This window comes from Salvelinus alpinus, chromosome 26 (genome assembly GCF_045679555.1).
Source record: "Salvelinus alpinus chromosome 26, SLU_Salpinus.1, whole genome shotgun sequence".
In the NCBI taxonomy this organism is placed as follows: domain Eukaryota; kingdom Metazoa; phylum Chordata; class Actinopteri; order Salmoniformes; family Salmonidae; genus Salvelinus; species Salvelinus alpinus.
Window position 1 is genome coordinate 25,330,143 of NC_092111.1, and position 72,089 is coordinate 25,402,231.

Consider the following 72,089-nt stretch of genomic DNA (forward strand, 5'->3'; position numbering starts at 1 on the left):
GCAGTTTCACCCCTGAATCCTGCAGGTCATTGTCACTCAGGTCCAGCTCTTTCAGGTGTGAAGAGTTTGAACTGAGGCCAACATTGATTCAGCCTAAACACATAATAAGAATTATTACATACTACGAATGAGTGGAAAGTTACTTTGAGAATTACTATTTCAATCAGAATTGCCTTTAACTTGATTTGCATGTAAATACTATTTTAATTGTGATTTAAACAAAGATATACAGTGGGGAGAACAAGTATTTGATACACTGCCGATTTTGCAGGTTTTCCTACTTACAAAGCATGTAGAGGTCTGTAATTTTTATCATAGGTACACTTCAACTGTGAGAGAAGGAATCTAAAACAAAAATCCAGAAAATCACATTGTATGATTTTTAAGTAATTAATTTGCATTTCATTGCATGACATAAGTATTTGATACATCAGAAAAGCAGAACTTAATATTTGGTGCAGAAACCTTTGTTTGCAATTACAGAGATCATACGTTTCCTGTAGTTCTTGACCAGGTTTGCACACACTGCAGCAGGGATTTTGGCCCACTCCTCCATACAGACCTTCTCCAGATCCTTCAGGTTTCGGGGCTGTCGCTGGGCAATACGGACTTTCAGCTCCCTCCAAAGATTTTCTATTGGGTTCAGGTCTGGAGACTGGCTAGGCCACTCCAGGACCTTGAGATGCTTCTTACGGAGCCACTCCGTAGTTGCCCTGGCTGTGTGTTTCGGGTCGTTGTCATGCTGGAAGACCCAGCCACGACCCATCTTCAATGCTCTTACTGAGGGAAGGAGGTTGTTGGCCAAGATCTCGCGATACATGGCCCCATCCATCCTCCCCTCAATACGGTGCAGTCGTCCTGTCCCCTTTGCAGAAAAGCATCCCCAAAGAATGATGTTTCCACCTCCATGCTTCACGGTTGGGATGGTGTTCTTGGGGTTGTACTCATCCTTCTTCCTCCTCCAAACACGGCGAGTGGAGTTTAGACCAAAAAGCTCTATTTTTGTCTCATCAGACCACATGACCTTCTCCCATTCCTCCTCTGGATCATCCAGATGGTCATTGGCAAACTTCAGACGGGCCTGGACATGCGCTGGCTTGAGCAGGGGGACCTTGCGTGCGCTGCAGGATTTTAATCCATGACAGCGTAGTGTGTTACTAATGGTTTTCTTTGAGACTGTGGTCCCAGCTCTCTTCAGGTCATTGACCAGGTCCTGCCGTGTAGTTCTGGGCTGATCCCTCACCTTCCTCATGATCATTGATGCCCCACGAGGTGAGATCTTGCATGGAGCCCCAGACCGAGGGTGATTGACCGTCATCTTGAACTTCTTCCATTTTCTAATAATTGCGCCAACAGTTGTTGCCTTCTCACCAAGCTGCTTGCCTATTGTCCTGTAGCCCATCCCAGCCTTGTGCAGGTCTACAATTTTATCCCTGATGTCCTTACACAGCTCCCTGGTCTTGGCCATTGTGGAGAGGTTGGAGTCTGTTTGATTGAGTGTGTGGACAGGTGTCTTTTATACAGGTAACGAGTTCAAACAGGTGCAGTTAATACAGGTAATGAGTGGAGAACAGGAGGGCTTCTTAAAGAAAAACTAACAGGTCTGTGAGAGCCGGAATTCTTACTGGTTGGTAGGTGATCAAATACTTATGTCATGCAATAAAATGCAAATTAATTACTTAAAAATCATACAATGTGATTTTCTGGATTTTTGTTTTAGATTCCGTCTCTCACAGTTGAAGTGTACCTATGATAAAAATTACAGACCTCTACATGCTTTGTAAGTAGGAAAACCTGCAAAATCGGCAGTGTATCAAATACTTGTTCTCCCCACTGTATATAGTGCAATTTATTGGTTTATTACAACAAATGTGAAGTCTTTGTTACATTAATGTCTTTAGTTTACAGTGTGTACTCCCCAGTCCAGCAGGAATCACCTTTACCCCTGAATCCTGCAGGTCATTGTCACTCAGGTCCAGCGTTCTCAGGTGTGAGGAGATTGAGTTGAGTGGAGGCCAACGTTTCACAGCATCTCACTGTGAGGTAACATTGATTCAGTCTAAACACATATTAAGAATGATTACATTCTGCGAAAGTGTGGAAGGTTGCGTTGAGACTACTAGGCTTCCATCCACTTGTCGAAAGATCTTTCAAGCAAATAATCTAAGTGCTTCTGCCTTGTCAGAAAACTGAAGGAGAGAGATGCTGCTTCTGAACACGGCAAGGTGACCGGGTACAATTGTATGGTTAAAACATTACAAGTACGACCCACACAGATTGATCAAGTATAGCGACAAAGTTGAGGAGCAATTCAGCGGGTCGGATACGAGGAGTATGTGTGTCACGATCGTCGTCAGGGTGGAAATGACCGGACCAAGATGCAGCGTTGTGAGCGTACATTTCTTTTTATTTTGAATGTCGCCAACAAAAACAAGAAACAACAAAAACTAACATGAAGCTGACTAGGGCTATACAGGCCACTAACACAGACAACTACCCACAACTAAGGTGGAAAAACAGGCTGCCTAAGTATGATTCCCAATCAGAGACAACGATAGACGGCTGTCCCTGATTGAGAACCATACCCGGCCAAAACAAAGAAACAGAAAACATAGAAATAAAGAAACTAGAATGCCCACCCTAGTCACATCCTGGCCTAACCAAAATAGAGAATAAAAGCCTTTCTATGGCCAGGGCGTGACAATGTGGCAGGGGCTTTTAACGATCACGGATTACAAAAAGAAAGCCAGTCACATCGCAGACACCAACACCGTCCTACCCGACGAGCTAAAAACCCTTTTCTCCTGCTTCGAGCAACACGCCTCAGAGCTGCCGAGGAGAGCCCCTGAAGACAACGAGGGCTATGTGCTTATGGTCTTCACGGAAGACGTATGTAAATCCTTAAATCGTGTTAACCCTTGCAAGGCTGCCGGCCCAGACGACATCCTTAGCTGCGGACTAAAGCTCGACAGAGCATGTGCAGAGCAGCTAGCTGTTGCGTTCTCTGACATTTTCAGTCTCTTTCTAGCTCAGGCCGTTATCCCCACCTGCTTCAAGATGTCCACAATCATGCCTGTGCCCAAAAAGGGGAAAGTAACAACTGAATTACTACCGACCTGTAGTACTCACTAACGTCATCCCGAAATGCTACGGGAGGCTAGTCGAAGACTACATCACTTCCTACCTCCTCGACACATTCGACCCTCTCCAATTCGCCTACCACCCCGACAGATCCATGGACGACGCAATCGTCATTGCACTGCACATTGCCCTTACCCACCTGGACAAGAGGAATGCATATATTAGGATGCTGTTCATCGACTACAGCTCAACTTTCAATACCATAGTGCCCTCTAAGCTCACCACTAAGCTCACAGCCCTGTGACTGAACTCCTCCCTATGCAACTGGGTCCTGGACTTCATGACTGGCCGCCTCCAGATAGTGAAGGTAGGCAACATTACCTCCTCCACACTGATCCTCAACTCCTGTACTCCCTGTATATCCACAACTGCGTGGCCTCACACAACTCCAACTTCATTAAGTTCGCTGATGACACGACAGTAGTAGGCCTGATTACCAACAACGACGAGCCAGCCTACAAGGAGGAGGTAGGCACTCTGATGGTGTGGTGCCTTCTCCAAGGAGGTGACATGGTCAAACCACACGGACACCGTGGTGAAGAAGGGACTGCCCTTACCCACCCACTACTCTTTAACCTCAGGAGGCTGAAGAAATTTGGCCTGTCCCCGAGGACCCCTTACAGTGTTCTACAGGAGCACCATTGAGAGCATACTATCAGGCTGCATCAAAGCCTGTTCTGGCAACTGGGGAAAATGCTTTTAGTATGCCCCCAGCTCATGGATTAGCCTTCAGGCCACCTTGAAATTAGACTCGCTGGTCTCCATTGCACAGTTTAGATATTATTTATTGTATGTTCACAGGGATCCCTTGCAAATGAGAATTTGGTCTCATTGGTGAACCACCCTCTATAAATTAAAGTTAAATTTTTTTAAAGTATAAAAATCCTCGGGCGCTGACCGCAAGGCACTACAGAGGGTGGTACACTGCAAGCCCTCCAGGACACCTACAACATCCGGTGTCGCAGGAAGGCCAAGAAGATCCTCAGGGACCTCCAGCCCACCACTCCTTTCTGAAGATCTGTGTACACACTCCTGAGTACACTGAAGCTTCTTTGACACCACACTCTCTCAGGTCATCCTCATAGAAGATCAGATGGACTTTGTCCAGCTGTTTGAAGGCCAGTTTTCCAAGTTACATAATCATCTCTTCATCCTTGTGTAGAACTTTAGAGGTTCTAAGGTACTTCTGATTCCTCTGTTGGGTCTGAAATACCATAAAGTGAGTGAACATTTGAGTCAGTCTTGGACATCTCTCCACTCTGCTTCACTCAACAGTCTCTCTAGAACAGTAGCTGAAATCCAACAGAACACTGGTATGTGGCACATGATGTGGAGACTCCTTGACGTCTTTATGTGTGTGTTATGATTCTTTTGGCCAGGTTCTCATCATTGACTCTTTTCACAAAGTAATCCTCCTTCTGTGGGTCATTGAACACTCCTACCTCCGTCCACTGACTGATATGCTCTCGAGGGATTTGATCGACTGCTGCAGGTCGGGAGGTTATCCAGAGGAGAGGAGAGGGGAGTTCTCCTGTAATGAAGCTTGTGATCAGCACATCCACGGAGGCTGGCTGTGTCTCATCCGCCAACACCTTGTTATTTTCAAAGTCCAGAGGCGGTCAACTCTCATCCAGACTGTCAAAGATGAACAATACTTCAGACTCTCCCTCAAGAGTTGTAACGTCTTTCATGTTAGTGAATAATTGATGAAGCAGTTCAATCAGACTGCAGTCCAAATATTAGGATCGATCTTACGAAAAGGAAGTGGAAACAGGAAATCAATGTTCTTGTTCTCCTTTCTTTCTGCCCAGTCGCGCACACAGTTTTTCCCACTCCAGCAATGCCAATTGTAAGCACTGATTCGATTTTCTTCTCTTGGTCAAGCAGAGGTTTGAAAATCTTAGTTAGAAAGGACTGTGTTAATGTTTTTCTGCTGAATCTGGTGTTCTGGCTTCCAGATGTCTGACCTTGTGCTCATCAATGACCCCTCCCCAGTCCCCCTCGATCACATGGAGCTCAGTGTAGATCTTGGTTAGAAAGGGAGAGCTTGCAAGAAAGGCATTTCACTGTACTTGTGCATGTGACATATTTTTTTAAAAACTTAAACCAATCAGTAGCCTTGTGAGGGTACAATCACTGAGGAAGCCAAAAGAGAAAAATAAGCCATATTAAAACCTATGTGTTGTGATAATTGCGTTGTTTGCTCTATAACCTGTTTAGTTCATATGCCTTGCCACTGTGAGATATATATATATATATATATATATATATAAGGCCGAGACATTAAGAAGACCCAGTGGCAGAATAAATTCAATCACACCTTTTGTTTCATCACAAAACTGGAGAGCAACCTCTGTCCACAAAACATATTGCATGTAACAAACAGTTACATGACCTACAAATGGTCAAGCAAGATAATGTTTCAGGCATTTTCGGACTACTAAACTATTGATTTAAAACCACGGAGAGTTTCCGCAAGTCGCAAAGAAACCAGGAGCTGCCTCCACTATTCCAGCACCATTTCAACTTCAACATTTTAACATCATCAAATCACCTACGCTTAGTCTAATACAGTGACGACTAAAAGATACCAAAAACAATTTAGTCCAATCAATGTAAGCTAAATATGATGTGGCTGTCCATGGTTCTGATTTCTGTGTGTGTCTGCGTTCGTGCAAGTAGAAAAACATGTTGACTCATCCTACTTGTAGAGAAATCCCCAATGCCATCTATAAAACAGTCTATGACTCTCATACAGTACACACTTTTAGTTTTTTGTTGTCCTAGGCTACCTGGCTAATATACTTCCTTTCATTGGCAATGATGAGCCAACAAGTTAACATTCGCATAATACACTGAACAAAAAATAAACTCAACATGTAAAGTGTTGTTCCCATGTTTCATGAGCTGAAATAAAAGATCCTAGAAATGTTCCAAAACGCACATAGAAAAGATTTTTCAAAAATGTTTGTTTACATCTCTGTTAGTGAGCATTTCTCCTTTGCCAAGATAATCCATCCACCTAACATGTGTGGCTTATCAAGAAGCTGATTAAACAGCATGATCATTACACAGGTGCACCTTGTGCTGGGGTGTCCCATGGTGTCGGTGGGGTTATGGTATGGGCAGGCATAAGCTACGGACAACGAACACAATTGCGTTTTTATCGATGGCACTTTGAATGCACAGAGATACCATGACAAGATCCTGAGGCCCATTGTCGTGCCATTCATCTGCCACCACAACATCATGTTTCAACATGATAATGCATGGCCCCATGTCACAAGGATCTGCACACTTCCTGGAAACTGAAAATGTCCCAGTTCTTCCTAGGCCTGCATACTCACCAGACATGTTACCCATTGAGCATACTCCCCCCAGAAATGATAACCTCCCCTGTTATTGTAATGGTGCGAGGTAGCATGTCTTTGGGTATTATATTTGCGCATGTAACTTTCCCACTCATCATTGGTCACGATTCATTCAGGATTATCCATAATCATTCATGTAGAAGTGTTTAGAAACATATTCTATTCTTATTTAGAATAAAAGTGACTCCAAAATGACACAATAGGTCATTTACCATTCCTTTCTATTGGGCACAAAATAATCTGAAAAAACAAAAAAACAAAACAGCAAATGCATCCAACACATTTGTAGAGTCACAAGCTTGATGTAGTTTTTATTTATATATATTTTTTCACCTTTTATTTAACCAGGTAGGCTAGTTGAGAACAAGTTCTCATTTACAACTGCGACCTGGCCAAGATAAAGCAAAGCAGTGTGACACAAACAACAACACAGAGTTACACATGGAATAAACAAACATACAGTCAATAACACAATAGAGAAAAAGTCTATATACAGTGTGTGCTAATGAGGTAGTCATTGCGTGCTATGAATATGGGACCAAATACTTAACCTTTTACTACTTTAATACACATACCGCAATGGATGAAAATACCCCCAAATTAAAGCTGACTGTCTGCACTTTAACCTCAGTCATTGTATCATTTAAAATCAACAAGGTAAATCAACAAAGTGCATCGTCACTTTTCCATGAAATAAATGTTGAATATTGCTTGGGCAGATAATATCCTACTCATCACTCCACTTGCTTAATTAATTAGCTTTTGTTTTGAGCCAACTAACCATGATGGTGTTCCTACTCCAGGGCAGCTCAGTGTAAACAAGCCTAACGGTAGGGCAGGAATCTGCTGAATACTTGTACTACAAATCGGTTGCATGTGCACCAGAGGTAGTTTGGAGGTAAACAAAGTGCTCAAAAGTACTTTATTTCGTATTTTGGAGAACTGACAGCCTGTGCATACAGAGAAATGTTCACCACTCTAGCATAATCTTTACTTTGGTGAGCTACGAAAATAGCTAGGCTATATATTGACGCCAGTTACTAAACAAAATTCCCCTGAACAATTTGTTATTGAGAGCACAGCTAAATGACACCCTGGACCAGAGCTAGCATACGATCTACTTTGCAGATCAAATGCATATCTTTCCGAAATAGCTACTATTTAGAATATCTTTGCTGTTGCAAGCCTGAGCACGAGAACAGAATCACAACAGTTTGATGATCATAACAGCTAAACACAATGAGTGGTTCCCAATACACATAGGCCTATTGTTCTTCTAACCTGCACAGGCCCACACCAGTGGCGGTCAGTGTCGTTTAAGATGAGGGGAACGATAATTTATTTTATGAGCATGGCCTTATTTCTATTACAGCATATTGGATGACTGTCATTCATATTCCATTCACCCAGCTCAATGTAACATCGAGAGATGTTTTTTTTTCAACAGAATCGGCGGAATGAATACAACCCTGAATACAACTTTCCGGAATGAATGCACCTTTCCAAGCCAAACCTTCATATCATAACCGCTAAACGCTACAATTCCTACATCGTGTCACCATATTATCTAAAGTCATAGTCAACATACAGTACCAGTCAAAAGTTTGGACACCTACATATTCAAGGATTTTTCTTTCTTTTACTATTTTCTACATTGTAGAATAAAAGCGAAGACATCAAAACTATGAAATTATGTAGTAACCAAAAAAGTGTTATACAAATTAAAATATATTTGTATTTGAAATTCTTCAAAGTAGCACCCTTTGCCTTGATGACAGCTTTGCACACACTTGGCATTCTCTCAACCAGCTTCATGAGGTAGTCACAGAATGCATTTCAATTAACAGGTGTGCCTTGTTAAAAGTTAATTTGTGGAATTTCTTTCCTTAATGCGTTTGAGACAATCAGTTGTGTTGTGACAAGGTAGTGGTGGTACACAGAAGAGAGCCCTATTTCCAAATCAAATCAAACGGTATTAGTCCCATGCGCCGAATACAACAGGTGAAATTTATTTATTTAATTTCACCTTAGAGTGTTAATACCTACTAACCAACAATGCAGTACAAATAAGAATAAGAAATAAAAGGATCAAGTAATTAAAGAGCAGCAGTAAAATAACAATAGCGAGACTATATGGGAGTACCGGTATAGAGTCAATGTGTGGGGGCATCGGTTGGTCGAGGTAATTGTGGTAATATTTACATGTAGGTAGAGTTATTAAAGTGATTATGCATAGATGATAACAGAGAGTAGCATCGGTGTAAAAGAGAGGGGGAATGGTAGCCATTTGATTAGATGTTCAGGAGTCTTATGGCTTGGGTGTAGAAGTTGTTAAGAAACCTCTTGGACCTAGACTTGGCGCTCCGGTACCACTTGCCGTGCAGTAGCAGAGAGAACAGTCTATGACTAGGGTGGCTGGAGTCTTTGAAAATTTTTAGGGCCTTCCTCTGACACCGCCTGGTATAGAGGTCCTGGAAGGTAGGAAGCTTTGCCCCAGTGATGTACTGGGCCGTACGCACTACCCTCTGTAGTGCCTTGTGGTCGGAGGCCGAGCAGTTGCCATACCAGGCAGTGATGCAACCTGTCAGGATGCTCTCGATGGTTCAGCTGTAGAACCTTTTGAGGATCTGAGGACCAATGCCAAATCTTTTCAGTCTCCTGAGTAGGTTTTTTCGTGCCCTCTTCACGACTGTCTTGGTGTGCTTGGACCATGTTAGTTTGTTGGTGATATGGACACCAAGGAACGTGAAGCTCTCAACCTGCTCCACTACAACCCCGTCGATGAGAATGGGGGCATGCTCGGTCCTCTTTTTTTCTGTAGTCCACAATCATGTCCTTTGTCTTGATAATGTTGAGGGATATGTTGTTGTCCTGGCACCACACGGCCAGGTCTCTGACCTCCTCCATATAGGCTGTCTCGTCGTTGTTGTGATCAGGCCTACCAATGTTGTGTCATCGGCAAACTTAATGATGGTGTTGGAGTCGTGCTTGGCCATGCAGTCATGAGTGAACAGCGAGTACAGGAGGGGACTGAGCACACACCCCTGAGGGGCCACTTTGTTGAGGATCAGCGTGGCGGATGTGTTGTTACCTACGCTACCACCTGGGGGCAGCCCGTCAAGAAGTCCAAGGATCCAGTTGCAGAGGGAGGTGTTTAGTCCCAGGGTCCTGTTGAGCACTGAGCTGTAATCAATGAATAGCATTCTCACATAGGTGTTCCTTTTGTCCAGGTGGGAAAGGGCAGTGTGGAGTGCAATAAAGATTGCATCATCTGTGGATCTGTTAGAGCGGTATGCAAATTGGAGTGGGACTTGGAATTCTGGGATAATGGTGTTGATGTGAGCCATGACCAGCCTTTCAAAGCACTTCATGGTTACAGACATGAATGCTACGGATCAGTAATCATTTAGGCAGGTTATCTTAGTGTTCATGGGCAAAGGGACTATGGTGGTCTGCTTAAGACATGTTGGTATTACAGACTCGTACAGGGAGAGGTTGAAAATGTCAGTGAAGACACTTGCCAGTTGTCAACGCGTGCTCGCAGTACACGTCTTGATAATCTATCTGGCCCTGCGGCCTTGTGAATGTTGACCTGTTTAATTGAAGGTCTTACTCACATCGGCTGCGGAGAGCGTGATCACACAGACTTCCGGAACAGCTGGTGCTCTCATGCGTGTTTCAATGTTATTTGCCTCTTAGCGAGCAAAGAAGTAGTTTAGTTCATCTGGTAGGCTCGTGTCATTGGGCAGCTCTTGGCTGTGCTTCGCTTTGTAGTCTGTAATGGTTTGCAAGCCCTGCCACATCCGACTAGCGTCAGAGCTGGTGTAGTACGATTTGATATTATGGCAAGAACAGTTAAAATAAGCAAAGAGAATCGACAGTCCATCATTACTTGAAGACATGAAGGTCAGTCAATCCGGAACATTTCAATAATTTTTTCAAGTGCAGTCGTAAAAACCATCAAGCTCTATGATGAAACTGGCTCTCATGAGGATTGCCACAGGAAAGGAAGAGCCAGAGTTACCTCTGCTGCAGAGGATAAGTTCATTAGAGTTACCAATCTCAGAAATTGCAGCCCAAATAAATGCTTCACGGAGTTCAAGTAACAGACACATCTCAACATCAACTGTTCAGAGTAAACTCCGTGAATCAGGCCTTCATGGTCTAATTGCTGCAACAAAAAAACAGTACTAAAGGACACCAATAAGAAGAATAGACTTGCTTGGGCCAAGAAACACGCAATGTACATTAGACCGGTGGAAATCACCACCTTCCGGAGACACCTGAAACCCCACCTCTTTAAGGAATACCTAGGATAGGATAAAGTAATCCTTCTAACCCCCCCCCCCCCCCCCCCTTAAAAGAGTTAGATGCACTATTGTAAAGTGGTTGTTCCACTGGATATCATAAGGTGAATGCAACAATTTGTAAGTCGCTCTGGATAAGAGCATCTGCTAAATGACTTAAATGTTAAATGTAAATGTATGGAAATCTGTCCTTTGGTCTGATGAGACAAAATTTGAGATTATTGGTTCCAACCACCGTGTCTTTGTGAGACGTAGAGGAGGTGAACGGATGATCTCTGCATGTGTGGTTCCCACTGTGAAGCATGGAGGAAGAGGTGTGATGGTGTGGGAGTGCTTTGCTGGTGACACTGTCAGTGATTTATTTAGAATTCAAGGCACGCTTAACCACCACAGCATTCTGCAGTGATACGCCATCCCATCTGGTTTGCGCTTAGTGGGACTATCATTTGTTTTTCAACAGGACAATGACCCAAAACACACCTTCAGGCTGTGTAAGGACTATTTGACCAAGGAGAGTGATGGAGTGATGCATCAGATGACCTGGCCTCCGCAATCACCCAACCTCAACCCAATTGAGATGGTTTGGGATGAGTTGGACCGCAGAGTGAAGGAAAAACAACCAACAAGTGCTCAGCATATGTGTTATTTTATTGTTTTGATGTATTCACTATTATTTTACAATGTAGAAAATAGTACAAATAAGAGAAACCCTTGAATGAGCAGGTGTGTCCAAACCTTTGACTGGTACTGTAGCTAATAGAACTAATGCATTAGTAAACCCGCTACAATCATGCAGTACAGTGTACAGTCAGCAAGCACTTTAGCAGTTACACCGGCGGGCAGAGGTGGAAATAAATTAATAAAACCAAAAGCTTACCTTGGCTTGGAATAGTTCCAGTGTTGGATAGCTATAGCCAGCTACCTAACATAGCATGCCTTGCTGTTTGAGCCGGGTGTTTGAGTTGGCTACACTAGCTAGCTGTGAAAGTGAAAATAATACATTAAAATATAACTAGCTCTGTCTCTCCCTCTCTCTCTTGCTTCTTCATTTAAAAAAATAAAAATTCAAACATTTAAACTATTGTCTCTTTGAGTCAACTACTCACCACAATGTATCCACTGCAGTGCTAGCTAGCTGTAGCTTATGCTTTCAGGACTAGATTAATTCTCTGATCCTTGGAGGAAGGAAGCTAGCTGTCCTCCGGGTACACCATGGTGCTACCCTACAGAGTGCTGCTTAGGCCACTGTAGATCTTCACTGCAAAACAGTGTGCTTTAATAAATTATTTGGTGACATCACGTGAATATGTTTACTATCGTTTTATCTAAAAATGATAGCTTTTTTAATGTTTCACTATTTTTTTAAATGGAATTCACTGAGGAGGATTGGCCTTCCCTTCTTCCTCTGAGGGAGCCTCCACTGGCCTGCACATATCTGTGTATCTGGCATGCACCACACCCAATGTTCTCTGCTGACAACACAGCTGGGTCATATTCACTAGGACCCAAAGAGAAGCAAACTGGTCGAAATGAGGAGGGACCTACCTGAATTTGTCCAAAAGAAACGGTTGTTTTTGGTTTTCAGTTTGCTACAGTGTGCAGTGCACTAATTAATATGACACTGCCTACCTCTCTACCTGTGCAATCTGAAGGGTGTGCCTCTGACCTATGATGACGTCAGTGTGCTGGGGCAGCATGGAGACATCTACGACGATATTGGATACATTCACCTCGACATACAAGCCAACTTTGTCATCTCCCCCCCAGAGAGGACAGAAACTACTGGTGAGAGCTTTGTAACTGTGTGTGTGACATCAAATCGACACAGAACAGATGTGACTTACAGAAGACTGCAGTGTGGATATGTTGTAGTTTTTTACAATGATAACATAGTGTATATGGAAAGGGTCAGAAACACTGCTTGCAAAGGTCTAGTTGAAGCTAACTCTCTCCTCTCCCATCCCTCCTCCCCTCTCCCTACCCCTACCCCTCTCTCCCCTTCCTTTCCTCTCCAGGGTAGAGTAAATAAGCTTGGTGTGAGTCATGAGTCTGATCCACGGCTCTTTTAACGCCAGTATTCCGAAGCCGGCCCGCATCACCATGGAGACCTGGAGGGAGGCAGGGCCCAGGATAGGAGCGGAGCTGGAGTTTGAGGCCTGTCAGCTGGACTCAGACACAGTCGGAGTCCTGCTGATCAGAGGACGAATGGACAGGAAACAGTAGGTTAGAGAGGGTGTGTCTGAGATGGACTATATTGCTGTTGGACTGGCCTGCACAGAATCAGTAGTCAAGAAATCGCCTTGTATCCCAAATAAATACTAAAGTGTGTGTGTGTGTGTGCCTGCGATGGTTGTGTGGTGTGTGTGTGTGTGTTGTGTTTTCTCACTCTCAGGGTTCAGGAGCTGATGGCAGCATGAGAGAGTTTTGATCCCAACGACCCTGCAGAGCAGCTGGAGGAACCAGACACAGAACCTGCTCTAGAACCTGATCTAGAACCAAGCCAAGACTTGCTTGACGCCACTGGGAAACTCAAGAGGAGGGGGAGAAAGAAAAACACAGTGGAGGAGACTGCAGTAACAACACCCGACCAGCAGGGAGGCGCTGTGTTTGGAACAGCAAAGGACACCGGCACTAACGGCCACATATAGGAGGAGAAGAGGAAGAAAAAGAAGACGCGACAGAAAGACGAGGAGAGGGCAGTGGAGTGGAGGTCTCCTGTGGAGTTGAAGGGGAGAAACTCCAACGGTTACCTTAGTGACAAGCTAAACAGGAAGAGAAAACGGGGAGATGATATCGTGTTCTGTCTCCATGGCGATTGTGAAACGCCCAAAACCAAGAAGAAGAAAAATAAATATGACTGTGACACTGACTAAAAGACTGAAGCAAGATTATTTTGTGAAACTGAATGAACATTAAAAGATGGTGATGATGACCGTGATGACGACTGTAATGAAATGACTTCAGTAGACCCGGTGACTTTGTTTGTTTAGCTAATCACAGCCCCAGGACTCCCATGTTGTTGGGGTGATCCTTCTCACAGCTGTTAACATTGTTTCCTATAGAAACCTGCAGAAGTAATTTATTTCAGAACTACAGCTTTACCCTTCTAGCTATCACTAGAGCACATCAACATGCTGTAGGGTTGTTCAACAAGTCTTAACCAGTGTCTTCAACTTGGCAGTCTTCAATCTGAAATGGAAGCCAATTCCCTATGGAGTGCACTAGTTATTCTATAGGGCCTGGCCCTTGCCAAAAGTAGTGCATTATGTAGAATGCCATTTTGGACAGGTTGTTTGTTTTCCTCACGGTCTCAGAGAGAGGGAAACATGTTGCTAGTGTCCAGCCCTTCTACGTTTGTATAGGTGCCACATTGAAGGCTTCAGTAAAGCAGAGAAAAGTTTTTATATTCGTTAAATAATTATAGATTTGGAAGTGACTGTGTTGTGTGCCTTTCATAAGTTTGTGTGTTGGAGGATAGCAGTTATAATTGTAGATGTGGGTGGTTATTGAGGGATGTACTGTGTGTCCTCAAAGACACCTTCCCAAGTCACCTGAGTGGGTGTGTTGTTACATGTTGTACAGTTTGTCACATTGTTTACCAGGAAGTTATTATTATACAATCTGGACGGTTTATACAGGGGGGGGGGAGTGCAGAGTCATTTCAAATATGTTGAGCCACAACCCCCCTCACTTCATGTGAGGAACAGAATGGAAAACAGAGCTGAACACACATGTGAGAAATAGATAGCTAGGCCTACTGTTAGGTGTGAGTGTCTGTCTAATATGATTGATGATATGCTTTTTTGTTAGGATGGAACAAGACTTAGGACCTGCAGTAGGGTTTGTCAGTTTATTTCGGTGCAGCAAAACTTAACAATACTTTCCTTTCTTGCAACGACCGTAAATTGCTCAGGATAAGTGTCTGTTAAATGACGAAGTGTAATGTCTGAGGCATCGGGTGGGTGGAGTTTGCACATTTGAGACCATTCCATTGGTTCTAAAGTGAAATCTCTTGCGAGATGAGTGAAGCACATGAAGTAGTTTCCTCATTCATTGAACAGGTGTTTTCACTGCAGTCATAAGAATGGAATGTAGACAAACAGATGTTTTATGATGCTGTGCGTTTTCAAGAAAAGAAGTGGAGGCAGAGAGAAAGAGGAAGTGTTATACAAAGAATAAACAAAGAATGATGTGCAGAGGATCCCTGACTTGCCTAAGATGCACATTGACAGACCTCACAGGATCGTCTTCATCTACTAACTGCAGTGCTTTCAGAAAGTATTCATACCCCTTGACTTATTACACATTTTGTTCTGTTACAGCCTGAATTCAAAATGGATTAAATCGATTTTTCCCCCTAACCAATCTACACACAATACACCAATAATATGTGTGTGTGTATCTTCACAGTCCCCGCTGTTCCATAAGGTGTATTTTAATCTGTTTTTTACATCTGATTCTACTGCTTGCATCAGTTACCTGATGTGGAATAGATTTACATGTAGCCATGGCTCCATGTAGTACTGTGCCCCTCCCATTTCTGTTCTGGACTTGAGGATTGTGAAGAGACCTTTGATGGCATCAAATCAAATCAAATGCTATTAGTCACATGCACCAAATACAGGTGTAGACCTTACAGTGAAATGCTTATTTACGAGCCCCTAACCAACAATGCAGTTTAAAAAAAATACAGATAAGAATAAGACAAAAGTAACAAGTAATTAAAGAGCAGCAGTAAAAGAACAATAGCAAGACTATATACAGGGGGGTATCGATACAGAGTCAATGTGCAGGGGCACTGGCTAGTTGAGGTAGTATGTACGTAGTACATGTTGGTAGAGTTATTAAAGTGACTCAGCATGTCTTGTGGGGTATGCATAAACTCCAAGCAGTTTAGTCACCTCAACTTTCTCAATTTCCACATGATTTATTACAAGATTTAGTTGAGGTTTAGGGTTTGGACTAACTTATTCCTTGCCACCCATTCTGAAACTAACTGCAGCTCTTTGTTAAGTGTTGCAGTGATTTCACTCGCTGTAGTAGCTGACGTGTATAGTACTGGTGTAACGGACCGTAGTTGATCTGTGATCGGTACGGATCACCCCCCACGGTTCGGCACGCATGTGAACCGCGGATCAATTGCAAAGTTTAACCATCATAGTGTGAAATACAGTTTTACTGCCGCTGTTTTTCGAAGTAATAATTCCCTAAATGTCGATGCAGAGTTGCAGTGAAAAGATAAAGACAAGACAGATACGTGCTGTGTTTTACTCTGAAGCCTGAAGGTTGATTTGGTCATTTTTTAAAAGCAGTTGTGTGTACTGTTCACGTGAATGGGGCATGTTGAATCCCAACGAATCAATCCTGGTTGCTCGCGTTGCAAAAAGAGCGGTGACAGCCATGACTAGCGGAGAAGCTGAAGAACTGGAAAAACCTCTCGCTTCATTTAAGTCTCATGTATGGGAGCATTTTGGCTTCCCTGTCAAATATGATGACGGAAGAAGGGTGGTGGACTACATCATCACGGTGTGAAGGCATTGTTCCGCAAGAAAGCCGTATAATCATGGAAATTCATCGAGCATGGCCACACATTTAAAGCGTCATCAGCCAGGTGTGTCAGTGACGGGAGCCAACTCAGCCAAGAGACAACAACTTCTCACTTCGACATTTAAGCAGCCCTTTGCTGCAGAATCAGACCGGACTAAAGCCATCACCAAATCTATTGAGATGTTTATCGCTGCAGACATGAGACCATATTATGTTGTGGAAAACAAAACTTTTAAAATACGGTGAAAGTGCTTGAGCCACACTACGAAATCGACAAATTAACCAAGGCATCCTCTGTTGCCCTCACCACAGATGGGTGGACCTCCAGGGCAATTGAAAGCTACGTGACTGACTGCTCACTAGACCACAGAGGAGTGGGAGATGCGAAGTCTGGTGCTACAGACACGCCCCCTCTATGAGAGTCACAAAGGCACAAATCTGGCGCAGGTACTGCTAGGAGCAGTAGCAGAGTGGAAGCTAGAGAGGCCCAATAGCAATATCCCAACCACCACAGAAAATGCCAAGAACCAAGTAAATGCAGTTATAGAAGATGGACTGGGGCCACAGATAGCTTGCTTTGCACATGTGATACATTTTGCATCCTAAAGGGGAATCTCAGTGAACCAGATGGACCGCCTCCTTGGGAGGATCAGGAAGGTAGTTTCCTTTTTCCACCGAAGCACAACACCCGCTCATGTGCTTAAGACCAAGCAAGAAATGCTACAGCTACTGACCCACAAGCTCATACACGATGTCACAACAAGATGGAACTCCACTTATGACATGTTGGAGAGCTATCTTGAGCAGCAGGCAGCTGTATACTCTGCACTGACAGACAAGACCCTGAAAAAACATAAAGACATTGTCACCTTGTCTGATGATGACGTGAAAGTGGCAGGGGAGGTCCTCCAGGTGCTCAAACCCCTCAAAACGGTCACAACCCTACTGAGCACTGAAACTGCACCGTCTGTGTCCATGATCCTACCTCCGAAAACAAGGATTCTACAATCCATGGCCCCAAGTGAGGAAGACAGCATCATCACTAGAGATGTCAAGACTGCCATTAGAGGACCTGAACCCCAAATACCCCCCTATGTTCACAACTACCTTCATAGATCTACTGCACTGGATCCAAGGTTCAAGTCCCTGTCTCACCTAGACCCTGTCTTACGCTGGAAAACATACAGTGATCTCACCACTGAGTTTGTGGCCACTGAAGAGGTAAAAAAATAAGAGTGAATTACTTAAATAATAAATATAGTGCAGTCTAATCTTAGTCTAAGCTATTGCTATTAGAATCATCCATTTTTGATTTGGAATAATAATGGCTTTTATTAAATGTTATTGCCACAATTATAGTTCTATAAAATATGAAAATAGGTAATTAGTTAGTTAGTTTAATAGATCAAGTCATTTTTTTTGCAGGGTCAAGCCACAGAGCCGACAGGAGCAGACTCAGAGGCATCTCCTCCAAAAAATAATTAGGCCAGGAGCTTTTCGGGGAGACCTTTATGAACAAGGACACAGGCAAGACGTTTGCCAACACCATCAAAGAGGAGGTGGCATCCTACAAGGCAGCAAGCAGCATTCCAGTGGATGGTGATCCACTGGCATGGTGGAAAAGCAATGAGTGTAAATACCCTCACATTGCCAAGATGGCAAGATGCTACCTAGCTGTGCCTGGCACTTCCGCCCCTAGCGAGAGGGTGTTCTCCACGGCAGGGGACATAGTGACTGCAAAGAGGTCTACCCTCTCCCCAGACTATGTAGACATTCTCATCTTTTTGAAAAATTATTTGAAGTTATAAACTCAGGTCTGCTTTGCTTTCTGTCTTTACTTTTTTTTGATGACGTGGACACAGGCTAGTTTTTCATTCACTATTGTTTAAATGAAGAAGTTATCATGCCTCATATTGTACTTTAATTTAACAATTGAGTATTGAATATTTTATTTAAATATTTTATTTAAACATTGAAAAGTTCCTTGCTTTAAGTAAGAAATGGAAAGCAAAGTTATATTTGTCTCTCTTTTTTTTGTTGGCTTTACTCAAAGCCAGTGGCATGTCATTAGTAAAGATTGAAAAATGTAAGGGGCCTGACAGCTGCCATGGGGAATTCCTGATTCTACCTGGATTATGTTAGAGAGGCTTCCATTAAAGAACACCCTCTGTGTTCTATTAGATAGGTAACGCTTTATCCACAATATAGCAGGGTGTTTAAAGCCATAACTCATACGTTTTTCCAACAGCAGACTATGATTGATAATATCAAAAGCTGCACTGAAGTCTAACAAAACAACTCCCACAATCTTTTTATCAACTTATCAAAAAATGTATACATTTCTCTCAGCCAATCATTGGTCATTTGTGTAAGTGCCGTGCTTGTTGAATGTCCTTCCCTATAAACGTGCTGAAATTCTGTTGTCAATTTATTTACAGTAAAATAGCATTGTATCTGGTCAAACACAATTTTTTCCAAAAGTTTACCAAGGGTTGGCTGATTGTTTGGCTATTTGAGCCGGTAAAGCGGGCTTTACTATTCTTGGGTAGCGGAATTACTTTTGTTTCCCTCCAGGCCTGAAGGCACACACTTTCTAGTAGGCTTACATTGAAGATATGGCAAATAGGAGTGGCAATATCGTCCGCTATTATCCTCAATCATTTTTCATCCAAGTTGTCTGACTCCTGTGGCTTGTCATTGTTAACAGACAACAATCATTTTTTAACCTCTTCCACACTCACTTTATGGAATAAAAAATTGCAATGGTTGTCTTTTATAATTTGATCAGTTATACTTGGATGTGTAGTATCAGCATCAGCATTTCATGCCTAAGTTTGCAAATGTGCCAATTAAAAAATCCTGAAATTAATTGGCAATATCAGTGGGTTTTGTAACGAATGAGCCATCTGATTCAATGAATGATGGAGCTGAGTTTGCCTTTTTGCCCAAAATGTAATTTAAGGTGCTCCAAAGCTTTTTTGTAACAATGTGCTCTGAGAGTCGGGAAGCAAGTTCAGGGAGTGAGTGTTTCAATAAAATAAACGGAACATAATACAAAACAAGACCCTCGAACAACGCACAGACATGAAACAGAAACAATGACGCCTGGGAAAGGAACCAAATGGAGTGACATATATAGGGCAGGTAATCAAGGAAGTGATGGAGTCCAGGTGAGTCTGACGACACGCAGGTGCGCGTAACAATGGTGACAGGTGTGCGCCATAACGAGCAGCCTGGTGACCTAGAGGCCGGAGAGGGAGCAGACGTGACATTTTTACTATCATTTTTTATATAATTTGTCTTTGTTTCGTAGTATATTATCTTCTTCTTTTTATTCAGTTTAGTCACATGATTTCTCAATTTGCAGTACGTTTGCCAATCAGTTGTGCAGCCAGACTTATTTGCCATTCCTTTTGCCTCATCCCTCTCAAACATAAAATTGTTCATCAATCCACAAGGATGTAACAGTTTTTACAATAATTTTCTTAATGGGATTATGTTTATTAGTAACTGGAATAAGCAATTTCATAAATATGTCAAGTGCAGAATCTGGTTGCTCCTCATTAAACACCACAGATTCAGATACTGACTGTTAGCACTTGGTGGTCTATAGCAGCTTCCCACAATAATGGGCTTAAGGTGAGGCAGATGAATCTGTAGCCAAAATACTTCAACAGTATTTAACATGAGATCCTCTCTAAGCTTTACAGGAATGTGGTTCTGAATATAAACAGCAACACCTCCTTGGCATTACCATCACCATGTCTTTCCTGTAGATGTTATAACTATATATTGCTACCACTATATCGTCAAAGGTATTATGTGAGTTTCAGAGAATGCCAGAATATGAATGCCATCTTTTTCTAGCAAATTATTAATTTCATGAACCTTGTTTCTTAAGATACATATGTTAATGTGAGCTATTTTTAGCACTGTTCTGGGATGCTTGATTGTTTTCATTGCTTTACTGGGAAGTTTAGCAGAAGTAGACATGCTCATGCTATTTATGTTAGTGCAGGATAAGCTGCACACAGTGGACTTCCTACTAGGGCACACCGCCTCAGTGTTAACAGTATAACTCTTGTTCACAGGCACATGATTACTGCATACAATAGCTGTAGGATCAGCAGAGGCATTCAAGGCAGTTAAAGGGCCATACAGTAAATTATGTTACTTACATTGTGTCTACCAACACCCACGGGATAATGTACATTTGCTAAAGCATTATAAAATCTCAGCAACACAATCATAGGGATTAACTGAGCTGGGCTTGGGTCATTGATAAGTCATTGTCACAGCGCAGCCTTATAATGCTATGAAAGGAGGGTGTTTTCTACTAAGCTGTATTGAATTGTTTTAAGAAGGTCATACCAAGGATAATTTTTCTATTTAATTTTGAATTTTAAGACCCCTAGAAGTATCCAAAAAATATGATTTTTTTTTCTCATGAAAATGTATTTATTCAATGCCTACAAAGGTGGTTACATTTCTCCATCCCCATCCATCAGCTGTTTACAAAAAAAGGGGTTGGTTAACCACTGTTGTTATTTGAATCCCAGATTGCCCTGGTTTTACCTGACTCATATTCATATATACTCATATTTTACCTGACTCATATAACCCATATTACCAATCTTCCTTAAACATCTTTTGGGAAAAAATGACTAAATATCACTTGTTTTTGCAGAGTTCCCACAGGCCAACAGGAGAAACCAGGGTCAGTAATCCCCAGTGGTAAATCTGCCCAGAGTCATTAAATAGACCATGGCCCTGTTTCAGAAAGCAGGTTTAACAAACTCTGAGTTTTAACCTGAACTCTGGGTTAACTAACTCCAAGCTGTCAAATTCTGAGTTTTCGGTTTCAGAACAGGTGTTAACAATTAGTTCAATCAAGTCTGAGTTAAGTTTGCCCTGAGTAAAGCGCATGCATGAGGAGATAAAAAGCCCTCATCAATGGAACGCAGATAACATGATTCATCATGGCAACAGGAGAAAAAAGCGCTTGAACCCCCTACTTCGCTCCAGTGCAGTTAGAAATAGTAATGAATGCGTTTGCAGAATATGAGTATATATTTAAGAAAAAAAGCAATACAGTAGCAGCAGCAAAAGAATGTGAGCTGGCGTGGCAGATAATTGCTGACCGAGTCAATGCGGAAGTATTAACTGAAAAAAAAGAAAGTTTTATCTTGAGTGTTCCACTTATTCAACATTTATATATTGTGTGTGTGTGTGTGTGTGTGTGTGTGTGTGTGTGTGTGTGTGTGTGTGTGTGTGTGTGTGTGTGTGTGTGTGTGTGTGTGTGTGTGTGTGTGTGTGTGTGTGTGTGTGTGTGTGTGTGTGTGTGTGTGTGTGTGTGTGTGTGTGTGTGTGTGTGTGCGCGCGCGTGCATGCGTGTTTAATATTTATGCAGGTGCAACCCAACAGGCACAAACGTACTTTGTAGCAGCTGAAGATGAAATGAAAAAAATATACTGCAAACAGGTAAGGTATAATTTCCTTACGAGCAATTGTGATGTTATTTAGCCTACCCTGCCCAATTAAACAGCATTCAGTGGCTACATTCAACATGTGATATATTTAAGTAGTTGGTGAAATTTTCTAAGCAAAAAAAAGAATTTTTCAGCCATTCCAACACTGCCAGTATTTAATATTGTCTATTTGAAAGTAACATCTAAATGCCTTTATACATACAAGTCTCTACATGTTGTGCTTACTGGACATGTTCAAATTTGACCTCCATTATAGCCAATAGAAAAAAGGCTGAGGGCCGAAAAACAGGTGGGGGTCCACCACCACTCACAGAGGCTGAAGAGATGGCCCTCAGTCAAAACAGTGGGCGACCTGTTGTTGAAGGCATCTCTGGAGGAAGCTCATCTGACCCAACCACCCCCTAGGACACAAGGGCCAACATAAGAGTTTAGTTATTCTGACCCAACCACCCCCTAGGACACAAGGGCCTACATAAGAGGTTAGTTATTCTGACCCAACCACCCCCCAGGACACAAGGGCCTACATAAGAGGTTAGTTATTCTGACCCAACCACCCCCTAGGACACAAGGGCCAACATAAGAGTTTAGTTATTCTGACCCAACCACCCCCCAGGACACAAGGGCCTACATAAGAGGTTAGTTATTCAAATTAATGATATATGTACATTCATCTTTTTGCCAGTGTTACCTCAGTGACCCAGTGTTACCTCAGTGACGCTCCCACCCATCCATCTTAGACACAACTTGGCACACTGATTTTATTGTAGCAGTACAATTCTTTGTAATTGACTGCTGTTACTTTTTCAGATTCTTAGTTGTCCTTCAGACGTCATAATCTATTTTAAGGTGACTCAGAGATATATATTTGAACAATTGTGATGTGGCCTGCACACTGTTGTAAAAACAAAATTCAAATTAGGTGGGGCACTTTTCTGATTAAAGTTCTAATTTAACTGTCTAATCTTCATCTTCTACCAGTTACTGGTGGTGTAATCTGTCTGGTGGAGCCTTCTGCCATAACAGACCTCCATGCAGTTGTAAGTACTCTTAATACTCCACCGATTTGTCATAATGGGTTGGAGTAGAACACCAAAATTGTTAATTTTCATTACAGGAGGATGATGAAGACACCTTGTCAGCTGCCACAGAGAGGGAAGATACAGAGAGGCCTATTGATGTTTACACCTTAAAAATAACATCTAACAGTTGATGATAGTGTTGTACCATAATAAAACTTGCACCTTCTTTTTCTCTAACAGAGCAATGCTGGAACTTACAATGAGGAAGAGGGTCCATCCAGCTCCACAGCACAACTTACCTCAGTAAGATGTTGTTCAGCATTGGCCAATGACTTACAATGAAACTAACTAGACCTGGCACTGTGAAATTCAATGTCATTTTTTGTGTTCATATAGCTCCCTGTGAAACAGCTGTACAAGGTGTATTTAGAGAAACAAATTGAAAAACGTAATTTAGAAATTGTCCACAAGGCTGCAGATGCAAAAGATTGCTGGAACATCAGCAATCAAAAGGTTAAAGGTGGATGAGGTGCCCACTGGTGGATGATTTTACTTGTTTGAACAACAAAAAATATTAACTATGTACTGCATTTGTAATTGCAGGAAATAAAGAATACTTAATAAAAAGAAAGGCATATTGTCTTTATTTGACACTGGGGAGGTGATGGGGCAATCAGAAATGATGATAGCATATTGTGTCTCTGACTGCTCTTCCATCTCGTGCGTCAGGATCATTATCAGGATCGTTCACTGGTTGAGTAGGACATTGTTCTCCTCTAATTGTGGCAATGTTGTGGCGAATCACACATGCCACAATAATGTCACATGCCCTTTCTGGGGTGACCCTGAGCCTACGAAGGCACTGGAACCGGGCTTTGAGCATCCCAATGGTTAACTCTACCCTGGCTTGTGTCCTGCAGTGAGCCAAGTTATAAAGTTGCTGCAGGCCGGGCTCAGGATCAGGGTAAAGGGTCAGCAAATAGGGCTGGCAGGTAACCATCGAACTCTCCTATGATAATGCAAAATATTAATTATAATAGGATATATATATATAAACTCACCACGGGCAAATCTAGCCTCAGTGTACATTCACGGAAAATTTGCGAGTCATGCACAAACCCAGGCCACTTTGCTTCCACGTTGCTGATGTGGGCTGCATCACATATGATCTTCACAATGCAGAACAGTAATTAGCTGCAGTAGCTGTATTGTGAAGTATCTTTCATTTGGAATGCTAAAGGCTACTCTTTAGGCCTACCTGCACATTAACGCTGTGTAAAGACTTCCTATTCACATAATCTCCTTCATTTACTGAAGGAGCTGTGATAGGAATATGAGTGCCATCTATGCAGCCAATCACGCCTGGAAACCCTAAAATATATCAAATTAACTGATTAGTGCTTCAAGTCTCAAAGCTTCATACTAAATAAATGAATTATTGCTTAGACTGATACCTGCAATTCTGTGGAATTCTTTGATTCTTGTGGGTCTGTGACTTGGGAACACCACAAACGTGTACAGTAAACGTTTCAGTGCAAGAGTCACATTTCTGACAGCCAGACAGACGGTTGCCTTGGAAATATTTTCTCTACGTCACCGATGTTATACAGAAAACTCCCGTTGGCAAAAAAACGTGCAACACAAAGAGTTTGTTACAAACTGAGAGCATGTTCACGATGTGTCATATGAACGATATGAGGGCTGAGAATATTGTTCAGATGAATGATCGATTGTGCAGAAAAACTGAAAATTTCAAACAGATACTCATCAGGGAATGATTAAACATCCATGAGGGGTCTGATCACTCGTCTCGACTGAGATTTCTGCAGAGTATTTGTGCTTCAATATCAACTGTCTCTTCAAGAAAAGGACACGCCATGTCTGACACCTCCTTCAGTCTGCAGGCTTCAGCTAAAGAGGAGAAACTCAGGGTTAGTTGAAGAAAACCTTCCAGCGAGCAGATTAGCTTCACAGAGTATGTTGCCATAGTAACTGACTCAGAGTTAAGCTGAACTGGCTTTGTGAAACCGAAAATCCAGAGTTTCCTTCAACTCTGAGTTAACGAACTCTGAGTTTTCTCTAATCCCACTTTCTGAAACAGGGCCCTGGACTCCATATTAAGGGTAGACTGTTTTATCAACGTGGTCTCAGGGCAATTTGTATTATTCTGTATGTAAATCTGTGACACTTCATTCAGTATGATATTATACTACGGTAGGTTACATTATGAATGGAATAGCGATCGTACAATATCATCCGAATTAGAAGACGTAAGGTATCATACGCCTTAGCCGGTCGTACAATAGCACACAAATTGGAAGGCATAATGTATCATACGTCTTGGAGAACATATTATACATATTTTTCGAGACCAGGTTGCTTGTTGCATCATAACAACAAAGAACAAATATGGGGAGAATTTACGTTGGTGGTTAGGTGAACTAATGACAAAGGGTAGGACAATTTACGGGAAAGTTTAGGGGAACTAAAATGACAAAGGGTAGGTTAATTTACGTAGCATGTTAGGTGAATTGGGTTAAGTTTATAATAAGGGGAAGGGTTAGCTAAAATGCTACCGTTGTCTATGATGTGACTCAAACATCTTTAGATTGCTAGACGGTCGCGGATTATGCCCACCCATCCTCATCGACCAACCTCCCCACTGTACGCACTATATAATTTCAACGTGGATAATTGGGTAATATTTGGTTGAGATGTCGATCAATGAGATTGCAACCTATATTCACCCACTCAAAAAGACAGCCAAAAGTTAGTTGAATTTCCAATGTGTTATCACTATGCTTCAACCATCTAAGAGGACATCCAAATTCCAATGGAAAAACAATGTTTGATTTTTAGTTTTGTTGTCACCCAAATATCTATCACTTCACGTTCAACCATTTCAAAGCACAGCAAAGTTCAAATGGGAATGCGTCAGATATTTAGTTCATTTATACAATAGATTAATGTGTTATCACTGTGCTTCATCTAAGAGCAGAACCAAATTATCTGGATTGCAGTTGAGATTACATTAAAAGTATATGGCCAGGGCCGGACTACCGCATTTGGGATCCTGGGGCACTATTTCTTCTCATAATGTTTTGGGGATGAAATCAGCTAACTTCCAGCATTTCAATACATTTCGCCATGGTGCAGAGAGAAAGATTTGTAGTTTCATAACGCTATTCTACACAATTTGTCATGAGACTAAGAGAAAATGTTGCAGTTTTAAAGCTACATAATTTCCATTTTGCCATGAGGCTGAGAGAAAATGTTGCAGTTTTAAAGCAAATTTCCTGCAATTCTACACATTTTGCTATCATATGTTATCTGGGGGCCCACAGACCTCCAGGAGGGCCTTGCGTGCCCGTTCGGAAATTCGGCCATGTAAAGTTGAAGTCGGAAGTTTACATACACTTAGGCTGGAGTCATTAAAACTTGTTTTTCAACCACTCCACAAATTTCTTGTTAACAAACTATAGTTTTGGCAAGTTGGTAAGGACATCTACTTTGTGCATGACACAAGTAATTTTTCCAACAATGGTTTACAGACAGATTATTTCACTTATAATTCACTGTATCACAATTCCAGTGGGTCAGAAGTTTACATACACTAAGTTGACTGTGCCTTTAAACAGCTTGGAAAATTCCAGAAAATGATGTCATGGCTTTAGAAGCTTCTGATAGGCTAATTGACATCATTTGAGTCAATTGGAGGTGTACCTGTGGATATATTTCAAGGCCTACCTTCAAACTCTGTGCCTCTTTGCTTGAAATCATGGGAAAATCAAAATAAATCAGCCAAGAGTTCAGAAAAAAAATTGTAGACCTCCACAAGTCTGGATCATCCTTGGGAGCAATTTCCAAACGCCTGAAGATACCACGTTCATCTGTACAAACAATAGTACGCAAGTATAAACACCATGGGACCACGCAGCCATCATACCCCTCAGGAATCCTAGAGATGAACGTACTTGGTGCGAAAAGTGCAAATCATTCCCAGAATAACAGCAAAGGACCTAGTGAAGATGCTGGAGGAAACCGGTACAAAAGTATCTATATCCACAGTAAAACAATTCCTATATCGACATAACCTGAAAGGCCGCTCAGCAAGGAAGAAGCCACTGCTCCAAAACCGCCATAAAAAAGCCAGACTACAGTTTGCAACTGCACATGGGGACAAAAATCATACTTTTTGGAGAAATGTCCTCTGATCAGATGAAACAAAAATAGAACTGTTTGGCCATAATGACCATTGTTATGTTTGGAGGGAAAAGGGGGAGGCTTGCAAGCTGAAGAACACCATCTCATGTTGTGGGGGTGCTTTGCTGCAGGAGGGTCTGGTGCACTTCACAAAATAGATGGCATCATGAGGTAAGGAAAATTGTGTGCATATATTGAAGCAACATCTCAAGACATCAGTCAGGTAGTTAAAGCTTGGTCGCAAATGCGTCTTCCAAATGGACTATGACCCCAAGCATACTTCCAAAGTTGTGGCAAAATGGCTTAAGGACAACAAAGTCAAGGAATTGGAGTGACCATAACAAAGCCCTGACCTCAACCCTATAGAACATTTGTGGGCAGAACTGAAAAAGCGTGTGCGAGCAAGGAGGCCTACAAACCTGACTCAGTTACACCAGCTCTGTCAGGAGGAATGGGCCAAAATTCACCCAACTTATTGTGGGAAACTTGTGGAAGGCCACCTGAAACGTTTGACACAAGTTAAACAATTTAAAGGCAATGCTACCAAATACTAATTGAGTGTATGTAAACTTCTGACCCACTGGGAATGTGATGAAATAAATAAAAGTTGAAATAAATCATTCTCTCTACTATTATTCTGACATTTCACATTCTTAAAATAAAGTGGTGATCCTAACTGACCTAAGACAGGGAATTTTTACTTGGGTTAAATGTCAGGAATTGTGAAAAACTGAGTTTAAATGTATTTGGCTAAGGTGTATGTAACCTTCCGACTTCAACTGTATACAGTACCAGTCAAAAGTTTGGACACATCTACTCATTCAAAGGTTTTTCTTTATTTTACTATTACATTTTGGTCATACAGCACTCTTATCCAGAGCGACTTACGGTCAGTGCATTCAACTAAGGTAGATAAACAGCAACACATTACAGTCATAGCAAGAACAAACCTTTCTGAAACTGTTACTGAGCATTTTATTGTAGTTGAAGTGGTGTGTTGGTCTATTGTATAGGTTGGACTACTTTCAACATCATCGCTGACAGTTTTAAAGTGTTTGCAAAAGCTAAAATAAGTGCATGTGACAGATGGAACAATAATATATATTCTACAGTATGGGGAAATCTTCAGCTGGCTCCTCTTTCCTATATTAAGATAAAAATATATTATTGTGATATGATGCTTACTTCATTGAGAATGTATGTGCAGTTCAAATATGGCCATAGAATCAATGACCAAAAAGACGTAAAACAAACCTTACTCCAACGTCTGGAACATACGTCTTTTAGACATCTTTTTAAATAGATTTTGCTTACTGGGATATGTCATGGAGGTGCTCAGAATATGTATAGTATGTTTCATATGACTCTGAGGGCAGGCTGATTCTACTCTCCCAAATAATTAGAACTATTACAACAACAAACATAACTTCTCTCTTTATTTTCTCCATGAATTGTTTGTTTCAGTGGGTTGAGTGCTATGTCATCACTTTAGTGAGGAAAGACCTGAGGAGGTTCAAGAGGATTCTGAGTTCAGATCTCCCAGAATGCTTTGAGACTCAGAGGGATGATAATGGAGCATTTCGCTACACCCGCAATAACATCTGCTAAACAGGTGTATGTGACCAATCACATTTGATTTGGACGCTGAAGGTGAGAAGCAGGAGAGCAGTGCAAGAGAGGGGACGCTGAAGGTGAGAAGCAGGAGAGCAGTGCCAGAGAGGGGACGCTGAAGGTGAGAAGCAGGAGAACAGTGCCAGAGAGGGGACGCTGAAGGTGAGAAGCAGGAGAACAGTGCCAGAGAGGGGGCGCTGAAGGTGAGAAGCAGGAGAGCAGTGCCAGAGAGGGGGCGCTGAAGGTGAGAAGCAGGAGAGCAGTGCCAGAGAGGGGGCGCTGAAGGTGAGAAGCAGGAGAGCAGTGCCAGAGAGGGGACGCTGAAGGTGAGAAGCAGGAGAGCAGTGCCAGAGAGGGGACGCTGAAGGTGAGAAGCAGGAGAGCAGTGCCAGAGAGGGGACGCTGAAGGTGAGAAGCAGGAGAGCAGTGCCAGAGAGGGGACGCTGAAGGTGAGAAGCAGGAGAGCAGTGCCAGAGAGGGGACGCTGAAGGTGAGAAGCAGGAGAGCAGTGCCAGAGAGGGGGCGCTGAAGGTGAGAAGCAGGAGAGCAGTGCCAGAGAGGGGACGCTGAAGGTGAGAAGCAGGAGAGCAGTGCCAGAGAGGGGACGCTGAAGGTGAGAAGCAGGAGAGCAGTGCCAGAGAGGGGGCGCTGAAGGTGAGAAGCAGGAGAGCAGTGCCAGAGAGGGGGCGCTGAAGGTGAGAAGCAGGAGAGCAGTGCCAGAGAGGGGGCGCTGAAGGTGAGAAGCAGGAGAGCAGTGCCAGAGAGGGGGCGCTGAAGGTGAGAAGCAGGAGAGCAGTGCCAGAGAGGGGGCGCTGAAGGTGAGAAGCAGGAGAGCAGTGCCAGAGAGGGGACGCTGAAGGTGAGAAGCAGGAGAGCAGTGCCAGAGAGGGGACGCTGAAGGTGAGAAGCAGGAGAGCAGTGCCAGAGAGGGGACGCTGAAGGTGAGAAGCAGGAGAGCAGTGCCAGAGAGGGGACGCTGAAGGTGAGAAGCAGGAGAGCAGTGCCAGAGAGGGGACGCTGAAGGTGAGAAGCAGGAGAGCAGTGCCAGAGAGGGGGCGCTGAAGGTGAGAAGCAGGAGAGCAGTGCCAGAGAGGGGACACTGAAGGTGAGAAGCAGGAGAGCAGTGCCAGAGAGGGGACGCTGAAGGTGAGAAGCAGGAGAGCAGTGCCAGAGAGGGGGCGCTGAAGGTGAGAAGCAGGAGAGCAGTGCCAGAGAGGGGGCGCTGAAGGTGAGAAGCAGGAGAGCAGTGCCAGAGAGGGGGCGCTGAAGGTGAGAAGCAGGAGAGCAGTGCCAGAGAGGGGGCGCTGAAGGTGAGAAGCAGGAGAGCAGTGCCAGAGAGGGGGCGCTGAAGGTGAGAAGCACGTGCTACGTGTTCCAACGTAAACTCAAATCCAATCTGAAGAAGAAGTTTCAGTGTGTGTTTGAGGGAATAGCTGAGCAAGAAAACACTTCTCAATAAGATCCACACGGAGCTATACATCACAGAGGGTGGAAGTAGAGAGATCAATAATGAACATGAGGTGAGACAGATCGAGACAGCATCCAGGAGACAAGAAACTCAAGACAGACCAATCAAATGCAACAACATCTTCAAACCTTAACCTGGACAAGACCAACCTATCCAAATTGTGCTGACAAAGGGAATTGCTGGCATTGGAAAAACAGTCTCTGTGCAGAAGTTAATTCTGGAATGGGCTGAAGAAAAAGCCAATTCATATTTACTCTCCCTTTTCGGGAGCTGAATTTGAATCAAGGAAAAGAGTACAGCGTGATTGAACTTCTTAATTACTTCTCTACAGAAACCAAAGAATCAAGAATCTCCAACTATGACAAGTACAAAGTTCTGTTTGTCTTTGATGGTCTGGATGAGTGCCGACTTCCTCTAGACTTCAAGAACAATGACAGCTGATGTGATGTCACAAAGTCAACCTCAGTGGGCATGTTGCTGACAAACTTCATCAAGGGGAATCTGCTTCCCTCTGCTCTCGTCTGGATAACCTCCTGACCTGCAGCAGCCAATCAGATCCCTTCTGAATGTGTTGACCAGGTGAAAGAGGTACGAGGGTTCAATGACCCACAGAAAGAAGAGTACTATGGGAAAATAATCAATGATGAGAACCTGGCCAAAAGAATCATAACACACATAAAGACGTCAAAGAGTCTCCACAACATGTGCCACATACCAGTGTTCTGTTGGATTTCAGCCACTGTTCTAGAGAGACTGTTGAGGGAAGCAGAGTGGAGAGATGTCCAAGACTGACTCAAATGTTCACTCACTTTATGGTATTTCAGACCCAACAGAGGAATCAGAAGTACCTTAGAACCTCTAAAGTTCTACACAAGGATGAAGAGATGATTATGTAACTTGGAAAACTGGCCTTTAAACAGTTGGAAAAAGTCAATCTGATCTTCTATGAGGATGAGAAGCTTCAGTGTACTCAGGAGTGTGTACACAGACCTTCAGAAAAGAATGTAGGCTGATCCAGGGTAAGGTGTGCTGCTTTGTTCATCTGAGCATTCAGGACTTTCTGGCTGCTTTATATGTTTTTCACATTCATCAACAGTGGAAAAAATCGACTCATCAAAAATACATCCTGGAAATTTACTTCATCATCCAGCCACAAATTAATTATCAACTTACACAAGAGAGCTGTGGACAACGCCTTACATAGTGAGAATGGACACCTGAACATGTTCCTCCGCTTCCTTCTGGACCTCTCACTGGAGTCCAACCAGACTCTTCTAGGAGGTTTATGGACTCAGAAAGGAAACAGCTCACAGACCAATGAGGAAATAGTTGAGTACATCAAGGAGATATCAGAGAGAATCCCTCTCCCGAGAGGTGCATCATTCTCTAGTGGAGGAGATCCAAAGCTTCCTGAGCTCAGGAAGTCTCTCAGAATTCAAACTCTCCCCTGCACAGTGGTCAGCTCCGGTCTTTGTTTTACTGACTTCAGAAAAGTTGTATTTGACCTGAAGAAATACTCCAGATCAGAGAAAGAATTTCTGAGGCTGCTGCCAGTGGTCAAAGGCTCCAGAACAGCTCTGTGAGTACTTAGTATTAGATCACAATAACAACAAATCCCCATAATCAATCATATTATGCTTGATTTACACAAATATGGATTTGGTGACAAGTAAGTAACTTTCAACTGTTTTGCAATCTTATTTTTTGTTTAGGCTGAATCAATGTAAACTCACAAGGAGAAGGTTTGGCCTCAGCTCTTAACTCAAACTCCTGACACCTAAGAGAACTGGAACTGAGTGACAATGACCTGCAGGATTCAGGACTGGGGAGTCCACACTGTAAACTAGAGACACTGAAGGGAGAAATACTATAATGTTATAATGAACTTATAAAGTGTACTACAGTTTAAGTCGGAAGTTTACATACACTTAGTCATTAAAACTTGTTTTTCAACCGCTGTTGGATATACAGATATTCCCTCTCCTCTATGTTGTGTAAGTCCCACTCTAACCACTAGAGATCAGCATATACCTGTTAAAAAGTAAACACTGATATTCTCCTTATTGGTCTAATGATCACGTCCTTTTCCCGCTCTCTGTATCCTGTTAACTTACAATAAATATGATTGATTATTGTACAGCGTGTGTTGATGTCTTTCTTGGCATAGTAGACCTACTCAGCCAGTCCCAACCTGGGTTGGGACACAATTTTATAATTGTGTTCAGGAGGAGTATTTTGTATTGTCTGTTAATGTCTTACTGGTCAAGTTAGATAACTGGGGTTGATGTGCGTTGGAGATAGTAGTGCCTGCCACGCCCTTCCAGTACCCAGATTGGAGCCCACCTTAGGCTCGTTGGCTTGTCAAGGCAGTGATTGGCTGGGCAATATGCCCTGCAGATCTTTGATTGGCTGCTGCCCCAACACAGGGGGAGTGGAGTGGAGAGAGGACGTATGTCCATGCATTTATTAATGAAGCCGGTGACTGATGTGGTATACTCCTCAATGCCATCGGATGAATCCCAGAACGTATTCTAGTCTGTACTAGCGAAACAGTCCTGTAGCTTAGCATCCACTTAATCGGACCACTTCCGTATTGAGCGCGTCATTGGTACTATCTGTTTGAAAGTTTGCTTGTAAGCAGGAATCAGGAGGATAGAGTTATGGTCAGATCAGTCAAATGGAGGGCGAGGGAGAGCTTTGTACGCGTCTCTGTGTGGAGTAAAGGTGATTTCAGTCTTCCTGCATTAAAGTCCTCAGCCACTAGGAGTGCCGCCTCTTGATGAGCATTTTCTTGTTCGCTTACGGCCTTATACAGCTCGTTGAGTGCAGTCTTAGTGCCAGTATCGGTTTGTGGTGGTAAATAGACAGCTACGAAGAATATAGAAGAAAACTATTTTGGTAAATAGTATGGTCTACAGCTTATCATGAGGTACTCCAACTCAGGCGAGCAAAACCTTGAGACTTTCTTCGTATTAGAGATCGTGACCCAGATGTTATTAATAAAGTCACACAGACCCTCCCCCCTGATCTTACCGGAGGCTGCTGTTCGGCCTTCCCGATGCACGGAAACCCAGCTAACTGTATATTATCCATTTCCTTGTTCAGCCACTACTCGGTGAAACACAGGATATTACAGTACATGCACACGCACGCTCACACACACGCTCACACACACACACACACACACACACACACACACACACACACACACACACACACACACACACACACACACACACACACACACACACACACACACACTGGAGAGCTCTCTTCTAGTGTTACCACTTTGTGATAGGGCAGCACTGGATAGGTAAGGTCGCCCGGGTCTGATTCAGCTCTGGACGCTTGTCTTCAGAACAACGACACACACACACACACAACACAGCAGGTCCTGCTACTCTCCTTGGCGTCGCATGTCTGATGTTGTCACAGTGACGTGGACCAGCCCTAGGACCCCTCTCTCCACTGGGATTCTCTGCCTCTAACCCTAGTACAGGGGCTGAGTCACTGGCTTACTGGTGCTCTTCCATGCCGTCCCAAGGAGGGGTGCATCACTTGAGTGAGTTGAGTCGCTGACGTGGTCTTCCTGTCTGGGTTGGCGCCCCCCCCCCTTGGGTTGTGCCGTGGCGGAGAACTTTGTGGGCTATACTCGGACTTGTCTCAAGATGGTAAGTTGGTGGTTGAAGATATCCCTCTAGTGGTGTAGGGGCTGTGCTTTGGCAAAGTGGGTGGGGTTAAATCTTGCCTGTTTGGTCCAAGATATATGTGTAATTATGTGTCGGGGGGCTAGGGTCAGTCTGTTATATCTGGAGTATTTTTCTGTCATATCCGGTGTCCTGTGTGAATTTAAGTATGCTCTCTCTAATTCTCTCTTTCTGTCTTTCTTTCTTTCTCTCTCTCAGAGGACCTGAGCCCTAGGACCATGCCTCAGGACTACCTGGCATGATGACTCCTTGCTGTCCCCAGTCCACCTGGCCGTGCTGCTGCTCCAGTTTCAACTGTTCTGCCTGCGGCTATGGAACCCTGACCTGTTCACCGGACGTGCTACCTGTCCCAGACCTGCTGTTTTCAACTCAAGAGACAGCAGGAGCGGTAGAGATACTCTCAATGATTGGCTATGAAAAGCCAACTGACATTTACTCCTGAGGTGCTGACTTGTTGCACCCTCGACAACTACTGTGATTATTATTATTTGACCATGCTGGTCATTTATGAACATTTGAACATCTTGGCCATGTTCTGTTATAATCTCCACCCGGCACAGCCAGAAGAGGACTGGCCACCCCTCATAGCCTGGTTCCGCTCTAGGTTTCTTCCTAGGTTTTGGCCTTTCTAGGGAGTTTTTCCTAGCCACCGTGCTTCTACACCTGCATTGCTTGCTGTTTGGGGTTTTAGGCTGGGTTTCTGTACAGCACTTTGATATATCAGCTGATGTAAGAAGGGCTATATAAATACATTTGATTTGATAAATAGTGACGCTGCTCCTTAGTCAGCGAGAGAGCCCTTGGCTGAGTTTGATGCCGTGGTCCCTGTCAACACACTCACACGCTGGATACGGTGTAGTCTGATGTAAGCAAACAGCGTAATGAGCTATTGAACATCATTGATGTATTTAGAGTAGCTGTAGATCTGTTTGAGAGGTCACAGGTCTCAGCTGGGTGTGTGTCTGTGCGTGTAGGTTAAGGACCCATGGACATGCAGTCTGTCAAGAAGCCTAATGTCTCTTACCTTGGTTAGTTACTGTAACTAACCAAGGTTAGTGTTGCCCCTGGTTACAGTGTGTCTGTAGTAGCAGATAGTGACAGATCAACAGGGTTAACTAAGTACTCTGGTTACTGTGTTACCCCTGTCTGTAGTAGCAGATAGTGACAGATCAACAGGGTTAACTAAGTACTCTGGTTACTGTGTTACCCCTGTCTGTAGTAGCAGATAGGGAGACAAGTCTGTGAATAGGGTTAGCTAAGTGAGATTTCAGAGGACCATTTTTAAGGAGCACTTTGATTTAATGCTCAATTAGCATGCACACACGCACACACACTGGCGTGTGAGATCAATATCTTGTTCTCCCACAGACAATAGTCCCCTTAGCAGAGAGCACGTCTCCTTTAATTCAATATCAGAATGGATGCCTGACATCTATGTGTGTGTGTGTGTCTCTGGAACTGGTTATGAAATCTACAACACCATCTAACATTTCCAGAGTTTTATGTGTGTTTGATAGAAGCCTAAAGAAACATATTGTCACTCCATAGATAATGATTGTTTTCCTGATATACAAGCATGAATATACAGCAGGGTTAGCCAACCCACCTCCTTGAGACCTTCTTGGTGTTCAGTCTCCAGGATCTTGATTAACTTAATTATGTGTGTTAGAGCAGGGCTGGAGCAAAAGCCTGCAAACCCAGTAGCTCTCCAGGAGGATGGTTGGCCACCACTGATATTCAGTTTGCATCGTTGGTTGCATATATAATATTTAAAGCATTCCATATTCTGCTCTACATCAGATAGCTATAGCATTTTTCCTTCAAACACAGTATACCTGCATTCATATAGCCAGAGAGAGAGAGAGAGATTACAAATTGATTGCATGCTTCTTTTGTGCTCATTAGTTTGAAGCGGCTGGCCCCACGGTCTGTGAGGTCAGAGGTCATGTGACTGTCTGTTAGGACTATCAGAACTAGTAACAACTTGTCCAAGAAGAGCGTTCATTTCAGTTTTCCTTTGGGAAACAACTTCTTCCATCTGTGTTGAAGTTCTCCACACACAACTGTGTAATAGTGCTGCTCAGCTCTGTTGGATGATATCACCCCATGGTCAGCGGAACGAGGTGTGTCTGTTATCAGGGCAACAAGGTGTGTCCATTGTTAGGGCAACAAGGTGTGTCCGTTGTCAGGGCAACAAGGTGTGTCCATTGTCAGGGCAACAAGGCGTGTCCATTGTCAGGGCAACAAGGTGTATCCATTGTCAGGGCAACAAGGTGTGTCTGTTGTCAGGGCAACAAGGTGTGTCTGTTGTCAGGGCAACAATGTGTGTCTGTTGTCAAAGAGAGGTGGTGTTGCTGTTGTAGGAGATCTGGGGAATCCCGTTGCTGGAGTTGTCCAGGATCTCCTGTTAGAAACACACTCATGCATGCACGCATGAAAGCACACACACACACACACACACACACACACACAAATTAGGAGAAATCAGTAGCAATGTGTGAGCACGCATGCATGTGAGTGTGTGTTTGTTTCTTACAAAAGATCCGTGTGTGTATGGTTCCTTCTCAGCCATCTCATGTGAGTGGTGCAGTGAGTGTTCTCTCTCCAGAAACATCCTCTGTTGTTCTGAACTGGCCAGACGACAGGTCAACCAGGTAGAGAGAGTACAGGAAGAGATACCTACAGGAGAGAGGGAGAAGGGGGAGAGAGACCTACTGAATTGAATGGTGCCAGAACTTAGTTGAATGTTACTGTACCACAGTTCATATTTCATAGCAGGTATTCAATAATAACCCTTCACATACAGACAAAGATAGGTTTCATGCAGATTAGAGTTGTTGGGTCAGCATCGCCCTACTTCAACTACCTGGAGTAGGAATGAGTTGATTTGCCTGTAGTGTAACGTAATATAATGTTTAACTGAGTTTTGTAGACTTTCGTAGCGTTGCATACCCAGGCAGGCAATGGTCATGGCCGCCAGGTGTAGCGAGCGGAGAGAGTCCGGTCGTCGTGACAACGCCCGAACGAACTGGAAGTTGAGAATCCCTCCAATCAGACCACAGATACAGCAGGCTGAGAACAGAATCATCTAGAGAGAGAGAGAGAGAGAGAGAGAGAGAGAGAGAGAGAGAGAGAGAGAGAGAGAGAGAGAGAGAGAGAGAGAGAGAGAGAGAGAGAGAGAGAGAGAGAGAGAGAGAGAGAGAGAGAGAGAGAGAGAGAGAGACACACACACAGGTTTAAATTACTGCACCTCCTCATACTGTAGCTACCTTGTCAGCAGTAAACAATACATGCTGAGATGGGAGGGAACGAGATGGAACACACCGTTTATAGTTTCCTACTGTATCACTGTAAATATTGTGCTGTTGTTGAATATTTCTTACAGCGCAAAATGTATTATTTACTGCATAGTTAGCCTCTCTCACTCTCTCTCTCTCTCTCTCTCACGCACACATTTCTGACTTTTCCTGGTAGCTCAGTTACAGTGTACTGACCACTAAGTATCCCCACACACTTTATTACTGTGTGTGTGTGTGTGTGTGTGTGTGTGTGTGTGTGTGTGTCTATGTGTCTGTGTCTGCGTGTCTGTGTCTGTGTGCGTGTGCATGTGGTGTGTGCGTGTGGTGTGTGTGTGTGGATACACACACGTCGGGATCCTAATGTTACAAATCAGAGCTCCCTTTTCAGTCATTAGCCATCGTTTGGAAACACATCAGACTCCAGAGATACACTAACCTACCATAACCTAATCATCACACAGAGAGAAGAGAAGAGGAGAGGAGAAAGGGGGAGGAGAGTAGAGGATGGCTTTTACTAAAGTGAGATCGAATGACAGTGAGATAGAGAGCGTGTGAAAGGATGAGAAAGAAGGTGTGATGGAGGGAGACAGAGGGTGATGCATAAGCCAGGAGATGGAAAGAGTGAAAGGAGAGGAAAGAGTGAATAACACAGAGTGAGGAAGGAGCCATTACTTTGGTATGGATCAGTCATTTACACCTCTGTGACTTCTGAGAGGAGGATAGGAGAAAGAGCCACCATTGGGAGGCACGAGGAGCTATTGCTGGACCTTTTGGAAGGGCTTCGTTCCCTGACGGAACGCCACGACCAAGGGTTTAAGGCTATTATGGAGCATATCAGGGAGTTGGCTCAAAGGCAGCCCGCCACCTCTGAGACCCCCCAACCACCCAGTAACCTTTTTACTATTAGTGGTGGGTTTGTACAGCCTACCCCGGCTCCCCGAGAACCCCGCTTACCACCTGCGCAGCAATATTTTTGGGATCCTGGAACCTGCTGGGGTTTTCTTTCTCAGTGCTCCCTCATTTTTGAGCTGCAGCCATCTTTATTCCCTTTGGATCGGTCAAAGATAGCGTATATTATTACGCTAATGTCGGGAAGGGCGCTCTCCTAGGCTACGGCAGTTTGGGAGCAACAATCCGCTATTTGTCGGGATCTGGAAGACTTCATGGCAGAGATGAGGAATGTTTTCCGATTCTCTGGTATCCGGGAGAGGCGGCCCGAAAACTACTTGAATTACATCAAGACTCCCGTAGTGTGACAGACTACGCTGTAGACATTCGCAAGTTGGCCGCCAAGAGTGCCTGGAATCCAGAGTCCCTATTCGATACCTTCCTTCACGGATTATCAGAGGTGATAAAAGATGAGCTAGCTGCTCGGGAGTTACCGGTGGACCTCGATTGCGGGAATGCCGGAGTGAGAGGAGGTCTGGCCTAGGTCACACTCGTCCATCCTCTATGGCTCGCTCACCTCCGAAAGAATCCGGAAGTCCCCGAAGGCTGTTTTTCCGAGAGGATCCGAGGCCACCCGACCTCCCTCGAGAATCATCGACGAAGGGTGAGTTGGATACACCGGAACCTATGCAACTGGGAAGAGCTAGATTATCGCCTAGGGAACGTTCACGCAGGCTAAGTTCCAGTAGTTGTCTGTATTGTGGTGCTGTAGGGCATTACATAGCCACCTGCCCAGTGAAGAGACCTGAATCCTTAGTAGGTACAAGTACACTGGTGAGCCTGACTGGGAACCCTCTAATTCCCATCACCCAAACTCCTTTTTATGTTATCCTGCTGTGGGGAGACCAGTCTAAGTCTCTCCGGGTGCTCATTGACACTGGGGCAGATGACAGTTTCATGGACGCTATCCTGGTATCGGAACTAAGTATTCCTACTCAACTCCTCTCCGTTCCCATGGATGCCAGGGCACTGGACGGCTGCTCCATTGGAAGAGTCACGCACAGCACAGTTCCCATTAATATGCGGGTATCTGGAAACCACAGTGAGTCAATACAGCTTCTCCTCATTGAGTCTCCCCACATCCCTATTGTTTTGGGATTTTCTTGGCTCCAAAAGCACAACCCCGATATTGACTGCACCACGGGTTCAATCCTGGGTTGGAGCCCGTTCTGTCATTCACATTGCCTGAAGGCGGCGCAGGCTTCCCCGGAACGTCTGCCTTCAGGATTGAATACGGCCTTGGATTTCTCTGCCATTCCCGCAGAGTACCATGACCTCCAGGAGGTTTTCAGCAAGACTTGTGCTGCCCCCCTCCCTCCACATCGTCCTTACGATTGTGCTATTGACCTCCTCCCGGGCACCACACCACCTCGAGGCCGGCTATATTCCCTGTCTGGCCCTGAGACCAAGGTCATGGAGAAGTACATCGAGGACTCTCTGGCTGTTGGGAGCGTTCACCCTTCTGCCTCACCGGGGCTTCAATGACATTACGATAAAAAAATCGGTACCCTTTTACCACTCCTCTCCTCAGCTTTCGAACCTCTCCAGGGGGCTACCATCTTTTCCAAACTGGACCTTCGGAATGGCCACCACCTTGTGCGGATATGTGTGGAAGACGGCTTTCAACACTGCCAGTGGACACTATGAGTACCTGGTCATGCCGTTTGGACTCACCAACTCGCCCGCTGTCTTCCAGGCCCTGGTCAACGATGTGCTCTGGGACATGTTGAATCGTTTTGTTTTTGTCTACCTCTACAACATCCTAGTTTTCTCTCGTTCTAGCCAGGAATACATTCTCCATGTTCGACATGTCCTTCAGCGCCTCCTGGAAAATCAGTTGTTTGTAAAATCTGAGAAGGGCGAGTTCCACCGCTCCACTATCTCCTTTCTGGGACACATCATCGCTGAAGGGAATGTTCAGATGGATCCGGAAAAGGTAAGAGCGGTGGTGGATTGGCCCCAGACCATGTCCAGTGTGCAGCTACAACGTTTCTGGGGTTTGCTCATTTCTACCGCCATTTCATTCGGGGCTACAGCAGCCTGGCAGCCCGCCTCTCTGCACTCACCTCTCCCAAGGTACCATTCACATGGTCTCCAGCAGTGGACAAGGCTTTTGGGGACCTAAAGCAGTGATTCACTACTGCCCTCATCCATCCAGACCCGACCCGTCAGTTTGTGGTTGAGGTTGACGCTTCCGACGTGGGAGTAGGGGCCGTCCTTTCCCAGCAATCCGTCCAGGACCAAAAGCTTCATCCCTGTGCCTTCATGTCCCATCATCGTAACCCTGCGGAGAGGAACTATGACGTTGGGAACCGGGAACTCCTAGCGGTTAAGATGGCCTTGGAGGAGTGGAGGCACTGGCTGGAAGGGGCGGAAGATCCATTTTTGGTGTGGATTGACCATAAGAATTTAGAATGCCTCCGCACTGTCAAGCACCTCAACCCAAGGCAAGCTCGTTGGGCCCTGTTATTTACCAGGTTCAATTTCACCATCTCCTACCGAAAACGTGAAGCTGGACGCTCTCTCCCATCTGTACAGTTCCACTGCCACTACCTCTGAATCTGAGACCATCTTCCCTGCCTCTTATTTGGCGGCAGCGATTGTTTGGGGTATTGAGGCTCTGGTCCGCAAGGCACAACGTTCCCAGCCGGACCCTGGGGGGGCTAGGAATAACCGGATGTTCGTTCCTGGCCCGGCCTCAGGTCCTGGAATGGGCTCACTCCTCCAGGCTTACCTGTCATCCTGGGGCTCATCTTACCATGGCTTTCCTCCGACAATGCTTCTGGTGGCTCACCATGGCTCCTGATGTCTCGGCCTTTGTCGCCGCATGCATGGTGTGTGCTCAAAGCAAGACTCCGCGGCAAGCTCCGTCTGGCCTCCTTTAGCCACTCCCTGTCCCTCATCGCCCCTGGTCCCATATTTCCCTGGATTTAGTCACTGGGCTTCCTCCGTCAGACGGTAACACCGCCATTCTGACAGTGGTGGAAAGGTTTTCCAAAGCCACCCATTTCATCCCTCTTCCCAAGTTACCTTCAGCCAAGGAGATGGCCCAGCTCATGGTGCAGCACGTCTTCCGAATCCATGGACTCCCGGTTGACATGGTTTCGGATCAGGGTCCTCAGTTCTCGTCCTGATTCTGGAAGGCGTTCTGCATCCTTATCGTGTCATCGGCTATTCTGTCCTCCGGGTTTCATCCCAAATCCAATGGCCAGTCGGAGTGAGCCAATCAAGACATGGAGACGACACTTCGGTGTCTAGTTGCTAGTAACCCCACCAACTGGAGCCAGCAACTGGTCTGGGTGGAATATGCTAGGAACACTCTTTCCTGCTCAGCCTCTGCTCTTCCCAGAGCAAGAAGTTGAGGTCAACATACCCTCAGCTCAGATGTTCGTCCGCCGCTGTTGGCATACCTGGAAAAGAGCTTGGGCGGCTCTTCTCCAGACCGCCTCCAGGTATCATCGACAAGCGGACCGCCACCGGACTCTGGCTCCCCGCTATTGGGTCGGGCAGAGGGTATGGTTGTCCACATGGGACCTGCCCCTCCGGGTGGAATACCGCTAACTTTCCCCCTGTTTCATTGGTCCTTTCCCCATTTCTAGAGTCTTTAGTCCCACTGCTGTTCGTCTGCTGTTACCCCGTACCCTCCGTGTTCACCCTACTTGTCATGTGGGGGGTACTGTCACACCCTGATCTGTTTCACCTGTCTTTGTGATTGTCTCCACCCACCTCCAGGTGTCACCCGTTTCCCCATTAGTCCCTGCGTATTTATTCTGGTGTTCCCTGTTTGTCTGTTGCCAGTTCGTCTTGTCTTGTCAAGTCAACCAGCTTGTTTTGCCGTGCTCCTGCTTTTTCTTATCTCTCTTTTGCTAGTCCTCCCGGTTTTGACCCTTGCCTGCCTTGACTCTGAACCCACTGACCTTGTTTATGATCTTTTGCCTGTCCATGACTATTCTCTTGCCTGCCCCTTGGATTATAGTAAATATCAGAGACTCAAACCATCTGCCTCACGTGTCTGTATCTGGGTCTCGCCCTGTGCCCTTATATAAACAGAGAGTACACAGTGGCAGAATACCTGACCACTGTGACTGACCCAAAATTAAGGAAAGCTTTGACGATGTACAGAATCAGTGAGCATAGCCTTGCTATTGAGAGAGGCCGCCGTAGGCAGACCTGGCTCTCAAGAAATAGACATGCTATGTGCACACCGCCCACAAAATTAGGTGGAAACTGAGCTGCACTTCCTAACCTCCTGCCAAATGTATGACCATATTAGAGACACATATTTCCCTCAGACTCACAAAGAATTGGAAAACAAATCCAATTTTGATAAACTGCCATATCTACTGGGTGAAATACAACAGTGTGCCATCACAGCAGCAAGAGACCTGTTGCCACAAAAGGGCAACGAGTGAAGAACAAACACAATTGTAAATACAACCCTTATTTATTTTCCGTTTTGTACTTTACAATTTACACATCATTAACACTATAGACATATGAGATTTGAAATGTCTATTCCTTTGCAACTTTTGTGAGTGTAATGTGTTACTGTTGATTTGTATTGTTTATTTCACTTTTGTTTATCTATTTCACTTGCTTTGGCGATGTAAACATATGTTTCCCATGCCAATAAAGCCCTTTGAATTGAATTGAGAGAGATGGGGAGAAAATGAGGGGTTACTGCTGAGAGGAGACAGGGAAAGAGAGACAGAGAGAGAGACAGAGAGAGAGACAGAGAGAGAGAGAGCGAGCAAGCGAGAGAGAGAGAGAGAGATGGGGGAGAAAGGGAGGGGTGACTGAGAGACGAGGAGGTAGAGACAGAGAGACAGAGGCAGAGAGAGAAGGGGGGGGTGAGAAAGAGATGACTCCTGTCCCTGTCTCCTCTAGTCTCTCTTTCTGAAGGACCTGAGTAACTCTTACCTCCTGCCCTGGATATATTTCTGCACGTGCTCACACCCTCATACAGAGGACAACAGTGCTACACTCTCTAACTCACTGACCTGCAGTCCTGTGTCTCTGTACTCTGGTGTATGGTGTGTGTGTGCATAAGTGAGTGTCTGTGTTTTGGTTTTACGTGTGTGTGTTTGTGTGTGTTTGTGTGCCTGCATGTGTACTTACGATGAGTCCAGTCCTCTTCCTAGCACACAGGACTCCACACATCCCACAGATGAGAAACTGAGAGAGAGAGAGAGACAGAGAGAGAGAGGAACCAGATGAAAACTGAAATTATGACAGCATAGAAACTAGCTCATCTGGCGAACATCAATGGGACAGACCTCCATGGAACCTTTCACAAACCTCCATGGAACCTTTCACAGACCTCCATTGAACCCTTCACAGACCTCCATGGAACCTTTCACAGACCTCCATGGAACCTTTCACAGACCTCCATGGAAAGTTTCTCAGACCTCCATGAAACGTTTCACAGACCTCCATGGAACCTTTCAAAGACCTCCATGGAACATTTCACTGACCTCCATGGAACATTTCACCGGGAGAAGTGAAATCGAGACAATGAGACTGTCTTCTGTAAGCGAGCGCGGGGGCGCTCACTGTATGAGCATGAAATGAAACAAACACGTTAACTATTTCACTTGCTTTGGCAATGTAAACATATGTTTCCCATGCCAATAAAGCCCTTTGAATTGAATTGGGGGAGAGAGAGAGAGAGAGAGAGAGAGAGAGAGAGAGAGAGAGAGAGAGAGAGAGAGAGAGAGAGAGAGAGAGAGAGAGAGAGAGAGAGAGAGAGAGAGAGAGAGAGAGAGAGAGAGAGAGAGAGAGAGAGAGAGGAGAGAGAGTAGAGAGAGAGTAGAGAGAGAGTAGAGAGAGAGTAGAGAGAGAGTGGAGAGAGAGTGGAGAGAGAGTGGAGAGAGAGTGGAGAGAGAGAGAGAGAGAGAGAGAGAGAGAGAGAGAGAGAGAGGAGGGAGAGTGGAGAGAGGAGAGAGAGTGAGGGAGAGAGAGGGAGAGTGAGGGAGAGTGAGAGAGAGAGGAGAGAGAGAGAGAGAGCAGGGGGAGAGAGTAGGAGAGAGAGAGAGAGAGAGAGAGAGAGAGAGAGAGAGAGAGAGAGAGAGAGAGCAGGGAGAGAGAGAGAGAGATATGGTCAACTAAAGGATCTACATACACACATGCCGCTCCAGATAGGTGAAGCGTCTCCTTGCTGTGGTTTGTGTTCCTCCCTGACCCGGCTGAGTCCAACGGCTCCCAGGACGATACTGGAGACCCCCAGCCCCACCTCTAACACTGACAGCAGCAGCAGGCTCCACAGAATTTTCCGGCTGGAACACATCCTGCCCGGGCATCCTCCTGGAGACCAGTCCGCCTGTCTGCCCTCCTAAGTCGGCTTCAGTCAGGAGGACACACGGGTTGGCAGCAAAACTTTTTTAAATGGAAAAACAAAAATAAGCGTTTCATAGGCTGCTCCCCGGAAAACAGTCACGGTTGTTGATAAGTGGACTGTCCTGGTTAAATATAGATGACCTGGATAAGTTCAGGTTTCACCCCATTTCAAAACATTTATATTGTACTTGTGCCAACTAGCAACCCGACCCTGGAGGATCCATCGCCGGCAGACAGAGGAGGAGAGGGAGTCAGCCCTCGGAGAGCGGCTTGATGTCCATATCCCTGATGAGGAAAGTTCTGGGCAGGAGATCAGGTAAATCCGCTTGAAATGTAGAGTAGGTTGCCTTCCACGGACATCTCTGTCATGTCGAGTAAATGTTATATATTTTTTATTTAGCCTACCTATTTTTATCAATGAGACTAACCTGCATGAATAAAGGCTGGATCAAATCCAAAAGTGAGTCGTCTGGTTGCTCTCGCTGATAACGGGAGCTCCTCAAGTCAATAATGAGAGGAGAGCATTCTGCTCTGAACGGTCGCTAACGAGACTGGCACGCGGTTGCTGTCCATGGGGCTTAAACGCTTGCGCAGACACTCTCAACACCCTTCCGCGACCCGACCCAAGTGCCCTCCAGTTCTCTCTCTCTCTCTCTCTCCCCCTCCCCTCTCTCTCTCTCTCCCCCTCCCCTCTCTCTCTCTCTCTCTCTCTTACACACACACACACACACACACACACACACACACACACACACACACACACACACACACACACACACACACACACACACACACACACACACACACACACACACACACACACACACACACACACACACACACACACACACACACACACACACACACACACACACACACACACACACACACACACAGAGAGAGAGACTCCCCCCGGACAGTGTGGCACCTCCTCCTCCGGTCTTTCAGTTTAAATTAGACTCTAGAGACTCTCCGGTCCTGGCGTGACCCCCGGGCAGTTTCACAGACACAAGCCGGTGTCATTAGCACAACCCGTGTAAATACAATAACAGTGAGATGATCTATGTCACAAAGACACACTGGTTCATGATTCAACTTCTTTATGTTTCTAAATCAATCCACTTTTTAAAGTTTGTCTTGGCTAAAGCATTGTGTCCGTGTTTACGCTAACATATATATAGAACAGTTTCATATCTATCTGCCTAGCATCTTCTGCTGACTCTGGTCCATTGTTCTACCCTGTTTCATAACGGTCTGTTCGAAAGAGCCTCTCTCACCTGTGTGCAGTTGCAGTGTAATGAATGGAATGATGCAATCTAAAGAACATAGATTTCTAAACTAAACTGCTTTTTACTGTTCTAGCCTACTGTTATAAATGAATATTCAGTAGAAATGAGAACGCCTGCATGGGGAACTCAACAGACTTCCTCTCTCTCTCTCTCTCTCTCTCTCTCTCTCTCTCTCTCTCTCTCTCTCTCTCTCTCTCTCTCTCTCTCTCTCTCTCTCTCTCTCTCTCTCTCTCTCTCTCTCTCTCTCTCAATTTCAAATTCAATTTAAGGAGCTTTATTGGCATGGGAAACATATGTTTACATTGTCAAAGCAAGTGAAATAGATAATTAACAAAAGTGAAATAAACAATAAAAAATTAACAGTAAACATTACACAGTTCCAAAAGAACACCTTGGAAAATGCCAGATAATGATGTCATGGCTTTAGAAGCTTCTGATAGGCTAATTGACATAATTTGAGTCAATTGGAGGTGTACCTGTGGATGTATTTCAAGGCCTACCTTCAAACTCAGTGCCTCTTTGCTTTTTAATAGGATTAAATGTCAGGAATTGTGAAGACCTGAGTTTAAATGTATTTGGCTAAGCTGTATGTAAACTTCCGACTTCAACTGTACATATTGCCAAACCACACTTTTGAGATTAAGTGATACATTTACAATGTTCATATAATTAAAATAATATTATTAGAATAATAATAATCAATCATTTACAACAATAATCAAGGGTACAAATAACCATACAATGGACAATAACAATGGCATAGAGGACATGTGCAGGTTGGTTGGTCTGTCATACACTGTCCCTCTTCTTATGGCAGGCAGCAATGTAGTGCGCTGCCAACCCACAGCTCTCTGCATCCTCCCCCAACAGGAAGGGTAGCCTATTCTCATCAGAGAGGTCTTTGAAAATGACACTCTCTAATTGTTTTATATTTTTTACATTTTGTCAGGAAATGCAGCTCTGTCTCTGTTTCTGCTGTGGTGCAGTGGTTGCAAAGCCTTTCCTCTACAGGGAGCTGTGTTTTCCTGTTTCCCCTTCTCAATGCCAAGGCTGTGCTCACTGAGCCTGTACTTTGTCAAGGTTTTTCTAAGGTTTTGATCAGTAACTATAGTCAAATAGTAAGCCATATTGTACTGTCAATTTAGGGCCAGATAGCACTGCATTTTGCTTGTGCTTGTGTTTCCAAATAAGTAATGTAGTTTTGTTTTGACTGTGTTGTAATTTGGTTTATTCTGATTGATTGGATGTTCTGGTCCTGAGGCTTCAGTGTGTTAGTAGAACAGGTTTGTGAACTCAGCCCCAGGACCAGCTGGATGAGGGGACTCTTTTCTTTGCTCAGCTCTTGGCATTGCAGGGCTTGGTAATGATATGAGAAGGGGTCACTGTATTTCCAAAACTGAATTGCTCTGTTTTGAGTTGTTATTATTAGTGGATATTGGCCTAATTCTGCCTTGAATGCATTGTTTGTAGTTTTCCTCTGGACATGTAGGATAATCTTGATTTAATTATGTCATGTGTTTTACCCCGTACACAATTTTCAATAACTTTGTAAGACATCCCTGTATGCCAAATAGAATCAAATGCTTCTTGGAAGTCGATAAAGCAAGCGTACATTTTGGTATTATTTTGGTGGACATGTTTATCTATCTGGGTGTGTAGGCTGTAAATATGCATCGTGCGATGTTTTGGTATAAATCCAATTTGGCTTTTACTCATGACAATGTGCTTATTAAGGAAGTTTAGAACTCTTACATTTATAATACTACAGAAACCAACCCCAGGTTACTGTTCACACAAATGCCTCTGTAATTGTTAGGGTCAAATTTGTCTCCGTTATTAAAGATTGAGGTTATGAGTCATTGATTCCAGATGTCAGGGAAATATCATATCAAATTAAACAGTTTTAATATAGCCAATAAAAATGTTGCACTAGTGATTTTGAGCATCTCATTTAGGTTTTGTCACGATCGTGTTGACATGAATGAGAGGACCAAGGCGCAACATGATATGAATACATCTTCTTTATTTTATAACAAAGATGATCACGAAACACTTAAACAACACTAACAAAAACAACAAACGATCGTGAAACTTCAACCGCAAGTGCACACACAAACTACTTACGTCGACATATACATATACAATGACCCACAAACAGCTAAAGCCTATGGCAGCCTTAAATATGGTTCCCAATTAGAGACATCCGAAACCAGCTGTCTCTAATTGAGAACCCATTCAGGCAACCATAGACTTTCCTAGAAAACTACACACCCATAGACACAGCTAGATACATACACTCAACACAAACCCATACACTACCACCAACACCACCTCTACCATATAAATACCCCCAAACACACACATACCCCATGTCACACCCTGACCTAACTAAAATAATAAAGAAAACAAATAATACTAAGGCCAGGGCGTGACAGGTTTGCCATCAGGTAGACATGATTTTTTAAATTTGAGGGCCTGAAGTTTCTTATAGAGCTCCTGGTCAGTAATTGGGGAGTCCAATGGATTTTGTATCACTAATTCCTCTAGTTTATTTTTAGATTTTTTTTGCCAGAAGTTGTCTGTGTTTTTGGACTCCTCAATTACTGTTGTACTGTGCTTTTTGGAGGGGGGCCAGGGCCCAGATTCACAAAACCTTCTTATGAAGAAATGTATTCTTAACTGCCATGTGTTCCTTAACTAAAGACTTATGAAGAAAGTTAAGCAAAGTTGCTATTCCTCAAAAAGGTTATTGGAAATGTTATTGCGCTATTTATTATGTTTCTCCTAAAGCAAAAAGTAAAGAAGAAATTAGAATCTTGAAAATAAAGTTATTGGAATTGTTCTTAATTCCAAGATAGCTAAACCCTTGTCTTAAACCCAGGGCAGTGAGAGAATAAGCTCATGAAAGCAAATTAAAGTTTCAGTATTGATTATTTTAAACCCAAGAGCATGTTTCAGAACAGTAATCTAAGTACGAAATATGCTAACATGATTGCCATTGCTAGCTAGTTAGCTAGCTAAATTGGTTGCCTAGCAACACACATTTTAACTAGATTAATAAGATATTTGAAAAGTTTTTAAGAAAATTATAAAATCTTAAGATATTGTTGAGAAATTGCACTTATGAACTATCTTATGAACTTGTTTTTTTTCTTTCTTAAAAATCTTTAGTTTTTGCGTAAGAAGTGTTTTGTGAATCTGGGCCCAGGTCTGGGATGGGGGGCTGCCTCTCTGGTCTGGTAGAGGTGGTGGTTTGGTGTGGGGTAGTAGGCTGGGCCTGGTCCAGTCTGGCTACGCCGATGGAGGTGGTGATGCTCTAGTGGTAGGTGGAGCCTGTGGATACATGTTTACCATCAGAAACCTGTTTCTCCTTTTCACTGTCCTCAAAAATGTGTATTTGCCATCCCTTGCAGATGCCTTTCTTTGTTGTATAGCTGAAATGCCTACTTACAGCCGTATGCCAGGCAGTAGTATGTTCTGTGTAAAATAACAGGTTTGTAACAGTCCTGTTGTGTGAGCAGTTGGCAAACAAAGTTTCCGGGTTCTCCCTCTGAATTCTGCGTTTAAAATTGATTCTTCCCTTCTCTGATTTCTGCTGGAAATTCAAAAAAAGAGTGGGGTTCTCAGTCTCTGCTGCTGGTGCTGCTGGCGCTGCTTCAGTGGCCATGTTGCTATAGTTTCCACCAGTAAACAGTTGCAGCTAGCCAGTAAGCTAACTAAAATTAATTTAGCTAGCTAGCATGATTAAGATCGCTCTCACACTGTAAATCTTTTCATCCTGTGTTGATCTTCAGTTGTACACTTTGATTACCTATATTTTGGGGTTAATTTAATCTTGTTAATTTCACTCTTAACAACCTAAAAGTTGTAGAAAGTCAGGAGCTGTTCATCTGCATGACTGTCTCTCCCCCCCCCCCCCCTCTCTCTCTCTTTTGCAGTGCATGCTGGGAGTTTTTTGGAGTTTGAGTGTTTGGTGTGGAGGGCTCTGTCCTAACTAACTTTCTTGATTCTGTCCTTGGTCTTTTCTTTCAATTTCATTTCTATGGTGGAGGGTTAATGCACTATTTGTTTTAGCAGTATCCACAGGTTTTTTCAAAGTTTAGGGTGGAAGAGGACAGAGTTAGTTTCCTGGGGTTTGGAAGGTGTGGTGTGCGCGATGGCTTCTCAGCCTAGCGCGGAGGAGACGCTGTCGATACGGCATGGATTCAGGTGTGTTCCTGAGAATGGAGTTAAAGTGAAGGAGGTTCTGCTTGCAGTCGGTGAACAAGTAGGAGCTGAATTTATACATTCCGCTTCTAGAATGAACAAAGCTGTGGTTGTGTTCATGAAAAGAGCAAATTTGGTTGGTAGGCTAATTGCTAGTGGAATAATTGTAAGGGGTGTGTTGGTGCCAATTTCACCTCTTTCTACCCCTTCGACAAGGGTGGTAGTTGCAAATTTGCCTCTGTTTATTACGGGTGATCAAATCAGTCGTTTTGGTAAGTTTGCTAGCGGTTTTCGTGTCGGCAGGTTTTCAGGCAGATGCCGTTAAGCACGTTGTTTCGTTCCGGAGGCAAGTGTTTATGTTTCTGAATAACAATGAGCAACATCTAAATGCGCATTTTAAAGTGGGGCATGGGGAGGGGCTCTACGCAGGGTTTGCCAGCACAGATAGTCTACGGTGTTTTGAGTGTGGGGATTTGGGGCATAAGAGCTTTGCGTGCCCACATAAAGGCCATAAACAAGGTGAGGGCACAAGCGCCAGTAGGGGAAATCGAGGTCAACGTGCAGGGGGCAATGAGATGCAGACAGCAGAGGCTGGGTCTAGTCATGCCAGGGATGGTGGTGTAGATGAGGCTGGGCCTAGTCATGCAAGAGATGGTGGTGTAGATGAAGCTGGGCCTAGTCAGGCTAGAGATAGTGGGGTAGCTAAAGCTGGGTCTAGTCAGGCTAGAGATAGTGGGGTAGATGAGGCTGGGTCTAGTCATGCAATGGATGGTGGTGTAGCTGAGGCTGGGTCTAGTCATGCTATGGATGGTGGTGTAGATGAGGCAGGATGTAGTCATGCTATAGATGGTGGTGTAGCTGAGGCTGGGTCTAGTCATGCTATAGATGGTGGTGTAGCTGAGGCTGGGTCTAGTCATGCTATGGATGGTGGTGTAGATGAGGCTGGGTCTAGTCATGTTATGGATGGTGGTGTAGCTGAGTCTGGGTCTAGTCATGCTATAGATGGTGGTGTAGCTGAGGCTGGGTCTAGTCATGCTATGGATGGTGGTGTAGATGAGGCTGGGTCTAGTCAGGTTATGGATGGTGGTGTAGCTGAGGCTGGGTCTTGTCATGCCAGGGATGGTGGTGTAGATGAGGCTGGGCCTAGTCAGGCTAGAGATGGTGGTGTAGATGAGGCTGGACCTAGTCAGGCTAGAGATGATGGGGTAGCTGAGGCTGGACCTAGTCATGCTATGGATGGTGGTGTAGATGAAGCTGGGCCTAGTCATGTTATGGAGGGTGGTGTAGATGAGGCTGGGTCTAGTCAGGTTATGCTAGTAGATGAGGAGAGTATAGTGGGGAAGTGTAAGAGACTAGGGGAGGAGGAGGAGTGTGTCAAGCGGAAAAGGAAAAAGGGTGTGGTCAAAGGCACCATGGAACCTTTGCCTGGTGCTGGGGTGGAGGCCCTGACCAGAGAGGAAGGGCAGGTGGTCAGGATGGGAGATGGAGATGAGGAGGAAAGTGAGTCTGAGGAAGAGGACGATGAGGAGTTATTTTTTCAGACTCCTCTTCAATGGGTCCGGAGCTGACAGCCAGTCAAGCAGAAGGGTCAAAGTACACGTTGAGGGAACTGACAAGGCTCCTGAATGAGACCAATCTTGAGGCTTTTTTTCTGATCTGAGAAAGTTTGTAAGATCAGCACAACATGCTATGAAAAATGAGGGTCATGGTGTCCTCTCACCCAGGAAACGGTTTAGGTTGAGGAAGTGGGTCACAACAGTGTGTAAAGGTCTACCTTCAGACACTGTTTAGATGTATAGTTTCTTTCTGGCACTGGGCTTTTTTAGCTTTGCTATTGGTCTCTTTCTTTGCTGGCTTTTCTCCCACTTCATATGGAGACTCTTCGGGTAGGCTCACTCAATATAAATGGTGCCAGAGATGTGGGAAAGAGGAGTGTGTTGGGTGAATATGTAAAACAAAAAAAGTACAGGCGTTGTTTCTGCCGGAGACGCATAGTGATGTGTTGAATGAAGTTGATTGGGGGCTCTGGTGGAAAGGGGAATGTGTGTTGAGCCATGGGACAAATTTTAGTGCAGGGGTGGCAGTCCTTTTTGTACCGCGTCTGTCTGTAAGAATTTGCTCCTCAAAGGAGGTGTGTAGGGGTAGGCTGCTTGTTGTAAAAGCAGAAATTAACAACATGGGTTTTGTCTTTATAAATGTGTATGCGCGTAACACAGGGAGAGAGAGGGGGGTTCTATTTGGGTGTCTTAGACAGGAACTCTCACAGGTAGCGCCTGAGGAGACGCTGGTGGTCGGCGTGGACTGGAACTGTACAACCTTTTGGGAAAGGTGGGGGCAGCGAAGAAAGGAGTATGAGTCTCTGAGTCAATGGCGGGATGTGGGGAAAGTCCAAATTCGGCTTTTCTGTCAACAGTATACCGCTCTCTCATCCTCAGAGGCTAGGAGAGTATTGAGGGAACTAGAGCGTTGTATTAGTGAGATGGAGGTAGAGATGGTGGGGTGATCCGAATGCTCAAGGTGCGTGCACTAAGTCCAGACGAAAAGTTTTTAAAAAGTACAATAAAAGTTAGTAGAAACATGCCAAACGATGTTTAAAATCAATCCTCCGGTTGTTTTTGTCATAAATAATCAATAATATTTCAACCGGACAAAAGCTTCGTCAATAGAAAAAGGGAAACAAGAAAGGCGCGTTCCTGATCAGGCGCAGGACTCATGGCTGAAAATTTCCACTGGCTACTGATTGAAAGTGCTGTATCTCCCTCATTTTTCAGAGTAAAAGCCTGAAACAATGCCTAAAGACTGGCCACATGTAGAGGAAGCCACAGAGCTCATGAACTGGGTCCTAAGTCTTTGTATGGTGGATAGGCTTTCAATGGAATAACAGCCTTTCAAAATAATAGTACTTCCTGGTTGGATATGTCTCGGGTTTTCGCCTGCCATATCAGTTCTGTTATACTCACAGACATTATTTTAACAGTTATGGAAACTTTAGAGTGTTTTCCATCAACATCTACTAATTATATGCATGTCCTAGCTTATGGGCCTGAGTAGCAGGCAGTTTCATTTGGGCACGCTTTTCATCCAAAATTCCGAATGCTGCCCCCTACCCTAGTGAATTTAAAGGTCCCCAAAGCACACACATCCCTGGGTTGCTCCTCTTTTCAGTTCGCTGCAGCTAGCGACTGGAACGAGCTGCAACAAACACTCAAACTGGACAGTTTTATCTCAATCTCTTCATTCAAAGACTCAATCATGTACACTCTTACTGACAGTTGTGGCTGCTTTGCGTGATCTATTGTTGTCTCTACCTCTTGCCCTTTGTGCTGTTGTCTGTGCCCAAAAATGTTCGTACCATGTTTTGTGCTGCTACCATGTTGTACTTCTACCATGTTGTGCTGCTGCCATGTTGTGTTGCTACCATGTTGTTGTCATGTTGTGTTGCTACCATGCTGTGTTGTTGTCTTAGGTCTATCTTTATGTAGTGTTGTGTTTAGAGGTCAACCGATTAATCGTCATGGCCGATTAATTAGGGCCGATTTCAAGTTTTCATAACAATCGGTAATTGGCATTTTTGGATGCCGATTATGGCCGATTACATTGCAATCCACGAGGAGAATGCGTGGCAGGCTGACCACCTGTTACGCGAGTGCAGCAAGGAGCCAAGGTAAGTTGCTAGCTAGCATTAAACGTATCTTTAAAAAAACAATCAATCTTAACATAATCACTAGTTAACTACACATGGTTGATGATATTACTAGGTTAACTAGCTTGTCCTGCGTTGCATATAATCAATGTGGTGCCTGTTAATTTATCATCGAATCACAGCCTACTTCGCCAAACGGGTGATGATTTAACAAAAGCGCAATCTCGAAAAAGCACTATCGTAGCACCAATGTACCTAACCATAAACATCAATGCCTTTCTTAAAATCAATACACAAGTATATATTTTTTAAACCTGCATATTTAGTTAAAATAAATTCATGTTAGCAGGCAATATTAACGAGAGAAATTGTGTCACTTCTCTTGCGTTAAGTACAAGCAGAGCCAGGGTATATGCAGCAGTTTGGGCCGCCTGGCTCGTTGCGAACTGTGTGAAGACCATTTCTTCCTAACAAAGACCGTAATTATTTTGCCAGAATTGTATATAATTATGACATAACATTGAAGGTTGTGCAAAGTAACAGCAATATTTAGACTTAGGGTTGCCACCTGTTCGATAAAATACGGAACGGTTCCGTATTTCACTGAAAGAATAAACGTTTTGTTTTTCGAAATGATAGTTTACAGATTTGACCATAATAATGACATAAGGCTCGTATTTCTGTGTGTTTATTATATTATAATTAAGTCTATGATTTGATATTTGATAGAGCAGTCTGACTGACTGGTGGTAGGCAGCAGCAGGCTCGTAAGTATTCATTCAAACAGCACTTTCCTTCGTTTGCCAGCAGCTCTTTGCAATGCTTGAAGCACAGCGCTGTTTATGACTTCAAGCCTATCAACTCCCGAGATTAGGCTGGCAATACTAAAGTGCCTATAAGAACATCCAATAGTCAAAGGTATATGAAATACAAATGGAGAGAAATAGTCCTATAAATTCCTATAATAACTACAACCTAAAACTTCTTAACTGGGAATATTGAAGACTCATGTTTAAAGGAACCACCAGCTTTCATATGTTCTCATGTTCTGAGAAAGGAACTTAAACGTTAGCTTTTTTACATGGAACATATTGCACTTTTACTTTCTTCTCCAACGCTGTGTTTTTTCATTATTTAAACCAAATTGAACATGTTTCATTATTTATTTGAGACTAAATAGATTTAATTTATGTATTATATTAAGTTAAAATAAAAGTGTTCATTCAGTATTGTTGTAATTGTCATTATTACAAATATATATATAAAAATCGTCCGATTGATCGGTATCGTTTTTTTTTGGTCCTCCAATAATGGTTATCGGTATTGGCGTTGAAAAATCAGAATCGGTCGACCTCTAGTTGTGTTGTCTCTCTTGTCGTGATGTGTGTTTTGTCCTATATTTTTATTTCATTTTTAATCCCAGGCCCCCGTCCCGCAGGAGTCCTTTTGCCTTTTGGTAGGCCGTCATTGTAAATAAGAATTTGTTCTTAACTGACTTGCCTAGTTAAATAAAGTACAAATAAAATAAAATAATAATAAATAAAAATCATTCTCTGTCCAGACATCTGTTTCATCTCCTGCTTCAGGCTGACTGAGGCTCCCGCTGACCTGGCCCGGTCAAGCAAAGCTCTCTCATCACCAGGCCAGTTTCAGGTAAAAGCAGGTCAGATGAAAGTGGAATAGAGGAGAGGAAGGGACAGGAAATGACATTGACAGGCATTGACTATCTAACTATAGGAAATCAATGATCAATAAAGAACAATGACACCTTTACTTCAGTTGGTTTGACCTTTTAGTTCCCCCGAGAGAGAGAGAGACAGAGGGAGAGAGAGAGACAGAGGGAGAGAGAGAGAGTGAGACAGACAGAGCGAGCCAAACCATACGACTAACAACATTGGACACTTTATGGAACACAAAGCCTTCACTATCTAAATTTGAATTTGTCGATGAATAGAACGCATGTAGAGCAAGTGAAAAAAACGAAACTACTAGACGTCATGTTGGACGCAGCTTTATCATGGTCAGAACACATAGATAATATTGTTAAGATGGGTAAGGGAATTGCTGTCACAAGAAAATGTATTATGTAACATCTAGCACACTGAATCAGGTGAATCAGTCCCTGGTCCTATCACACTTAGAGTACTGTCTGGTTATATGGTCAATCCCTGGTTCTATCACACTTAGAGTACTGTCTGGTTATATGGTCAATCCCTGGTCCTATTACACTTAGAGTACTGTCCAGTTATATGGTCATCTGCAGCAAAGAAAGCACATATAAAAAAGCTCCATATGGCTCAAAACAGGGCTGCCAGATTACCTCTTCATTGATCTAACCGAATGAATATCCTCCAAATACATCAGAATCTCTCATGGCTTCACGTTAAAAACAAATTACTAACTAGTCTTCTGATTTTCTTTAGGAATGTTGTATTTTTCAAAAAACAACAGTATTTTTGAGTCCAGTTAGTACATACTAGCAACACGCATAACCACCAAACCAGACAGGCAAATTCAGGGCAGCTAAAATAACCCAAGCCAAGGATAAATTGCCTTAAATCTACAGTTTTATATAGAGCCATAGCTAAATGGAAAGAACATCTAATGCGATAGACCATATGACTGGACAGGAAATAGAAAGCATCAATTGAATGTTAAATGTGTTTCCTGTCAGGTATTTTAATTGTCTGTATTGTCTACTTGTTGAATGTTTGTGAAGTCTTGATTGTGCTTGTTTGTAATGTTTTGTTAATTGGTGTTGGACCCCAGGAAGATTAGCTAGCGTTACGCCGTTAGCTAATGGGGATCCTAGTAATAAAAAAATATTTTAAAACATCTCATCCTGGAATATCCAAGGCCTGAGGTCATCTACCATTGGCCTAAAGAGCAGGAATCTGGACTTCGAATACAGACATTGTCATCCTACAAGAAACATGGTATAGAGGAGATGGACCCAGTGGTTGCCCTCTAGGTTACAGAGAGCTGGTAGTCCCATCCACCAAACTACCAGGTGTGAAACAGGGAAGGGACTCAGGGGATATGCTAATTTGGTTTAAAGCAGACCTAACTCACTCTATTAAATTAATCAAAACACAAACATTTTACATCTGGATAGAAATTCAAAATGAAATTATCTCAACAGAGAAAAATGTCCTCCTGTGTGCTACCTATATCCCCCCTCTAGAATCACCATACTTTAATAAAGACAGCTTCTCCATCCTGGAGGGGGAAATCAATAATTTCCAGACCCAGGGACATGTACTAGTCTATGGCAACCTAAATGCCATAACCTGACAAGAACCTCACACCCTCAGCACACATGGGGACAAACATCTGCCTGGAGGTGACAGCATTCCCTCCCCCATATACCCCCTAGGCACAACTACGACAAAATAACCAACAAAAACGGGTCACAACTTCTGCAGCTCTGTCGCATGCTGGGTATGTTCATTGTCAATGGTAGGCTTCGAGGGGACTCCTATGGTAGGTACACCTATAGCTCATCCCTTGGCAGTAGTAATGTAGACTACTTTATCACTGACCTCAACCCAGAGTCGCTCAGAGCGTTCACAGTCAGCGCACTGACACCCCTATCAGACCACAGCAAAATCACAGTCTGCTTGAAGAGAGCAATACTCAATCATGAGGCATCAAAGCCAAAATAACTGAATAATATTAAGAAATGCTGTAGATGGAAGAAAAGCACTGTAGAAACCTACCAAAAAACAATTAGGCAACAACAAATTCAATCCCTTTTAGACAACTTCCTGGATTTGACCTCTCATCTTTCCTATCAAATCTAAAAATTTCAGATAGAAAACTGAAGAAAATTAACAACAATGACAAATGGTTTTATGAAGAACGTAAAAACCTAAGAAAGAAATTGAGTGTAACGGCAGCCTTCCCTCTCTTCACTAGAAGAGGGGGTGAAACAGGGATCGGACCAACACGCAGCGTAGCCAGTGCTCAACATGTTTAATTAAACGAAAACAGTGAACACTTACAACGAACAAAATAACAAAATGTGGCAAACCGAAACAGTCCTATCTGGTGCAGAACACAAACACAGAGACAGGAAACAACCACCCACAATCCCCAACACAAAACAAGCCACCTATATATGATTCTCAATCAGGGACAACGATTGACAGCTGCCTCTGATTGAGAACCATATTAGGCTGGACACAGAAACAGACGAACTAGACACACAACATAGAATTCCCACCCAGCTCACGTCCTGACCAACACTAAACAAGCAAAACACATAAGAACTCTGGTCAGGACGTTACAGTACCCCCCTCCTGAGGTGCGGACTCCGAACGCACCCCTAAAACTCAAGAGGAGGGTCTGGGTGGGCATCTGTCCGCGGTGGCGGCTCCGGTGCCGGACGAGGACACCACTCCACCACTGTCTTTGTCCCCCTCCTTAGCGTCCTTTGAGTGGCGACCCTCGCCCACGACTTTGGCCTAAGAATCCTCCCCAAGGCCCCCACATGATTTAGGAGGTAGCTCAGGACAGAGAGGTAGCTCAGGACAGAGAGGTAGCTCAGGACAGAGAGGTAGCTCAGGACAGAGAGGTAGCTCAGGACAGAGAGGTAGCTCAGGATAGAGAGGTAGCTCAGGACAGAGGGGCAACTCCGGACAGAGAGGCAACTCCGGACAGAGAGGCAACTCCGGACAGAGAGGCAGCTCCGGACTTATGGCAGCTCCGGACTGAGTGGCAGCTCCGGACTGAATGGCAGCTCATGACTGAGTGGCAGCTCATGACTGAGTGGCAGCTCATGACTGTAGGGCAGCTCATGACTGTAGGGCAGCTCATGACTGTAGGGCAGCTCATGACTGGAGGGCAGCTCATGACTGGAGGGCAGCTCATGACTGGAGGGCAGCTCATGACTGGAGGGCAGCTCATGACTGGAGGGCAGCTCATGACTGGAGGGCAGCTCATGACTGGCGGGCAGCTCATGACTGGCGGGCAGCTCATGACTCGAGGGCAGCTCATGACTGGAGGGCAGCTCATGACTGGAGGGCAGCTCTTGACTGGCTGGCGGCTTTGGCAGCTCCTGACTGGCTGGCGGCTCTGGCAGCTCCTGACTGGCTGGCGGCTCTGGCAGCTCCTGACTGGCTGGCGGCTCTGGCAGCTCCTGACTGGCTGGCGGCTCTGGCGGCTCCTGACTGGCTGGCGGCTCTGGCGGCTCCTGACTGGCTGGCGGCTCTGGCGGCTCCTGACTGGCTGGCGGCTCTGGCGGCTCCTGACTGACGGACGGCTCTAGCGGCTCCTGACTGACGGACGGCTCTAATGACTCGGGACAGACGGGCGGCTCTGAAGGCTCGTGGCAGACGGATGGCTCAGATGGCGCTGGGCAGACGGATGGCTCAGATGGCGCTGGGCAGACGGATGGCTCAGACGGCGCTGGGCAGACAGATGGCTCAGACGGCGCTGGGTAGACGGATGGCTCAGACGGCGCTGGGCAGACGGATGGCTCAGACGGCGCTGGGCAGACGGATGGCTCAGATGGTGCTGGGCAGGCAGGCAGCTCAGACGGTGCTGGGCAGACGAGCAGTGCAGGCAGCTCAGACGGCGCTGGGCAGACGAGCAGTGCAGGCGGCGTTGGGCAGGCAGGCAGTACAGACGGTGCTGGGCAGACGGCCGACTCTGACCTGCTGAGGCGCACAGTAGGCCTGGTGCGTGGTGCCGGAACTGGTGGTACCGGACTGGAGACACGCACCTTAAGGCTAGTGCGGGGAGCAGGAACAGGGCACACTGGACTCTCAAAGCGCACTATAGGCCTGGTGCGTGGTGTAGGCACTGGTGGTACTGGGCTGGGGCGGGAAGGTGGCGCCGGATATACCGGACCGTGCAGGCGTACTGGCTCCCTTGAGCACCGAGCCTGCCCAACCTTACCTGGTTGAATGCTCCCCGTAGCCCGTCCAGTGCGGGGAGGTGGAATAACTGTGACTGGGCTGTGAACCGGGGACACCATGCGTAAGGTTGGTGCCATGTACACCGGCCCGAGGAGACGTACTGGAGGCCAGATATGTAGAGCCGGCTTCATGGCACTTGCCTCAATGCTCAATCTAGCCCGGCCAGTGCGGGGTGGAATAACCCGCACCGGGCTATGCACACGTACAGGAGACACCGTGCGCTCTTCCGCATAACACGGTGTCTGCCCGTACTCCCGCTCTCCACGGTAAGCATGGGAAGTGGGCGCAGGTCTCCTACCTGACTTCGCCACACTATCCTTTAGCCCCCCCCCCAATAAATTTTTGGGGTTTCTTCACGGGCTTCTTACCGCGTCGTCGTGCTAACCTCATTCGCCGGTATCCCTCTGCACATTGCTCCATCGAATCCCAGGCGGGCTCCGGCACTCTCCCTGGGTCAACCGACCACCTGTCTATTTCCTCCCAAGTGGTGTAACCCAGATCCGGCTCCTGCTGCCGAGCTAGCTCCTCGAAACGCCGCCTCTCTGCTTTTGCTGCCTCCAGCTCTGCTTTGGGGCGGCGATACTCCTCTGGCTCTGCCCAGGGTCCTTTTCCGTCCAGCTCGTCCTCCCATGTCCATTTCTCCTGGTCCCGCTGCTGCTGCTGCTGCCGCTGCTGCCCGTTGCTACGCTGCTTGGTCCGAGTTTGGTGGGTGGTTCTGTAACGGCAGCCTTCCCTCTCTTCACTAGAAGAGGGGGTGAAACAGGGATCGGACCAACACGCAGCGTAGCCAGTGCTCAACATGTTTAATTAAACGAAAACAGTGAACACTTACAACGAACAAAATAACAAAATGTGGCAAACCGAAACAGTCCTATCTGGTGCAGAACACAAACACAGAGACAGGAAACAACCACCCACAATCCCCAACACAAAACAAGCCACCTATATATGATTCTCAATCAGGGACAACGATTGACAGCTGCCTCTGATTGAGAACCATATTAGGCTGGACACAGAAACAGACGAACTAGACACACAACATAGAATTCCCACCCAGCTCACGTCCTGACCAACACTAAACAAGCAAAACACATAAGAACTCTGGTCAGGACGTTACATTGAGAAACCTATCCAACCAAAAACAGAGACCCAGAAAACCTGAGTCTACGCCTTCAGTATGGTGAATCACTAAAACAATACAGAAATACACTACGGAAAAAGAAGGAACAGCACATCACAAATCAGCTTAATGTAATTGAAGAAGCCATAGACTTTAACCACTTTTGTGAAAATTTGAAAACACTAAACAAACAACAACATGAAGAGTTATCTATCCAAAATGGAGATGTAGGGATAAACAATTTCTCCAATCTTTTTGGCCCAATAACAAAGGACAAACACTAAAAACATATACATGATCAAATATAAATCTTAGAATCAACTATTAAAGACTACCAGAACCCACTGGATTCTCCAATTACATTGAATGAATTACAAGACAAAATACAAACCCATCAACCCAAAAAGGCCTGCGGTGTTGATGGTATCCTCAATGAAATTATCAAATATACAGACCACAAATTCCAATTGGCTATACTTAAACTCTTTAACATCATCCTTAGCTCTGGCATCTTCCCCAATATTTGGAACCAAGGACGGATCACCCCAATCCACAAAAGTGGAGACAAATGTGACCCCAATAACTACTGTGGGATATGCGTCAACAGCAACCTTGGGAAAATCCTCTGCATTATCATTAACAGCAGACTCGTACATTTCCTCAGTGAAAACAATGTACTGAGCAAATGTCAAATTGGTTTTTTACCAAATTACCGTACGGCAGACCACGTATTCACCCTGCACACCCTAATTGACAAACAAACAAACCAAAACAAAGGCAAAGTCTTCTCATGCTTTGTTGATTTCAAAAAAGCTTTGACTCAATTTGGCATGATGGTCTGCTATTCAAGTTGATGTAAAGTTGTTTTGGGGGAAAAATATACGACATTATAAAATCCATGTACACAAAAAACAAGTGTGCGGTTACAATTAGCAAAAAACACACACATTTCTTTCCACAGGGCCATGGGGTGAGACAGGGATGCAGCTTAAGCCCCACCCTCTTCAACATATATATCAACAAATTGGCGAGGGCACTAGAACAGTCTGCAGCACCCGGCCTTACCCTACTATAATATGAAGTCAAATGTCTACTGTTTGCTAATGATCTGGTGCTTCTGTTCCCAACAGACAAACCATCAAACAGGCTAAGCGTCAATACAGGACTAAGATTGAATCGTACTACACCGGCTCTGACGCTCGTTGAATGTGGCAGGGCTTGAAAACTATTACGTACAAAGGGAAAACCAGCCGTGAGCTGCCCAGTGACGCGAGCCTACCAGATGAACTCAATGCCTTTTATGCTCGCTTCAAGGCAAGCAACACTGAAGCATGCATGAGAGCACCAGCTGTTTTGGATGACTGTGTGATCATGTTCTCCGTAGCCGATGTGAGCAAGACCTTTAAACAGGTCAACATTCACAAAGCTGCAGGGCCAGACGGATTACCAGGATGTGTACTCAAAGCATGTGCGGACCAACTGGCAAGTGTCTTCACTGACAGTTTCAACCTCTCCCTGGCTGAGTCTATAATACCTAAATGTTTCAAACAGACCTGGACCTATATACTAGACCCACTCTAATTCACATACCGCCCCAACAGATCCACAGATGACGCCTCCTGTACTCCCTGTTCACCCACAACTGCGTGGCCAAGCATGACTCCAACACCATCATTAAGTTTGCTGACGACACAGCAGTGGTAGGCCTGATCACCGAAAACGATTAGACAGCCCATAGGGAGGAGGTCAGAGACCTGGCTGTGTGTTGCCAGGATAACAACCTCTCTCTCAATGTGAGCAAGACGAAGGAGCTGATCATGAACTATAGGAAAGAAGGGCCGAACAGGTCCCATTAACATCGAAGGGACTGAAGTGGAGCAGGTCGAGAGTTTCAAGGTTCTTGGTGTCCACATCACCAACATACTATCAAGGTCCAAACACACCAAGACTGTTGTGAAGAGGGCACGACAACACCTTCTTCCCCTCAGGAGACTGAAAAGATTTGGCATAGGTACCCAGATCCTCAAAAAGTCCTACAGCTGCACCATCGAGAGCATCCTAACCGGTTGCATCACTGCCTGGTATGGCAATTGCTCGCCATCTGACCATAAGGCACTACAGAGGGTAGCGCGTACGGCCCAGTACATCACTGGGACCAAGCTTCTTGACATCCTGGACCTATATACTAGGCGGTGTCAGAGGAAGGCCCCAAAAAAATTCTAAGACTCCAGTCACCCAAGTCATAGACTGTTCTCTCTGCTACAACACGGCAAGCGGTACCAGAGCGAAGTCTAGGATCAAAAGGCTCCTTAACAGCTTCTACCCCCAAGCCATAAGACTAATCAAATGGCCACACAGACTATTTACATTGACAACCCCCCCCCCCCCCCCCCCCGCTTTGTTTTTACACTGCTGCTACTCTCTATTTATTATCTATGAATAGTCTCTTTACAAATGACCTAAACTAACCTGTACCCCTGCACATTGACTCGGTACCCCCTGTACATAGCCTCGTTATTGTTATGTACATTTGTGTTACTTTTTGTTTGATTGATTAGATTATAATTATATATTTTTTTACTTAATTTAGTAAATATTTTATTAACTCTTTATTGAACTGTATTGTTGTTTAAGGGCTTGTAAGTAAGCATTTCACTGTAAGGTCAACACCTGTTGTATTTGACGCATGTGACAAATACAATTTGATTTGAACCAATGGGGGCCTACAGCAGCAACTAAATCTTCTGCACAGAAGGCCCTAGAGCACACAAAAAACTATACATACCTTGACCTAAACAGCGCCACAGGTAACTTCCACAAAGCTGTGAACGATCTGAGAGACAAGGCAAGAAGGGCCTTCTATGCCATCAAAAGGAACATAAAATTTGACATACCAATTAGGATCTGGCTAAAAATACTCGAATCAGTGATAGAACCCATTGCCCTTTATGGTTGTGAGGTCTGGGGTCCACTCACCAACCAAGAATTCACAAAATTGACCAAACACCAAATTGAGACTCTGCATGCAGAATTCTGCAAAAATATCCTCATTGTACAACGTAAAAAACCAAATAATGAATGCAGAGCAGAATTAGGCCGATACTTGCTAATTATCAAAATCCAGAAAAGAGCCGTTAAATTCTACAACATTTACATTTACATTTAAGTCATTTAGCAGACGCTCTTATCCAGAGCGACTTACAAGTTGGTGCATTCACCTTATGATGTCCAGTGGAACAACCACTTTACAATAGTGCATCTAACTCTAAGGGGGGGGGGGGGGGGGTTAGAAGGATTACTTTATCCTATCCTAGGTATTCCTTAAAGAGGTGGGGTTTCAGGTGTCTCCGGAAGGTGGTGATTGATTCCGCTGACCTGGCGTCGTGGGGGAGTTTGTTCCACCATTGGGGTGCCAGAGCAGCGAACAGTTTTGACTGGGCTGAGCAGGAGCTGTACTTCCTCAGAGGTAGGGAGGCGAGCAGGCCAGAGGTGGATGAACGCAGTGCCCTTGTTTAGGTGTAGGGCCTGATCAGAGCCTGAAGGTACGGAGGTGCCGTTCCCCTCACAGCTCCGTAGGCAAGCACCATGGTCTTGTAGCGGATGCGAGCTTCAACTGGAAGCCAGTGGAGAGAGCGGAGGAGCGGGGTGACGTGAGAGAACTTGGGAAGGTTGAACACCAGACGGGCTGCGGCGTTCTGGATGAGTTGTAGGGGTTTAATCGCACAGGCAGGGAGCCCAGCCAACAGCGAGTTGCAGTAATCCAGACGGGAGATGACAAGTGCCTGGATTAGGACCTGCGCCGCTTCCTGTGTGAGGCAGGGTCGTACTCTGCGAATGTTGTAGAGCATGAACCTACAGGAACGGGTCACCGCCTTGATGTTGGTTGAGAACGACAGGGTGTTGTCCAGGATCACGCCAAGGTTCTTAGCGCTCTGGGAGGAGGACACAATGGAGTTGTCAAGCGTGATGGCAAGATCATGGAACGGGCAGTCCTTCCCCAGGAGGAAGAGCAGCTCCGTCTTGCCGAGGTTCAGCTTGAGGTGGTGATCCGTCATCCACACTGATATGTCTGCCAGACATGCAGAGATGCGATTCGCCACCTGGTTATCAGAAGGGGGAAAGGAGAAGATTAATTGTGTGTCGTCTGCATAGCAATGATAGGAGAGACCATGTGAGGATATGACAGAGCCAAGTGACTTGGTGTATAGCGAGAATAGGAGAGGGCCTAGAACAGAGCCCTGGGGGACACCAGTGGTGAGAGCACGTGGTGCGGAGACAGATTCTCGCCACCCCACCTGGTAGGAGCGACCTGTCAGGTAGGACGCAATCCAAGCGTGGGCCGCGCCGGAGATGCCCAACTCGGAGAGGGTGGAGAGGAGGATCTGATGGTTCACAGTATCAAAGGCAGCCGATAGGTCTAGAAGGATGAGAGCAGAGGAGAGAGAGTTAGCTTTAGCAGTGCGGAGCGCCTCCGTGACACAGAGAAGAGCAGTCTCAGTTGAATGACTAGTCTTGAAACCTGACTGATTTGGATCAAGAAGGTCATTCTGAGAGAGATAGCAGGAGAGCTGGCCAAGGACGGCACGTTCAAGAGTTTTGGAGAGAAAAGAAAGAAGGGATACTGGTCTGTAGTTGTTGACATCAGAGGGATCGAGTGTAGGTTTTTTCAGAAGGGGTGCAACTCTCGCTCTCTTGAAGGCGGAAGGGACGTAGCCAGCGGTCAAGGATGAGTTGATGAGCGAGGTGAGGTAGGGGAGAAGGTCTCCGGAAATGGTCTGGAGAAGAGAGGAGGGGATAGGGTCAAGCGGGCAGGTTGTTGGGCGGCCGGCCGTCACAAGACGCGAGATTTCATCTGGAGAGAGAGGGGAGAAAGAGGTCAAAGCACAGGGTAGGGCAGTGTGAGCAGAACCAGCGGTGTCGTTTGACTTAGCAAACGAGGATCGGATGTCGTCGACCTTCTTTTCAAAATGGTTGACGAAGTCATCCGCAGAGAGGGAGGAGGGGGGGGAGGGGGAGGAGGATTCAGGAGGGAGGAGAAGGTGGCAAAGAGCTTCCTAGGGTTAGAGGCAGATGCTTGGAATTTAGAGTGGTAGAAAGTGGCTTTAGCAGCAGAGACAGAAGAGGAGAATGTAGAGAGGAGGGAGTGAAAGGATGCCAGGTCCGCAGGGAGGCGAGTTTTCCGAAATCTACTTGAAGGTAACAGCACCCACTGTAGCTCCTAGTGGCTGGTTTCCACGTCATCTCCTGACATCCTCAGACATGGATGGACGTTGAATACTGACCTGTATCACGGGTGGCCTGTCAGTCTCTGTCTGTTTCAGAACAGTACAGTCTGTGTTATATCAGTGGGCCTATAGGCATCAGTCATGATCAGACCTGGAAGGCCAGGAGATCTGATTAACTCAACCGTGTTCTAAAGTACTGGACCACAACAATTTCCCTGGTGTAGGGTTTGAAAAGAATAAAGCAAAGTCTGAATTGGAAACATAACTAGATCAAACAGATTCCCTCAATGGCTGAATGAGAATAATTGTTTTCCTCCTCAACCTGAGCTTCAGCATTCAGCTTTTATTGAACAGGGCTGTTGGATCGCTTGTAATCTACTAATCAATCTCAGATCTGCTGACACACACACACACACAAGCCACACACACGCTCATTCCCACCCTGTGTAGTCTTGTTAAGGTTTTCTTTAAACTGCTGTGAAAAGTGCTGATGTGACTCAGAATGCAGGGACTGGAATAGTACTGTGTGTGTGTTTGTGTGTGTGCGCGGCTGCTTGTGTGTGTGTGTGCACGTGTGTGCATGCGTGAATGTGTGATTGTCGGATAGGAACCCTTGTTCCGATCACAGCAAACGTGAATAGAAGTGGGGCCACTATTCTTAGCCACTTGCCAGTCACAGTTACATAATGAGGAGGAGTGTGTATGTGTTTTATGAGGTGAACGGAGGGGCGATCCCTCACATTGCACATCAGCAGGAAAGCAAATGTCCACCTCTGTTTCCTCACAAGCGAGAGAAAGACAGAGGGAAGGAAGAGAGACAGACAAAGAAAAAAATAAAATCAAGTCAAATTTTATTGGTCAAATACACATATTTAGCAGATGTTATTGCGGTGCAGTAGTATCTAACAATTCACAACAATACACACAAATCTAAAAGTAAAATAATGGAATTAAGAATATATACATTTTAGATTGAGCAATGTCGGAGTGGCATTGACTAAAATACAGTAGAATTGAATACTGTATATACTTACGAGATGAGTAAAGCAGTATGTAAACAGTATGTAAACATTATTAAAGTGACTAGTGTTCATTATTAAAGTGGCCAGTGATTCCAAGTCTACGTATACAGGGCAGCAGCCTCTAAGGTGCAGGGTTGCATAACCGGGTGGAAGCTGGCTAGTGATGGCTATTTAACAGTCTGATGCCCATGAGATAGAAGCTGTTTTTCAGTCTCTCGGTCCCAGATTTGATGCACCTGTACTGACCTCGCCTTCTGGATGATAGCGGGGTGAACAAGCCGTGACTCGGGTAGTTCATGTCCTTGATTATCTTTTTGGCCTTCCTGTGACATCGGGTGCTGTAGGTGTCCGGGAGGGCAGGTAGTTTTCCCCTGGTGATGTGTTGGGCAGACTGCACCACCCTCTGGAGAGTACTGCGGTTGCGGGCGATGCAGTTGCCGTACCAGGCGGTGATACAACCCAACAGGACGCTCTCAATTGTGCACCTGTAAAGGTTTGTAAGGGTTTTAGCGGCAAGGCCAAATTTCTTCAGCCTCCTAAGGTTGAAGAGGCACTGTTGCGCCTTCTTCACCACACTGTCTGTGTGGGTGGACCATTTCAGATCGTTGATGCTTTCCAGCTTCTCCACTGCGGTCCCGTCGATGTGGGTAGGGGCGTGCTCCCTCTGAGAGAGAGTCTATATACAACACTGTATATAGACATAATATTACATTTGAAATGTCTTTATTCTTTAGCACATTTTTTGAGTGTAATGTTTACTGTTAATTTGTATTGTTTATTTCACTTTTGTTTATTATCTATTTCACTTGCTTTGGCAATGTAAACATGTTTCCCATGCCAATAAAGCCCCTTAAATTGAAATTGAATTGAAAGATTGATAGAGAGAGAGAGAGAGAGAGAGAGAGAGAGAGAGAGAGATGCAAGGAAGAGAGAGACCAAAATATGTGTTCGCTTGAATTAGTCTCAGTATCAGACCTGCAGAGATCTGTCAGTGTGTGTGTGTGTTTGTGTGTGTGTTCCCGCTGCCATCAGTGTTGTCTCCCAGATCTGCTCTACTGGACGTTTTAACTCCTATTAGAATCACCCTAACGGAACAGTGTGTATGTGTGTGTCTCACAGGACAGAGTGGTTCATTCCCCAATGAGCATCAGGATATTTTTAGACCCACGCTGCCCTCTGTTCTGTTGAAGTCATTGTTGTTTTCTCTTAGTGAACTCTGGGATACGAAGTCAGAGGTCACCATCAGCAGTTTGGGAATCCTGTTGTCCCCGTTGTTAAAATGTTGTAGGATCGTTGTGAGATGTAGGATTGTCGTGAGATGTTGTAGGATTATTTATGTTTTCCAATGAAACAAAGCAGAACTTTTTTAAATAAAAAGTATATCTAGCCTCCGGAGTGGCGCAGCGGTCTAAGGCACTGCAAGAGGCATCACTACAGACCTAGGTTCGTGTTAAGAGAATTTAGTTCTCAGTGTTCATAATACCCAATTTAATTAATTACTCAGCCTGAAACCCAGAATTTGTAAGAAACAGGTTGAAATGAATCAGACGGAGGCCCAGCCACAATAGTCAGAAAATGTGTTTACGAGAGCGCTCTGCCAATTGTGCATTGGTGTGCATTGGTTTATATACCTCTCATTTCGTCATAAATGTCCCTCCTCCTCTAATACAATGACAATATAGTTCACAAGTCTTCTCCTTCTCATACATTGCCTGCCACCTGTTATACAATCTACTACAAGCCCAAGGTTTCTCTCCTCCCTGGGTGGGGAGACTTCCTTCCCTGTTATCTGTTCCACAGTGGTCACAAGATGTCTGCCACAGTTCCTTGCCTGCTAACAGTCCCTCTTTCTTATGGACGCACATTCTTCATCAGACAGGATATAATTCTGTTAGTTATAATTCTACGTTAAATGTATACATCATTTAGTCATTATTCATAAAAAATCCCGTAACAATTCGATCCCAGGCTGTGTCGCAGCTGGCCACGACAGGGAGACCCATGAGGCTGTTGTGTCTTTGGCTATGCCGGATTAAGTGATATGACATGCTATTCTATAAAATCCTTTCTCTGTAATTAATATTACCTGATTAAGCTAATCATGTAAATGTAATTAACTAGAAAGTCGGGGCACCACGAAAGAGTGTTTATAAAGCTGTTATCTTCTGAATAAACTCTTAAAGACCTAGTAATATTTTACATAAATAGCAGTCAATATTAATCGTCAACTTATTTCAGTCTCATCTGAACATCGTAGAATTGTTGGTTATCTTCACGAACCCTGGCTAACAAGTTGAATCAGCAATACAAACTTTGGTTTAATTATTTATTTACTAAATACTTAACTAATCATACAGAATTACATATACACAGAATGGATCATACGTTGATTACTAATTATGTCCTACAAGAAAACGTCCCTGGGGACGGAACCTGTATGACGGCTGGTTACACAAAGAGAGGGGGTTGGGCTTGAATGAAAGCACGGGGGGACTGAAGAGCAAAGGGAGAAGCTATGCTATCGTAAATACAGAATCTTATGCATTCTAAATAACCGCCCATTTGGAAAAGGAAAATGCAATAAATATTTACTCTGAGCTGCGCCTCAATAGGTTGGTTGTAGATGGAAGGCCGTGTTGCCCAACAGAGATCTTCCTGTCCTCAGAAGAATGTCTCTGGTGGTAAACTGGATACTTGGCAGTGTTGTTTGTTAGAAGAGATCCTTTGTCTGTCCTTTCCTAGCCCATGTTTACAGCGGCCACTGCTAACTCAACGGCTAGGAGGTATCACTTCTGTAGTGAATAAGAGTTCAAGGTTCATACCATTCGCAACCGAAGCTCACGCTGAGGTTGGCTTAGTTCTGTAGTTATTATCTGAATCCTTCTGACATCGGACCGTCGCCGTAATGTACCCGGAACAGCTTATTATCTGAGTCCTTTTAACGTGAGGCTGCAGGCCTCGCGTACTCGGAACAGCTTATTATCTGTATCCTTCTGACATCGGACCGTCGCCCTAATGTATCCGGAACAGAACGTTATATTTTCGTAAAGGGCTTATATAGTGGAGGGAGAGAAGGGTGTGTTTCATAGTTTATAACCAATGTCTCTTCACAGGGGCGGGCCACTGATTGAGCAGAGCTTTAACCTTATGAAAACCCAATTCTCTCATTTGGAAGCTAAAATTACATTTAATCTTTTCACAAATAGTTTCATATTTAAACATTTAAATTGCACAACAATTCCATGTGAATCTGATAACTATAATGTATAGACTTTCCAAGATACAGTTTATGTCATCCTATCATTAATAAGAATGTCTCAGATGACAACCGAACTGACATCATATTCATTAAGTACCAACGTATATTTTCAACTGGTTGGATGACCGAAATATGGTTCCTTTCCCCCCACCTTTTGATGTTCCCAGACTCTATATGTTTAACAAAGGTTCTTCAAGAGTCCTTCTGTAGAGTCAAAAGAGAGAGGGAAGGGAGAAAGGTATTTATGGCGGGGGGTCATAAACATACCCCCAGGCCAACGTCATGACAAGGCGGTGCACAATTGGCCCAGCGTCGTCCAGGTAAGGGGAGGGTTTGGCCGGCCGGGATGTCCTTGTCCCATTGCGGACTAGCAACTCCTTGTGGCGGGGCGGACACATGCACGCTGAATTCGGTTCCCAGTTGTACAGTGTTTTCTCCGACACATTGGTGCAGCTAACTGCCGGGTTAAGCGAGCTGTGTGTCAAGAAGTAGTGCGGCTTGGCAGGTTTGTGTTTTGTTGGATGCATGGCTCTCGACCTTCACCTCTCCCCAGTCCGTATGGGAGTTTCATGGATGGGACAAGACTGTAAGTACCAATTGGATATCACAAAGTTGGGGAGAAAAAGGGGTAAAAAAGTAGTATTGTTGTTTTTACAATTTAAAAATACGCATGTCTATAGCTGCGAGACGTTGTGTCAGTCCCAGACTGCGTCCGTGTGAACACAACATCTGACTATCGTTCCTAGAGAGGTAAACTGACTTAGATCTTCCCTAGCAACACCCTTGCAACACCCTAGAAACAGACAAGACTCCCCTGAGCCATAGCCTCTCCCTTTAAGAGAGCTGTCTCTGCCCTGTGGGCACACACACACAGATGAATGCACACACACAGACACTTGCATACGCACATACGCATGTACAGTGCCTTGCAAAAGTATTCACCCCCATGGCGTTTTTCCTATTTTGTTGCATTACAATCTGTAAATTAAATGGATTTTTATTTGGATTTCATGTAATGGACATACACAAAATAGTCCAAATTGGTGAAGTGAAATTTTAAAAATAACTTGTTTAAAAAAATTCAAAAGAATTTCAAACAGAAAAGTGGTGCATGCATATGTATTCACCCCCTTTGCTATGAACCCCCTAAATAAGATCTGGTGCAACCAATTACCTTCAAAAGTCACATAATTAGTTAAATAAAGTCCACCTTTGTGCAATGTAAGTGTCACATGATCTGTCACATGATCTCAGTGTATATATATACACACACCTGTTCTGAAAGGCCCCCGAGTCTGCAACACCACTAAGCAAGGGGCACCACCAAGCAAGCGGCACTATGAAGACCTTGGAGCTCTCCAAACAGGTCAGGGACAAAGTTGTGAAGAAGTACAGATTAGGGTTGGGGTATAAAAAAATATCCAAAACTTTGAACATCCCACGGAGCACCATTAAATACATTATTAAAAAATGGAAAGAATATGGCACCACAGCAAACCTGCCAAGAGAGGGCCACTCACCAAAACTCAGGGACCAGACAAAGAGGGCATTAATCTGAGAGGCAACAAAGAGACCAAAGATAACCCTGAAGGAGCTGCAAAGCTCCACAGCGGAGATTGGAGTATCTGTCCATAGGACCATTTTAAGCAGTACACTCCACAGAGCTGGGCTTTACGGAAGAGTGGCCAGAAAAAATAAGCAAACATGTTTGGTGTTCGCCAAAACGCATGTGGGAGACTCCCAAAACATATGGAAGAAGGTACTCTGGTCAGATGAGACTAAAATGTAGCTTTTTGTCCATCAAGGAAAACACTATGTCTGGTGCAAACCCAACACATCACATCACCCCGAGAACACCATCCCCACAGTGGAGCATGGTGGTGGCAGCATCATGCTGTGGGGATGTTTTTCATCGGCAAGGACTGGGAAACTGGTCAGAATTGAACGAATGATGGATG

General features: G+C 44.6%; 1 protein-coding gene and 1 pseudogene across 2 annotated transcripts; one reads left to right on the forward strand and one right to left on the reverse strand.

Annotated features, from left to right (window-relative positions):
- The first annotated feature begins 2,703 nt into the window (after positions 1–2,703).
- On the forward strand, positions 2,704–15,127 carry LOC139554336 (DNA-directed RNA polymerase I subunit RPA43-like; annotated as a pseudogene).
- Positions 15,128–35,347: 20,220 nt separating this feature from the next.
- On the reverse strand, positions 35,348–45,049 carry LOC139555038 (transmembrane protein 196-like). 2 transcript variants are annotated; one of them, XM_071368432.1, is made up of 5 exons: positions 44,232–45,049; positions 43,229–43,285; positions 36,816–36,951; positions 36,400–36,542; positions 35,348–36,267 (listed from the first exon to the last, which is right to left on the reverse strand). In XM_071368432.1, the coding sequence occupies exons 1-5, from the start codon at positions 44,394–44,396 to the stop codon at positions 36,199–36,201; spliced, it is 570 nt and encodes a 189-aa protein (XP_071224533.1). In that variant the 5' UTR covers positions 44,397–45,049; the 3' UTR covers positions 35,348–36,198. The 2 variants fall into 2 exon arrangements, with proteins under 2 accessions (XP_071224533.1, XP_071224532.1); XM_071368431.1 differs by having other exon boundaries at positions 35,348–36,281.
- Between the last annotated feature and the right edge of the window lie 27,040 nt (positions 45,050–72,089).

Coding starts and splice junctions, on each gene's coding strand:
- LOC139555038 (XM_071368431.1), bottom strand. CDS start 44,396: ATGTGTTCCAGCCGGAAAATTCTGTGGAGCCTGCTGCTGCTGTCAGTG. Junction 36,952..43,228: donor GGAAGAGGACTGGACTCATC/GTAAGTACACAT, acceptor CTCTCTCTCTAG/ATGATTCTGTTCTCAGCCTG. Junction 36,282..36,399: donor CATACACACACGGATCTTTT/GTAAGAAACAAA, acceptor TGCATGCATGAG/TGTGTTTCTAACAGGAGATC.